The sequence below is a fragment of the Ranitomeya variabilis genome, chromosome 2 (genome assembly GCF_051348905.1).
Source record: "Ranitomeya variabilis isolate aRanVar5 chromosome 2, aRanVar5.hap1, whole genome shotgun sequence".
In the NCBI taxonomy this organism is placed as follows: Eukaryota; Metazoa; Chordata; class Amphibia; order Anura; family Dendrobatidae; genus Ranitomeya; species Ranitomeya variabilis.
This window is the reverse complement of record NC_135233.1, coordinates 249,220,725-249,292,813: the sequence shown is the minus strand read 5'-3', so window position 1 is coordinate 249,292,813 and position 72,089 is coordinate 249,220,725. Positions and strand designations below refer to the sequence as shown.

General features: G+C 45.4%; 1 protein-coding gene across 6 annotated transcripts; it reads left to right on the top strand.

Annotated features, from left to right (window-relative positions):
• Positions 1–26,438: 26,438 nt before the first annotated feature.
• On the top strand, positions 26,439–67,350 carry SH3GLB2 (SH3 domain containing GRB2 like, endophilin B2). 6 transcript variants are annotated; one of them, XM_077284518.1, is made up of 13 exons: positions 26,459–26,639; positions 44,178–44,319; positions 44,413–44,541; positions 50,205–50,338; positions 51,250–51,342; positions 52,138–52,149; positions 54,711–54,773; positions 56,384–56,407; positions 61,368–61,457; positions 61,767–61,867; positions 65,285–65,299; positions 65,773–66,001; positions 66,235–67,314. In XM_077284518.1, exons 1-13 carry the CDS (start codon positions 26,577–26,579, stop codon positions 66,340–66,342), a joined length of 1,203 nt encoding a protein of 400 aa, XP_077140633.1. In that variant the 5' UTR covers positions 26,459–26,576; the 3' UTR covers positions 66,343–67,314. The 6 variants fall into 6 exon arrangements, with proteins under 6 accessions (XP_077140636.1, XP_077140638.1, XP_077140635.1 ...); XM_077284520.1 differs by lacking the exon at positions 65,285–65,299 and having other exon boundaries at positions 26,458–26,639; positions 66,235–66,490; XM_077284519.1 differs by lacking the exon at positions 52,138–52,149 and having other exon boundaries at positions 66,235–67,338.
• Positions 67,351–72,089: the final 4,739 nt, after the last annotated feature.

Genomic DNA, 72,089 nt, shown 5'->3' with positions numbered 1-72,089 from the left:
ACCCACCCATCTTTTTCACTTTATAAGATGGAGAAACCCAAAATGGGCATACAGAAAAAAATTCCTCATAATGCATACAGTGATACTAGTAGTCCAGAGATTCATAGTTCCTCGCTGGTTGACCCCTGACGATCCCTCATTAAATACAGTCACAGGTCAACTTAGATTATACCTAAAAGTTAATATAATTGACACGAGATGTCAAAAGGAGAGAGGGGGTTGTAGGTTTTTTTTTCACAACCTTTATCTAACCACAAGATGATGACCGCTAAGACACTGGTGGTACTGTAAGGAGGACTGTAAGGAGCACTTTTTATAGACTGAAGATTTGGCTTTGTACTGGTAATGTGGAGTTGGGCTTTTCTTGTTACACATTGCCTTTGAGGAACATCCCACTAAACCACCGGGGTACACTTGATTGCTTATGACCTGTACTCCCCTTGTTTTATCCCAGAGGCACTGTTCATAACTTGATCAGGTGAGAGGTAAATTCCTAGTAAAAATCCCTGAGCAACTCTGATACGGCCATTCTGGAGCACATTATGTGAAATCTCTGAACTGCAGTCCATCTTGGTGTTTTTTTAGAGTTTAGTTTTTTTCTGGGGGGCGTGCACTTTTACCCCTCTCTCCCAGGTACTGCCAATCACAGCTCTGCAGCATCTGATACTGATAGCCTACTAGATCTTCTGCCGAGCTGTGATTATTAGTGCCTGGGAGGTAGGGGTGAAAGTGCACGACCCAGAGAAGACTAAGAAACTGCCAGTTGAGCTATTATTATTAATATTAGATGTTTCCAGCCAGCTAACGCTCGGCACGCTCATTGCTATCTAATTAACGCTGCTGGTGATTAATCTAAAGTAAATAATGACAACATTCAATAGCGCTTACACAGGTGGTACATTAACTTAAAATGAAGTTAATAACAATAGTGTGGTGATGTGTTGGGGGCGGGATTATGTGTGGTGATGTGTTGGGGGCAGGATTATGTGTGGTGATGTGGTGGGGAGGCAGGATTATGTGTGGTAATGTGGGGGGGCGGGATTATGTGTGGTAATGTGGTGGGGGTGGGATTGTGTGGTGATGTGGTGGGGGGCGGGATTATGTGTAGTAATGTGGGGGCGGGATTATGTGTGGTAATGTGGTGGGGGGCGGGATTATGTGTGGTGATGTGGTGGGGGGCGGGATTATGTGTGGTAAAGGGGTGGAGGGCGGGATTATGTGTGGTAATGGGGTGGAGGGCGGGATTATGTGTGGTAATGTGGTGGGGGGCGGGATTATGTGTGGTGATGTGGTGGGGGGCGGGATTATCAGTGGTAATGTTGTGGGGGCGGGATTATGTGTGGTGATGTGTTGGGGGGCGGGATTATGTGTGATGATGTGGTGGGGGGCGGGATAATGTGTGGTAATGTGGTGGGGGGCGGGATTATGTGTGGTGATGTGGAGGGGGCGGGATTATGTGTGGTAATGTGGTGGGGGGCAGGATAATGTGTGGCAATGTGGTGGGGGGGCAAGATTGTGTGTGGTGATGTGGTGGGGGCGGGATTATGTGTGGTAATGTGGTGGGGGGCGGGATTATCTGTGGTAATGTGGTGGGGGGCGGGATTAAGTGTGGTGATGTGTTGGGGGGCGAATTATGTGTGGTGATGTAGTGGGGGGGCGGGATTATGCGTGGTGATGTGGTGGGGGGCGGTATTTTGTGTGGTGATGTGTTGGGGGCACGGGATTATGTGTGGTGATGTGGTGGGGGGGTGGTATTATGTGTGGTGATGTGGGCGGGCGGGATTAGGTGTGGTGATTTGGTGGGGGGGCGGGATTATGTGTCATAATGTGGTGGGGGGCAGAATTATGTGTGGTGATGTGGTGGGGGGCTGGATTATGTGTGGTGGGGGGCGGGATTATGTGTGGTAATGTGGTGGGGGGCTGGATTATGTGTGGTAATGTGGTGGGTGGGCGGGATTATCTGTAGTATTGTGGTGGGGGCGGGATTATGTGTGGTAATGTGGTGGGGGGTGTCATGAATCCCAATGGCTAGGGATAGCAAGGGACAAGCAAAGTAATACAAAATATCGGACGAGCTCTAGGGTGATGGAACCTGGGCTGACCGCTGCCCTACGCCTGACAAACGCAACTAGAGATAGCCAGGGAGCGTGCCTACGTTGGTTCTAGACGCCACGCACCAGCCTAAGAGCTAACTAGTACTGCAGAGAAAATAAAGACCTCACTTGCCTCCAGAGGAATGAACCCCAAAAGGTATAGTTGCCCCCCACATGTATTGACGGTGAAATGAGAGGAAGGCACACACATAGAGATGATATATATAGGTTCAGCAAATTGAGGCCCGCTGTAAACTAGAAAGCAGAACGATACAAAAGGGATCTGAGCGGTCAGCAAAAAACCCTAATCAAAAAACCATCCTGAGATTACAAGAACCCATGTGCCAACTCATGGCACATGGGGAGAACCTCAGTCCACTAGAGCTACCAGCTAGCATAGAGACATAATAAGCAAGCTGGACAAAAAAAAAACAACAACTGAAAATCAGCACTTAGCTTATCCTGAAAGATCTGGGAGCAGGTAGGCAGGAACCAAACAGAGCACATCTGAATACATTGATAGCCGGCAAGGGAATGACAGAAAGGCCAGGTAAAATAGGAAACACCCAGCCTCTGATGGACAGGTGGAAACCAAAGGCCGCAACCCACCAAAGTCACCCAGTACCAGCAATAACCACCAGAGGGAGCCCACAAACAGAATCCACAACAGTACCCCCCCTTGAGGAGGGGTCACCGAACCCTCACGAGAACCCCCAGGGCGATCAGGGTGAGCTCTATGGAAGGCGCGGACCAAATCAGTCGCATGAACATCGGAGGCGACCACCCAGGAATTATCCTCCTGACCATAACCCTTCCACTTAACCAAATACTGGAGTTTGCGTCTGGAAACACGAGAATCCAAGATCTTCTCAACAACATACTCCAATTCTCCCTCCACCAGCACCGGAGCAGGAGGCTCAACCGAAGGAACAACGGGCACCTCATACCTCCGCAACAACGACCGATGGAACACATTATGAATAGCAAATGATGCTGGGAGATCCAAACGAAAAGATACAGGGTTAAGAATCTCCGAGATCCTATAAGGACCGATGAACCGAGGCTTGAACTTAGGAGAAGAGACCTTCATAGGGACAAAACGAGAAGACAACCACACCAAATCCCCAACAAGAAGTCGGGGACCCACGCGGCGACGGCGATTAGCAAACTGCTGAGTCTTCTCCTGAGATAACTTCAAATTGTCCACCACCTGGTTCCAAATCTGATGCAGCCTGTCCACCACCACGTCCACTCCAGGACAATCCGAAGACTCCACCTGACCAGAGGAAAAACGAGGATGAAACCCCGAATTACAAAAAAAAGGAGAGACCAACGTGGCAGAACTAGCCCGATTATTAAGAGCAAATTCGGCCAGTGGCAAAAAAGCAACCCAGTCATCCTGATCAGCAGAAACAAAACACCTCAAATAAGTCTCCAAGGTCTGATTAGTTCGCTCCGTCTGGCCATTCGTCTGAGGATGGAATGCAGACGAGAAAGACAAATCAATGCCCATCTTGGCACAAAACGTCCGCCAAAATCTAGACACAAACTGGGATCCCCTGTCAGAAACGATATTCTCCGGAATCCCATGCAAACGAACCACGTTCTGAAAAAACAAAGGGACCAACTCAGAGGAGGAAGGCAACTTAGGCAAGGGCACCAAATGAACCATCTTAGAAAAGCGGTCACACACAACCCAGATAACGGACATTTTCTGTGAAACCGGGAGATCAGAAATAAAATCCATGGAAATGTGCGTCCAAGGCCTCTTCGGGATGGGCAAGGATAACAACAACCCACTGGCCCGAGAACAGCAAGGCTTAGCTCGAGCACACACTTCACAAGACTGCACAAAGGTACGCACATCCCTAGACAAGGAAGGCCACCAAAAAGACCTGGCCACCAAGTCTCTAGTACCAAATATTCCAGGATGACCAGCCAACACAGAAGAATGGACCTCGGAGATGACTCTACTGGTCCAATCATCCGGAACAAACAGTCTTTCTGGTGGACAACGATCCGGTTTATCCACCTGAAACTCCTGCAATGCACGTCGCAAGTCTGGGGATACGGCGGACAATATTACCCCATCCCTAAGGATACCAGTAGGCCCAGAGTCTCCAGGAGAGTCAGGCACAAAACTCCTGGAAAGAGCATCTGCCTTCACATTCTTTGAACCTGGCAGGTATGAAACCACGAAATTGAAACGAGAAAAAAACAACGACAAACGAGCCTGTCTAGGATTCAAACGCCTGGCAGACTCAAGGTAAATGAGATTCTTGTGATCAGTCAAGACCACCACACGATGTTTAGCACCCTCAAGCCAATGACGCCACTCCTCAAATGCCCACTTCATGGCCAAAAGCTCCCGATTACCCACATCATAATTGCGCTCGGCGGGCGAGAATTTTCTAGAGAAGAATGCACATGGCTTCATCACCGAGCCATTAGAACTTCTCTGTGACAAAACCGCCCCCGCTCCAATCTCGGAAGCATCAACCTCAACCTGAAAAGGAAGTGAAACATCTGGTTGACACAACACAGGAGCAGAAGAAAACCGGCACTTAAGTTCCTGAAAGGCCTCCACGGCCGCAGGAGACCAATCAGCAACATCAGCACCCTTTTTAGTCAAATCAGTCAAAGGTTTAACAATACTGGAAAAATTAGCAATGAACCGACGATAAAAATTAGCAAACCCCAAGAACTTCTGAAGGCTCTTAACAGATGTAGGTTGTGTCCAGTCACAAATCGCCTGAACCTTGACGGGATCCATCTCAATAGTAGAAGGAGAAAAAATGTACCCCAAAAAAGAAATCTTCTGGACTCCGAAGAGACACTTCGAGCCCTTCACAAACAGAGAATTGGCCCGCAGAACCTGAAACACCTTCCTGACCTGTAGAACATGAGACTCCCAGTCATCAGAAAACACCAAAATATCATCCAAATACACAATCATAAACTTATCCAGATATTCACGGAAAATATTGTGCATAAAGGACTGAAAGACTGACGGAGCATTGGAGAGTCCAAAAGGCATTACCAAATACTCAAAATGGCCCTCAGGCGTATTAAATGCGGTTTTCCACTCATCACCCTGTTTTATCCGCACCAGATTATACGCACCGCGAAGATCTATCTTAGTGAACCACCTAGCCCCCTTAATGCGAGCAAACAAATCAGTCAATAATGGCAATGGATACTGATACTTGACTGTAATCTTATTCAGAAGGCGATAATCTATACAAGGCCTCAGGGAACCATCTTTTTTTGCCACGAAAAAAAAACCTGCTCCCAGAGGGGACGAAGATGGACGAATATGTCCCTTTTCCAAAGATTCCTTAATATAATTCCGCATAGCAGTATGCTCTGGCAGTGACAGATTAAATAAACGACCCTTAGGGAACTTACTGCCAGGAATCAATTCTATAGCACAGTCACAATCTCTATGCGGAGGGAGCGAATTGAGCTCAGGCTCCTCAAAAACATCCCTATAGTCAGACAAAAACGCAGGGATCTCAGAAGGAGTAGATGAAGCGATTGAAATCGGAGGTGCATAATCATGAACCCCCTGACATCCCCAGCTTAACACAGACATTGTTTTCCAGTCCAGGACAGGATTATGAGTTTGTAACCATGGCAGACCAAGCACTAGTACATCATGTAAATGATACAGTACAAGGAAGCGAATCACCTCCTGATGAACGGGAGTCATGCGCATGGTCACTTGTGTCCAATACTGCGGTTTCTTCATAGCCAATGGTGTAGAGTCAATTCCCTTCAGAGGAATAGGAACTTCCAGAGGTTCCAGACTAAAACCGCAGCGTTTAGCAAATGACCAATCCATAAGACTCAGGGCAGCGCCTGAATCCACATAGGCATCGACGGAAATGGAAGACAGTGAAAAAATCAGAGTCACAGACAAAATGAACTTAGGCTGCAGAGTACCAATGGCAAAAGATTTATCAACCCTTTTTGTGCGTTTAGAGCATGCTGATATAACATGAGCTGAATCACCACAATAAAAACACAATCCATTTTTCCGCCTATAATTTTGCCGTTCACTTCTGGACTGAATTCTATCACATTGCATAGTCTCAGGTGCCTGTTCAAAAGACACCGCCAACTGGTGCACGGGTTTGCGCTCCCGTAAACGCCGATCAATCTGAATGGCCATAGCCATCGACTCATTCAGACCTGTAGGCGTAGGGAACCCCACCATAATATCCTTAATGGCCTCGGAAAGACCATTTCTGAAGTTTGCAGCCAGGGCGCACTCATTCCACTGAGTAAGCACCGACCATTTCCGAAATTTTTGACAATATATTTCCGCTTCATCATACCCCTGAGAGAGGGCTAATAAAGCCTTTTCAGCCTGAATCTCCAGGTTGGGTTCCTCATAGAGCAATCCCAATGCCAGAAAAAACGCATCCACATTGAGCAATGCAGGATCCCCTGGTGCCAATGCAAATGCCCAATTCTGAGGGTCGCCTCGCAGGAAAGATATTACAATCTTGACCTGTTGAGCAGGGTCTCCAGAGGAGCGAGATTTAAAGAAAGAAACAATTTACAATTGTTCCTGAAATTCAGGAAGGTAGATCTATCTCCAGAAAAGAACTCTGGAATAGGAATTCTAGGTTCAGACATGGGAGTGTGAACAACAAAATCCTGTATGTTTTGAACTTTTGCCGCGAGATTACTCAGGCTGGAAGCCAAACTCTGGACATCCATGTTAAACAGCTAATATCAGAGCCATTCAAGGGTTAAGAGGAGGTAAGAAGCAGCTAGACAGCAATTAAGGGCTAGGCAGCAAAACTCTGAAGGAAAAAAAAAAAAAAAAAAATTTCCCTTAAACACTTCTTTTTCTCCTGCTTCAGCCCAAACAATTAACACTTTGTGGGCCGGCTATACTGTCATGAATCCCAATGGCTAGGGATAGCAAGGGACAAGCAAAGTAATACAAAATATCGGACGAGCTCTAGGGTGATGGAACCTGGGCTGACCGCTGCCCTACGCCTGACAAACGCAACTAGAGATAGCCAGGGAGCGTGCCTACGTTGGTTCTAGACGCCACGCACCAGTCTAAGAGCTAACTAGTACTGCAGAGAAAATAAAGACCTCACTTGCCTCCAGAGGAATGAACCCCAAAAGGTATAGTTGCCCCCCACATGTATTGACGGTGAAATGAGAGGAAGGCACACACATAGAGATGATATATATAGGTTCAGCAAATTGAGGCCCGCTGTAAACTAGAAAGCAGAACGATACAAAAGGGGTCTGAGCGGTCAGCAAAAAACCCTAATCAAAAAACCATCCTGAGATTACAAGAACCCATGTGCCAACTCATGGCACATGGGGAGAACCTCAGTCCACTAGAGCTACCAGCTAGCATAGAGACATAATAAGCAAGCTGGACAAAAAAAACCCAACAACTGAAAATCAGCACTTAGCTTATCCTGAAAGATCTGGGAGCAGGTAGGCAGGAACCAAACAGAGCACATCTGAATACATTGATAGCCGGCAAGGGAATGACAGAAAGGCCAGGTAAAATAAGAAACACCCAGCCTCTGATGGACAGGTGGAAACCAAAGGCCGCAACCCACCAAAGTCACCCAGTACCAGCAATAACCACCAGAGGGAGCCCACAAACAGAATCCGCAACAGGGGGGCAGGATTATGTGTGGTAATGTGGTGGGGGCATGATTATGTGTGGTGATGTGGGGGGGTGGGATTATGTGTGGTGATGTGGTGGGGGGCGGGATTATGTGTGGTAATGGGGTGGGAGGCGGAATTATGTGTGGTGATGTGGTGGGGGGCGGGATTATTTGTGGTAATGGGGTGGGGGGCGGGATTATGTGGGGTAATGGGGTGGAGGATGGGATTATGTGTGGTGATGTGGTGGGGGGGCGGGATTATTTGTGGTAATGGGGTGGGGGGCGGGATTATGTGTGGTAATGGGGTGGGGGGCGGGATTATGTGTGGTGATGTGGTGGGGGCGGGATAATGTGTGGTAATTTGGTGGGGGGGCAGGATTATGTGTGGTGATGTGGTGGGGGGCGGGATTATGTGTGGTAATGTGTTGGGGGGCGGGATTATGTGTGGTAATGTGGTGAGGGGCGGGATTATGTGTGCTAATGTGTTGGGGGCGGGATTATCTGTGGTTATGTGGTGGGGTCGGGATTATGTGTGGTAATGTGGTGGGGGCGGTATTATCTTTAGTAATGTGGTGGGGGGCAGGAATATGTGTGGTAAAGTGGTGGGGGACGGATTTGTGTGGTAATGTGGTGGGGGGCGGGATTATGTGTGCTAATGTGGTGGGGGCGGGATTATCAGTGGTAATGTGGTGGGGGGCGGGATTATGTGTGGTGATGTGTTGGGGGGGCGGGATTATGTGTGGTGATGTGGTGGGGGGCAGGATTATGTGTGGTGATGTGGTGGGGGGCAGGATTATGTGTGGTAATGGGGTGGGAGGCGGGATTATGTGTGCTAATGTGTTGGGGTGTTGGGGGCGGGATTATCTGTGGTTATGTGGTGGGGTCGGGATTATGTGTGGTAATGTGGTGGGGGCGGGATTATCTTTAGTAATGTGGTGGGGGGCAGGAATATGTGTGGTAAAGTGGTGGGGGACGGATTTGTGTGGTAATGTGGTGGGGGGCGGGATTATGTGTGCTAATGTGGTGGGGGCGGGATTATCAGTGGTAATGTGGTGGGGGGCGGGATTATGTGTGGTGATGTGTTGGGGGGGCGGGATTATGTGTGGTGATGTGTTGGGGGGGCGGGATTATGTGTGGTGATGTGGTGGGGGGCAGGATTATGTGTGGTAATGGGGTGGGAGGCGGGATTATGTGTGGTGATGTGGTGGGGGCGGGATTATGTGTGGTGATGTGGTGGGGGCGGGATTATGTGTGGTAATGGGGTGGAGGGCGGGATTATGTGTGGTATTGTGGTGGGGGGCAGGATTATGTGTGGTGATATGGTGGGGGGACGGGATTATTTGTGGTAATGGGGTGGGGGGCGGGATTATGTGTGGTAATGGGGGGAGGTTTGTGTGGTGATGTGGTGGGTGGGCAGGATTATGTGTGATGTGGTGGGGGGCGGGATAATGTGTGGTAATGTAGTGAGGGGGCGGGATTATGTGTGGTGATGTGGTGGGGGGCTGGATTATGTGTGGTAATGTGGTGGAGGGGCGGGATTATCTGTAGTAATGTGGTGGGGGGCGGGATTATGTGTGGTAATGTGGTGGTGGGGGGATTATGTGTGGTAATGTGTTGGGGGGAGGGATTATCTGTAGTAATGTGGTGGGGGGGCGGGATTATGTGTGGTGATGTGGTGGGCGGGTGGGATTATGTGTGGTAATGGGGTGGGGAACGGGATTATGTGTGGTAATGTGGTAGGGGGCGGGATTAAGTGTGGTGATGTAGTAGGGGGCGGGATTATGTGTGGTGATGTGGTGGGTGGGCGGGATTTTGTGTGGTGATGTGTTGGGGGCACGGGATTATATGTGGTGATGTGGTGGGGGGGCGGGATTATGTGTGGTGATGTGGTGGGCGGGCGGGATTATGTGTGGTGATGTTGTGGGCGGGCGGGATTAGGTGTGGTGATTTGGTGGGGGGCGGGATTATGTGTCATAATGTGGTGGGGGGCAGGATTATGTGTGGTGATGTGGTGGGGGCGGGATTATGTGTGGTAATGGGGTGGGGGGGCGGGATTTTGTGTGGTAATGGGGTGGGGGGCAGGATTATGTGTGTTGATCTGGTGGGGGGGCGGGATTATGTGTGGCGATGTGGTGGGGGGCGGGATTATGTGTGGTAATGTGGTGGGGGGCGGGATTATGTGTGGTAATGTGGTGGGGGCGGGATTATGTGTGGTAATGTGGTGGGGGGTGGGATTATGTGTGGTAATGTGGGGGGGGGGCGGGATTATGTGTGGTAATGTGGTGGGGGGGCGGGATTATGTGTGCTAATGTGGTGGGGGCGGGTTTATCTGTGGTAATGTGGTGGGGGGCGGGATTATCTGTAGTAATGTGGAGGGCAGGAATATGTGTGGTAAAGTGGTGGGGGCCGGATTATGTGTGGTAATGTGGTGGGGGGTGGGATTATCTGTGGTAATGTGGTGGGGGCGGGATTATGTGTGGTGATGTGTTGGGGGGCGGGATTATGTGTGGTGATGTGGTGGGGGGGCGGGATTATGTGTGGTGATGTGGTGGGGGGGCGGGATTATGTGTGGTGATGTGGTGGGGGGGCGGGATTATGTGTGGTAATGTGGTGGGGGCGGGATTATGTGTAGTAACGTGGTGGGTGGCGGGATTATGTGTGGTAACGGGGTGGGGGGGCAGGATTATGTGTGGTAATGGGGTGGGGGGTGGGATTATGTGTGGTGATGTGGTGGGGGGCGGGATTATGTGTGGTAATGGGGGGGGGGCTGGGTTATGTGTGGTAATGGTGTGGGGGTTCGGGATTATGTGTGGTAATGGGGTGGAGGGGCGGGATTATGTGTGGTAATGGGGTGGGGGGCAGCATTATGGGTGGTAATGGGGTGGGGGGCGGGATTATGTGTGGTGATGTGGTGGGGGGGCGGGATTATTTGTGGTAATGGGGTGGGGGGCGGGATTATGTGTGGTGATGTGGTGGGCGGGCGGGATTATGTGTGGTGATGTGGTGGGGGGCGGGATAATGTGTGGTAATGTGGTGGGGGGCAAGATTATGTGTGGTGATGTGGTGGGGGGGCGGGATTATGTGTGGTAATGTGGTGGGGGGCAGGATTATCTGTAGTAATGTGGTGGGGGGCAGGATTATGTGTGGTAATGTGGAGGGGGGCAGGATTATATGTGGTAATGTGGTGGGGGGGCGGGACTATGTGTGGTGATGTGGTGGGGTGGATTATCTGTGGTAATGTGGTGGGGGGCGGGATTATGGGTGGTGATGTGGTGGGGGGGCGGGATTATATGTGGTAATGGGGTGGAGGAGCGGGATTATGTGTGGTGATGTGTTGAAGGGGCGGGATTATGTGTGGTGATGTGGTGGGGGGCAGGATTTGTGGGGGGCGGGATTGTGTGTGGTGATGTGGTGGTAATCACGATGCCTCATATATATATAGATTATTATTTATTTATATAGTGCCATTGATTCCATGGTGCTGTACATGAGAAGGGGTTACATACAAAATACAGACATCACCGGCCGTAAAGTAAAAGCAGAGCACAGCGGTGACGTTTCACCGCTGTGCCCTGCTTTCCGGCCGGCACTCACAGTCAGTGCGGGAACCAGACGGCGAGGGACCTGACGGACACCGGAATGTGAGTATGTACTGTTTTTTTTGTTTTTACATTTACGATGGTAAACAGGGTAAACATGGGGTTACTAAGCGCGGCCCTGCGCTTAGTAACCCGATGTTTACCCTGGTTACAAGCGAACGCATCGCTGGATCGGTGTCACACACCGATCCAGCGATGACAGCGGGAAATCCAGCGACAAAATAAAGTTCCAAACGATCTGCTACGACGTACGATTCTCAGCAGGGTCCCTGATCGCTGCTGCGTGTCAGACACAGCGAAATCGTATGGATATCGCTGGAACGTCACGGATCGTACCGTCGTAGCGACCAAAGTGCCACTGTGAGACGGTACCCTAAGACGGAAGCATAAACTGGTGTACCTGCACTTACACGTGTACAGTGTTGTGATACCTGCATAAGTGGGGACCCCCATGCAGTGTTGTGAATTTTAAAGGGGTTCTCTGTCTTGGTGTTGCTGTGGTGCCCCAGGATCCTGGTCGTCACAGTAGCATTGCTTTCCTCGCAGGGAGAGTGATGTTACGTTTGGAGGCGATGAAGGAGATCTTTTATCAGGTAACCACAATGCATACAATATGTTCACACTCCAGGCCAGAAGGGGGAGCTCTAAACCTGTTTAGGGTGAACTCCCCTATAAATACATCCTGATCTGGAGGGAAAGAGTTCAGTTTCAGTTCAGAAAGTGAGAGACACAGAAGAGAGCAGACCGACATAGAGTCTCAGAAGGTCTGAAGGGGCCTGTAGTCTGAAGTACTACTGCTCCTGGAAAGAGAGATACAGAAAGCCGAACATTGTTCAGTGAGTGTGCAGGAGAGTGAAGCACAGGAGAGTAACATCAGGGGAGAACAGCTAAGATTAAGCTGCCTCCCTCTGAGGCGCAGATAACCGGTAGCCGGACCACCGAGGTTGTAGGACTCTACGACTTACAACAGAAACCGGCAGGACAGCTGAATTGCAAATTATCTGCCCCCACGCACACCTGAAGACACGGTCACACCTTTAGAGCCAGGGGCATACTAGAGTCCCTATAAACAGGCTCAAGTCAGCAGTCATACGGGTTATGTCCTATCCTGTACGGAGGACAGAGAGAGAACATCTGTGAGGACCTTATCTGAAGCCGTAGGCAGAAAGGGACTACAACACCACCGCACTAGAGGAAGGCTTTTAACTCCGCTTGGTAAAGGGGACTCTGGATTCGCTTCCAAGCTGGCTGGACCCTGCCTGCCCTGTGATCTGGCGTCCTCGTTCTTTACTGCGCCATTCACCATCTTCCATCTACACACCGGGAGCCCTGAGTATATACTTCACCTGTCGGAAGTTATACCATCTAGCAGCCATAACATCACCCCAGAGGACCCCTTAAAGCAGTGTCGGTCCCCACTGACCGAATACCACAGGTGGCATCACGAACAGGAGAGTAACATCAGGGGAGACCAGCTAAGATCAGGCTGCCTCCCTCTGAGGCGCAGATAACCGGTAGCCGGACCACCGAGGTTGTAAGGACTCTACGACTTACAGCAGAAACCGACAGGACAGCTGAATTGCAAATTATCTGTCCCCACGCACACCTGAAGACACGTTGACACCTTTAGAGCCGGGGCGTGCTAGAGTCCCTATAAACAGGCTCAAGTCACCAGTCATACGGGTTATGTCCTATCCTGTACGGGGGACAGAGAGAGAACATCCATGAGGACCTTATCTGAAGCTGTAGGCAGAAAGGGACTACAACACCACCACACTAGAGGATGGCTTTTAACTCCACTTGGTAAAGGGGACTCTGGATTCGCTTCCAAGCTGGCCGGGCCCTGCCTGCCCTGTGATCTGGTGCCCTGGACTGTGGCTGCCTGAAGTCTTCAGTAAACAAGGTAAAGAGACTGCAAACCTACGTCCTCGTTCTTTACTGTGCCATTCACCATCTTCCATCTACACACCGGGAGCCCTGGGGATATACTTATATACTGGGAAGTTATACCATCTGGCTGCCCTTAAAGCAGCGTCGGTCCCCACTGACTGAATACTACAGGTGGCGTCACGAACATAAACTTTATTCCCTTTAAAGACCTTTCCCCTTTTAACGTTGATGCCCAGGGCCACGGACCGGGTGACATCCCCCTCTGAATACAGGACCCGGTACCGAGTACCCCACTGCCCTTTGGGCGCGTCATTGCTTCTCTGATTTTCCAGACGGATGATGTTTAAAAGCCCCTTGGTGACGGATAATGTGAGTATATATACTTAATCATTATATGTATTTAATCTTTATAAGTACTTAATCTTTGTATCTCAAAATATACAAAAGTGTATGGAATCATACTATTCAATCATACTATTCCTTTAATTTTGTACTTTGAAATAAAATTGCGTTATATCGCAAGTAGTAGCCTTCTTTACAGTAAATCTGTATCTGAACCTTAGTGTTAAAAACTTGGCAATACAGTGGCAAGATGGTATAAGCTGATACATGAGCAGAGAACGAGGACTGTCATGAATCCCAATGGCTAGGGATAGCAAGGGACAAGCAAAGTAATACAAAATATCGGACGAGCTCTAGGGTGATGGAACCTGGGCTGACCGCTGCCCTACGCCTGACAAACGCAACTAGAGATAGCCAGGGAGCGTGCCTACGTTGGTTCTAGACGCCACGCACCAGCCTAAGAGCTAACTAGTACTGCAGAGAAAATAAAGACCTCACTTGCCTCCAGAGGAATGAACCCCAAAAGGTATAGTTGCCCCCCACATGTATTGACGGTGAAATGAGAGGAAGGCACACACATAGAGATGATATATATAGGTTCAGCAAATTGAGGCCCGCTGTAAACTAGAAAGCAGAACGATACAAAAGGGATCTGAGCGGTCAGCAAAAAACCCTAATCAAAAAACCATCCTGAGATTACAAGAACCCATGTGCCAACTCATGGCACATGGGGAGAACCTCAGTCCACTAGAGCTACCAGCTAGCATAGAGACATAATAAGCAAGCTGGACAAAAAAACCAACAACTGAAAATCAGCACTTAGCTTATCCTGAAAGATCTGGGAGCAGGTAGGCAGGAACCAAACAGAGCACATCTGAATACATTGATAGCCGGCAAGGGAATGACAGAAAGGCCAGGTAAAATAGGAAACACCCAGCCTCTGATGGACAGGTGGAAACCAAAGGCCGCAACCCACCAAAGTCACCCAGTACCAACAGTAACCACCAGAGGGAGCCCACAAACAGAATCCACAACAGTACCCCCCCCTTGAGGAGGGGTCACCGAACCCTCACGAGAACCCCCAGGGCGATCAGGGTGAGCTCTATGGAAGGCGCGGACCAAATCAGTCGCATGAACATCGGAGGCGACCACCCAGGAATTATCCTCCTGACCATAACCCTTCCACTTAACCAAATACTGGAGTTTGCGTCTGGAAACACGAGAATCCAAGATCTTCTCAACAACATACTCCAATTCTCCCTCCACCAGCACCGGAGCAGGAGGCTCAACCGAAGGAACAACGGGCACCTCATACCTCCGCAACAACGACCGATGGAACACATTATGAATAGCAAACGATGCTGGGAGATCCAAACGAAAAGATACAGGGTTAAGAATCTCCGAGATCCTATAAGGACCGATGAACCGAGGCTTGAACTTAGGAGAAGAGACCTTCATAGGGACAAAACGAGAAGACAACCACACCAAATCCCCAACAAGAAGTCGGGGACCCACGCGGCGACGGCGATTAGCAAACTGCTGAGTCTTCTCCTGAGATAACTTCAAATTGTCCACCACCTGGTTCCAAATCTGATGCAGCCTGTCCACCACCACGTCCACTCCAGGACAATCCGAAGACTCCACCTGACCAGAGGAAAAACGAGGATGAAACCCTGAATTACAAAAAAAAGGAGAGACCAACGTGGCAGAACTAGCCCGATTATTAAGAGCAAATTCGGCCAGTGGCAAAAAAGCAACCCAGTCATCTTGATCAGCAGAAACAAAACACCTCAAATAAGTTTCCAAGGTCTGATTAGTTCGCTCCGTCTGGCCATTCGTCTGAGGATGGAATGCAGACGAGAAAGACAAATCAATGCCCATCTTGGCACAAAACGTCCGCCAAAATCTAGACACAAACTGGGATCCCCTGTCAGAAACGATATTCTCCGGAATCCCATGCAAACGAACCACGTTCTGAAAAAATAAAGGGACCAACTCAGAGGAGGAAGGCAACTTAGGCAAGGGCACCAAATGAACCATCTTAGAAAAGCGGTCACACACAACCCAGATAACGGACATTTTCTGTGAAACCGGGAGATCAGAAATAAAATCCATGGAAATGTGCGTCCAAGGCCTCTTCGGGATGGGCAAGGATAACAACAACCCACTGGCACGAGAACAGCAAGGCTTAGCTCGAGCACACACTTCACAAGACTGCACAAAGGTACGCACATCCCTAGACAAGGAAGGCCACCAAAAAGACCTGGCCACCAAGTCTCTAGTACCAAATATTCCAGGATGACCAGCCAACACAGAAGAATGGACCTCGGAGATGACTCTACTGGTCCAATCATCCGGAACAAACAGTCTTTCTGGTGGACAACGATCCGGTTTATCCACCTGAAACTCCTGCAATGCACGTCGCAAGTCTGGGGATACGGCGGACAATATTACCCCATCCCTAAGGATACCAGTAGGCCCAGAGTCTCCAGGAGAGTCAGGCACAAAACTCCTGGAAAGAGCATCTGCCTACACATTCTTTGAACCTGGCAGGTATGAAACCACGAAATTGAAACGAGAAAAAAACAACGACCAACGAGCCTGTCTAGGATTCAAACGCCTGGCAGACTCAAGGTAAATGAGATTCTTGTGATCAGTCAAGACCACCACACGATGTTTAGCACCCTCAAGCCAATGACGCCACTCCTCAAATGCCCACTTCATGGCCAAAAGCTCCCGATTACCCACATCATAATTGCGCTCGGCGGGCGAGAATTTTCTAGAGAAGAATGCACATGGCTTCATCACCGAGCCATTAGAACTTCTCTGTGACAAAACCGCCCCCGCTCCAATCTCGGAAGCATCAACCTCAACCTGAAAAGGAAGTGAAACATCTGGTTGACACAACACAGGAGCAGAAGAAAACCGGCACTTAAGTTCCTGAAAGGCCTCCACGGCCGCAGGAGACCAATCAGCAACATCAGCACCCTTTTTAGTCAAATCAGTCAAAGGTTTAACAATACTGGAAAAATTAGCAATGAACCGACGATAAAAATTAGCAAACCCCAAGAACTTCTGAAGGCTCTTAACAGATGTAGGTTGTGTCCAGTCACAAATCGCCTGAACCTTGACGGGATCCATCTCAATAGTAGAAGGAGAAAAAATGTACCCCAAAAAAGAAATCTTCTGGACTCCGAAGAGACACTTCGAGCCCTTCACAAACAGAGAATTGGCCCGCAGAACCTGAAACACCTTCCTGACCTGTAGAACATGAGACTCCCAGTCATCAGAAAACACCAAAATATCATCCAAATACACAATCATAAACTTATCCAGATATTCACGGAAAATATTGTGCATAAAGGACTGAAAGACTGACGGAGCATTGGAGAGTCCAAAAGGCATTACCAAATACTCAAAATGGCCCTCAGGCGTATTAAATGCGGTTTTCCACTCATCACCCTGTTTTATCCGCACCAGATTATACGCACCGCGAAGATCTATCTTAGTGAACCACCTAGCCCCCTTAATGCGAGCAAACAAATCAGTCAATAATGGCAATGGATACTGATACTTGACTGTAATCTTATTCAGAAGGCGATAATCTATACAAGGCCTCAGGGAACCATCTTTTTTTGCCACGAAAAAAAACCCTGCTCCCAGAGGGGACGAAGATGGACGAATATGTCCCTTTTCCAAGGACTCCTTAATATAATTCCGCATAGCAGTATGCTCTGGCAGTGACAGATTAAATAAACGACCCTTAGGGAACTTACTGCCAGGAATCAATTCTATAGCACAGTCACAATCTCTATGCGGAGGGAGCGAATTGAGCTTAGGCTCCTCAAAAACATCCCTATAGTCAGACAAAAACGCAGGGATCTCAGAAGGAGTAGATGAAGCGATTGAAATCGGAGGTGCATAATCATGAACCCCCTGACATCCCCAGCTTAACACAGACATTGTTTTCCAGTCCAGGACAGGATTATGAGTTTGTAACCATGGCAGACCAAGCACTAGTACATCATGTAAATTATACAGTACAAGGAAGCGAATCACCTCCTGATGAACGGGAGTCATGCGCATGGTCACTTGTGTCCAATACTGCGGTTTATTCATAGCCAATGGTGTAGAGTCAATTCCCTTCAGAGGAATAGGAACTTCCAGAGGTTCCAGACTAAAACCGCAGCGTTTAGCAAATGACCAATCCATAAGACTCAGGGCAGCGCCCGAATCCACATAGGCATCGACGGAAATGGAAGACAGTGAAAAAATCAGAGTCACAGACAAAATGAACTTAGGCTGCAGAGTACCAATGGCAAAAGATTTATCAACCCTTTTTGTGCGTTTAGAGCATGCTGATATAACATGAGCTGAATCACCACAATAAAAACACAATCCATTTTTCCGCCTATAATTTTGCCGTTCACTTCTGGACTGAATTCTATCACATTGCATAGTCTCAGGTGCCTGTTCAAAAGACACCGCCAACTGGTGCACGGGTTTGCGCTCCCGTAAACGCCGATCAATCTGAATGGCCATAGCCATCGACTCATTCAGACCTGTAGGCGTAGGGAACCCCACCATAATATCCTTAATGGCCTCGGAAAGACCATTTCTGAAGTTTGCAGCCAGGGCGCACTCATTCCACTGAGTAAGCACCGACCATTTCCGAAATTTTTGACAATATATTTCCGCTTCATCATACCCCTGAGAGAGGGCTAATAAAGCCTTTTCAGCCTGAATCTCCAGGTTGGGTTCCTCATAGAGCAATCCCAATGCCAGAAAAAACGCATCCACATTGAGCAATGCAGGATCCCCTGGTGCCAATGCAAATGCCCAATTCTGAGGGTCGCCTCGCAGGAAAGATATTACAATCTTGACCTGTTGAGCAGGGTCTCCAGAGGAGCGAGATTTTAAAGAAAGAAACAATTTACAATTGTTCCTGAAATTCAGGAAGGTAGATCTATCTCCAGAAAAGAACTCTGGAATAGGAATTCTAGGTTCAGACATGGGAGTGTGAACAACAAAATCCTGTATGTTTTGAACTTTTGCCGCGAGATTACTCAGGCTGGAAGCCAAACTCTGGACATCCATGTTAAACAGCTAATATCAGAGCCATTCAAGGGTTAAGAGGAGGTAAGAAGCAGCTAGACAGCAATTAAGGGCTAGGCAGCAAAACTCTGAAGGAAAAAAAAAAAAAAAAAAAAATTTCCCTTAAACACTTCTTTTTCTCCTGCTTCAGCCCAAACAATTAACACTTTGTGGGCCGGCTATACTGTCATGAATCCCAATGGCTAGGGATAGCAAGGGACAAGCAAAGTAATACAAAATATCGGACGAGCTCTAGGGTGATGGAACCTGGGCTGACCGCTGCCCTACGCCTGACAAACGCAACTAGAGATAGCCAGGGAGCGTGCCTACGTTGGTTCTAGACGCCACGCACCAGCCTAAGAGCTAACTAGTACTGCAGAGAAAATAAAGACCTCACTTGCCTCCAGAGGAATGAACCCCAAAAGGTATAGTTGCCCCCCACATGTATTGACGGTGAAATGAGAGGAAGGCACACACATAGAGATGATATATATATAGGTTCAGCAAATTGAGGCCCGCTGTAAACTAGAAAGCAGAACGATACAAAAGGGATCTGAGCGGTCAGCAAAAAACCCTAATCAAAAAACCATCCTGAGATTACAAGAACCCATGTGCCAACTCATGGCACATGGGGAGAACCTCAGTCCACTAGAGCTACCAGCTAGCATAGAGACATAATAAGCAAGCTGGACAAAAAAACCAACAACTGAAAATCAGCACTTAGCTTATCCTGAAAGATCTGGGAGCAGGTAGGCAGGAACCAAACAGAGCACATCTGAATACATTGATAGCCGGCAAGGGAATGACAGAAAGGCCAGGTAAAATAGGAAACACCCAGCCTCTGATGGACAGGTGGAAACCAAAGGCCGCAACCCACCAAAGTCACCCAGTACCAACAGTAACCACCAGAGGGAGCCCACAAACAGAATCCACAACAGAGGACACAGGTTTACAAAGTCTTTACCTGGTTTACTGATGGTAGTAGTAGTCCTCAGTCCAGGGTACCAAGTGCAGGGTAGCTGTGGTTCTGCCGGCTTGGAGGCAATAGGAGATCCTGCTCCCAGGTGAGGTCTGTAAGCCTTTCCTACTTGCGCCAGATGGCGAGGTCCCTGCGGCTTAAAGCTTGCTGACAGGGTCCCCTCTCTCCTGTCCTAAGACAGATGTCTGTACGATTGGCAGTTTGAGCCTGTTTATAGGATCTCTTACATGACCCGGCTCTTAAGGTCACTGCTTCACCTCAGACTTGTTACCGGCAATTGACATATAGTACTATGCCCTCCGGTTCTGTCACGCGTCCTGGAGAACTACACGACCTCGGGCTTCCGATACCCGGCTTCTGCTCTCTGGCTCTTAGAGTGTCCTTCCGCTGTTCCCCCACTGAGCCTCTTCCATCTAAGCTCCTCCACAATTCAACTCTCCTTCTGCTTCTTACTCTTTCCAGGGGTAGCAGCTCCCTCGTGGCTGCTCGGCCCCTACATCTGCTCCAGACATCCTTCTACTCTCCTTTCCTCTTTCAGACTCACTAAGACTGACTGGCTCCTCCTCCAGACCAGGATACATAAAGTCTAAGGAAGCTCCCCTGAATCCGGGTCCGGATCATGGGGCAGGATGGATACAATGGAGACAGATGGAGCAGGATGGGGAGATCATATGAGGCAGAATGGATACTCATGAGGGCAGGATGGGAGAACATATAAGGGATATTTCTGCAGTCATGTATTCATTTTATTTTTTGAGGATACTGTTTTAAATGGGGGGCAGTCCTGTTACTGTGTAGAGTGATACTATGTCGCCTTTTTTTCTTCATGTGGTGTAATGCAGAAGTTGGGAAAAATTAAGTAATGTGTTCTGCAAGCGGAGCTCGAGATAACCGTGTTATTTCCTGTAGAGACGAGCCCTGGCCGGAAGAAGTGATGGCGGTCTGTGCTGGATGAAAGATGAAAAACAAAGATGAAGGACTTCACCTAGAGACTACACTGGTGAGTCAGTGTGTTACCTATACACTGACACTATACACTGTATACTATATACAGATGTCCTCTGTATAATGTCACCAGTGATCACTGTATTACCTGTACATTATATACAGAGCTCCTGAGTATAATACAACCAGTGATCACTATTACCTGTATACAGACACTGCATACTAAGTACAAATCTCCTGTGTATAATGGCACTGATGGTGATAGTATTGTGTTTTTTTTATTACTGATCAGTATTGTAGTATTCAGACATTATGTGGTGGTAATATGTGGTCTGGACATGTTGTAGCGGTATTTGTCCCTTGTTTGTGCTATTTGATCACTTTGTGGTGGTAATATGTGGTCTGGTCATGGTGTTGTGGTATTTGTTCCCTGTATTTGATATTATTCGATCACTGTGGTGGTAATATGTGGTCTGGTCATGGTGCGGTGGTATTTGTTCTTTGTATGTGATATTATTCGATCACTGTGGTGGTAATATGTGGTCAGGACATGGTGCGGTGGTATTTGTTCGTTGTATATGATATTATTGGTCATTTTAAAAATTGAAAAATAAATAAAAATATACCTAAATTGTATTGCATATTTTAACAAATATTTAGTAGCTTACAGTAGAGTAGGGCCCGGCCAAAAGTGTCTACCGTGTTATGGTGGTGGCTTAAAAAATCTTTTGGCCAAATCAAAAGCTGCCGGCTATATGTGTGATCTGGTGATGGGAACTGTTAATGTGTGATAGGTGAGAAGTGGAGTTTTTCCAAGAGAGAGCTGTGGGACTGTGGACAGTTCAAGGGGTGGAGGCGGGGCTGGGGTGGAGCCTGGGTGGAGTCTCAAGGGGGGCCGAAAATTTTGCTAGTATGGGGCCCCGAAATTTCTAGTGGCAGCCCTGTCTCCAACTCCCATCATTTTGGAGCTTGGCAATAATGGTGTGAAAATGCCAAAAGTAGCAACATTTTTGTGCAGCTCTGTGTTGTGCCAAAATTTAGCGACTTTTCAAAGAATTCTGATGTAATAACTTTGATGAATCGCGGTCTGTGTATAAGAGGGATCCTCCATGTCATGTCCAGACGAAGGAGGTCTTTGTAGCCTGTCCTCCTTTTGCTTCTCCTATTGATTAAGTGACACCCCAGGCATTATGATGATTGTTTTTGGGGTCACTATGGACTTTTTTATTGATTAAAGAGGCACTCTGAGTGTTATGTTTGAGTAAGGGGGCACTCGGGTTATTAAGGGGACACTGTACACATTGTTATTATTAAGGGAAATTTTAGGCATTATTATTGGTTTAGAGGACTCGGGTGGAGATGACTTGCTGATCGCTGAGGGTCTCCCCTCAGGCAGTGTCGGACTGGGGTAACAAGGGCCCACCAACAACATTGACTTTGGGGGGGGGGGGGGCACTTTTCACCTGCATGCAAATATTATACTACCTTCATTCACAAATTTACCTATATCTCTATATAATAATAAACTGGAAACTGGGTACCGTGGTTAATGAATGATGAGATGCTGCTTTTTTCTGTACAGAGTGAATCAAGTGAATTATGCCAAGTACTGCCCATACAGTGGGGTTGGGGGCCCAGATCTACACAGGGGCCCACCGGGGATTGCCCTGTTACTCTGTGGGCCAGTCCAAGCCTGCCCCCAGGTATCCTCAGATCGGGACTCTGGAACCCCGAAAATAGGGCTCTGCAGCCCCGTCCTAAGCCTGAGCGGAGGTGTGCATACTCACTTCTGCTTTATTTATGACATGGCAGCAGATTCCTGATCTCGGGATTCCCAGTCTTCAGTTTCAGGATTCTTGGGGTTCCCAAGCGGTTGGACTCTCAACGGTCATCAAATTATCCCTCATCTAAGATAGGGGATAACTTTTATTTTTTTTGGGGTAGTGAGGGAAAGCTAGGATGAGGGAGGAAGCCTGGAGTGGTATAATCTTTTAATAGATTTGACTTTTGTAGGTGGAAATATTTGAACTTTGAGGGACCAATGTTTTTGTGAGCTTTCACAAGTAATATTATATGTGACCAGTAGGGGGAGCACTAAAACTATATTTCAGAGTACAATTACAGCAATCTGTGCCAACTTCATTTACAGCACTGCTTTATTATTATTACTATTATTATTTATTGTTATTAGGCTACTTTCACACTAGCGTTGTTTGCTGTCCATCGCAATTCGTCGTTTTGGAGAAAAAACGCATCCTGCAAAGTTGCCCGCAGGATGCGTTTTTTTCTCCATACACTTGCATTAGCGACGCATTGCGACGGATTGCCACATGTCGCATCCATCGTGCGGCGGATGTGTCGTGTTTTGGCAGACCGTTGGCACAAAAAAAGTTCCATGTAACTATCGGCCCGTACCGACGGACTAATGTGAAAGTAGCCTTATCTATTTATATAATTACCTTAAATTGTCTGTCATCCACTTCCGTCTGGACGTCCTCGAATCCCACAATCCACTGCGCCGCACAGGAAGTACGCCGACTGCCATATTGGAATACCCAATTGATGGGTACTCCAATATGGCACCCGCTGGTGGTACCAGGCCCTTGCACAGTACCACCAGTGGGTCATCGCCGGACCCCCTGCTGCTGAGACTTCCCCGCCGCAAGAACCCCACGCCGCAAGGACCCCTCCCCATCGTTGGGATCCAGGCCACCGCTGGGATCCCGACCGCCGCTGGGATCCAGGCCGCCAGGGCACCCTCCCTGCCGGGCAGCCGTAGGAAAATCATTCACTGCGCAGCTGTGACCTTGGAGTCAAAAATGTTTCCAGGGGCGATCCCCATGATGTTCCTGTGTCTCAATATGTAAAGCATACCTCCCAACTTTTGAAGATGGGAAAGAGGGACAAAGTTTGCGGCGCGCCGCAGCAAATTTTAGGCCACACCTCTGACCACACCCATATCCACATCCCAACCACACCCATTTAGCACTGCTGATCACACTGTTTCATATACAATAATTATAAACAAAAAAATATGGCCACACAGTGCCCCATACTGTATAATGGCCACACATGATGCTCCATACTGTATGATGACCGCACATGATGCTCCATACTGTATAATGGCCACACATGATGCTCCATACTGTATGATGACCGCACATGATGCTCCATACTGTATAATGGCCACACATGATGCTCCATACTGTATGATGACCGCACATGATGCTCCATACTGTATAATGGCCGTACATGATGCTCCATACTGTATAATGACCGCACATGATGCTCCATACTGTATAATGACTGCACATGATGCTCCATACTGTATAATGACCACACGTCGGGCGGGGTCGGTCGGGAGGTGACCCAGCTTTTATAAAAAAAAAAAAAAAACAGCCACAAACCTTGCTCAGGTGCCGCCCCCTGCATTGTCCCCGCCCTAGGCACGTAGTGCGGGACAACTAATGTCCTGCCCGGGATCGCGGGGCTGACTGTCAAAATCAGGACAGTCCCGCGGGATCCGGGACGGTTGGGAGGTATGTGTAAAGTGATGGGTGTCTCAATATGTAAACTGCTGCTGGTAACAACCTATTGCACGTTACCACCAGTGGAACACCGTCGCAACACACACACACGCACACTGTATATGCCGTACGCACCACACACACACAAACACACACTGTATATGCCGTACGCACCACACTCACATTCACACTCTCACACACTTACACTTACATTCACACACTCACACACATTCACACTCACACACATTCACACACACTCACACATACTCACATTCACACTCCCATTCACACGCATGCTCACATTCACACTCACGCAGCCTCTTGCGCGATACCACCAGCAGAATACCGGTGCGGACATGCTGCCGGGATCAGCTGAATGATTCACTGACTGCCGCCGTCTTTGTACAAGAGGAGTGCATGCGCAGTTTTAATGTGACCGCCACATTAATGTGGTGGCAGCTGTCTGATTTACTACGCCTGCGCAAATTATGCAAAACATTGGGATGATCCTGGCAGCAGATGCGCGATATGTCTACAGGCAGAGGAAGCCGGTCACATTAAAGGGGTTTTCCCACGAACGAAAGTTAATTTTAAAAATTGTCTGTGTCTGACCGTGTACGCACTGTACGGAGCATACCACATCTCCTTTGCAGGGGAGGAAGCAAAAGACAATACTGACATTACAGCAGGGGATCACAGTGGATGCATTTTGTAAGGTAAAATATTTCACTGACTGTTTTTTTTTAAATATTTTACCTCACAAAATGTATCCTCTGCGATCTCCTGCTGTAATGTCAGTATTGTCTTTTGCTTCCTCCCCTGCCCAGGAGCTGTAGTATGTTCGGTACAGGGTCAGACACAGACAATTTTTAAACTTAACTTTTGTTCGTGAGAAAATCCCTTTAAAATGCAAATATCAACGCCAACATGGCTCCTCCTAAACAGTACGCCAATGACAATGAAAGGAAAGCAGCAAAGGCACAACGTCGAAGACAACAAAGGGCAAATGAGACTCTTGAACAGCAACAGCATCACTGGGACAAAAACAATGCATATAAGCGTAGGCATCAAGCACAGTCCCCTGATGCAAAAGTCATTAGATTATCACAGGATTAGGTAACAATAGCACCGCATGCCTGCCCCATCGTGATATTACCGCTCTCCTGATGCGATAGCATTGGGCCTCCATCTAGTTTTATATAAATTCCATATTTTCAGATTCGTGATTTTTTTAAACATTTTTTTTTATGAAAATGTTTCATTTAACCCTTCTTTCATTCCTTAAAGGGAACCTGTCATGTTGAAAATGGCACCTTATCTGCAGGGCGGGACGTTGTAGAGGGTTTGTTTTTTTGTAGTATTCAATATGTTAATGATTCTCCACGTCAGTACATTAATGGTGATACTGAACTTATAGGTTTTTTTTCACATTATTATTTTAGTAGTGAAAGAAAATACTGACATTGTGAAAGGAAAAATTGTAAGTGTCGCCATTTCCTGAGACCCGTAACTTTTTTGTTTTCCATCGAAAAAACAAGCAGCTACATATGGGCTTGTTCAGAATTTCATTTTTCTCACGAGAAAAACAGAATGATTATTTTGATCAGAGTTTAGTCCAAGTGTCATCTGCTTTCTTCATAGGTTGAGAAAAAAAAAAATTCTCGCTTTCTCCTATGTGACAGTCCTTGAAAATCGGACGGCACTCTGATGGCAATTTTTCCCCCGACCTATTGACTTGCATTCCCAATTTTGATCCAACCTTCGGATCAAAATCGGACATGTCTCCATGACCTAAGGGCTTGATTTTGCAATCTTTTTTCACATTGATATCACTTTAAGATACATATGACATTCTGATCGCTTTTAATTGGATTTCTTTGGAGGTGCAATAACCCCAAAAATTTAATATATATATATATATATATATTTAAAAAAATACAGAAATAAAACTTTTATGGGGACTTGAATCTAAGATTATTCGGTTGCTTATACTATGTATGGCCATAGCGCACTAATTGCAGATTACAGTGTAATTGATAATATATATGTGTCCCTGCCTTAGTAAATCTTGCAGTGGTGATCCATAACTGTGTTGAAATGCAAACCATAATAGTATGTGTACCTACAAATATACGGAAGCGAATGCCAAGTATTTTTTGCAAAAGTACAAAAATCTTTATTAAACAATTACATAAAATGTGAAATACCAATGGGAAAATGTGTCTATGATTATTATTATTATTGTTAGAAGAATTACCAAAGTGAATTTTCTAAAATGACAGGTGGATGGCTGATGCTTCCCGTTTAAGAGGCTGGGCAGTGGATCGTGGAGCGGCTGGATGCAGCAGGTGGATGGTGCGGGGATAGATTGAGCTGGTCTGGAGGGAGGATCTGGGAGGATCTGGGAGGCAGCTGGTCTGTGCTAGCACACAGGAGCAGGAGCTGCTGCAGACACCATGGATTTCAATGTGAAGAAGCTGGCTTCTGATGCTGGGGTGTTCTTCACCAGGGCTGTGCAGGTAGGAGGCAGCAGGGCTGTGTGTGTGGGAGGCTGGGGAGCTGCACTGCACCCTCCCCTCTGCAGCATCCTCTGCTTCTTCTTATCCCTCCATCTTTGCTGCATCTCCCAGCAGACTGGCCTCTATCCACCTGCTAAGCAGAGCTGCTGGGAAGTGGAGCTGCTTCTCTCTGCTGTCAGCCTCCATTGCTGTCCCTGAGCAAGTGCAGCTGCTGCAGAACATCATCCTAATGCATAGCTTATATTTGCACTTCCTTCCCTTTATTCCCCATGCATAGTGACCCTGGATTTATCACTCAGCCTTGCACAAGGGTGGAACAATTAGGGTGCAAGGATGTAACCGATGACAAAATGTTGGTTTCCCCAGTGAGCTTAGTGAGTCTGGTCTCTTAGTGACCTGCAGGGTGAGGGTCATGGCTGGAGGGAGGGGAGTGGGTGGGCTACTGGGGTGTATGCTAGGGGGCGCAACAAGCCGCTTTTGGCTTATGCAGGGTATTTCAGATCAGCGGTAGGACAAGCCTATGAGCTAAGCGTAGCCGCAGTTCTTCTAATCCATAGGTGTCAATGGGCATCAGTATGGGTGATTTTGGGGTTACAGCAGCGAGATCTGACTCCCCATAGACAAACATATGAGGCTGTGAGTCCAAGTCTGCCCAGGCATTGTGGTCCATGTACGGACTGTGATATATGCCCATCTGCACCCGGCTTAAGGAGCCTGCTCATACTTGGGTCATCTTATTGTTCCCCAACTAGGCAGAACTGTCAGTCCTGAGCTCTCTTTCGGGCAGTGAGGACAGGTACTGGCTTTTTTTTTTTTTTGCTCTGCCACATTGGATTTCATTTTGACACTGTAGGTGTTATTTGTATCGATCGTGTTGACCAGGGTCAATCTTGGCGATGATCACGATATGCCCAAGAGTCTGCATTGGGTGAAGGTTCATGTTATAAGACAGGTGACTAATGGATGTAAGTGGGAGCGGCCCAGTGGGGTAAACCTGCTGACTGTTTCCCTTTACTCTACAAACTGGGTTGTTAAATGAAAATATCAGATAATTCCATACTGGAATTCTGTGGTCATGCCTTATTCCTGTAGGACAGAAGACCTGTATTTTTTTTCTTCTTTGGCCCAACTTATGGCGGGTTGATTCTCTCAATAAGTATACAATAAGTTGAATTAAGCAAAAAGATGTGCAGGATCCTGGTTGGAGGTCCATGGCCACCGATCCCTGGGCCTTGCAAACTTCCTCCTACCTGCTGACTTTCCTGGCGCCTGTTTTGATTAGTAGTCCTATCGCGACATCATGTGTGCTTCACCCGCTGGATGTACTGATCAGCAGAGATTCCGGTAGATAGGAGGAGTTCACGCGGTTCTGGTCTGGCGGCCACAAGTCTTCAAATCTTTTTGCTCAGCTCCTAATAATAATCCAAAAACGCTCAATAGAAAGTGTCTTTTTTTTGTCGGTGCCTGCTGGCCGTGAATGGACTTTGGCCCTTTTATCTTGCCCCTATTTTATACCTTTTTAAGAGTTTTGGATTTTATATCTTTTTTTTTTTTTTTTTTTGTGTGTGTAGCTCCTACAAGTAAAAGTTGGGTGGGCCGCGTACCACCACAATCCCCTCAAAATAGGGACTTCCAAAACAAGAAAAACAAACCTGACTAAGGTTTTGCTCCATTCTGACCAGTGACGGTACCAATCTGCATCCATCCCAGTAGATGTGGTCGTAGACCGTAGAACAAATACTACTTGTCCACCCTGTGATCTGCGCAAGGAGCTCCTTTTGCATTGATCCATTCATGAGGCTTCAACCAGCAAGGAGGGGACATCATGAAGACCCTTGGAGGGGTACTGCTGTGCAAACTAGTGCATGTTGTATCTCGAAATTCCATGAAAGGGTTAAGGCCGTGCCAGTCGCAGCTGTCTCGTGACTGTCACACTCCCTTGGGTTTCTGTGGAATAACAATACTCTGTTCATTGAGCTGTGGCCGCAGGTAAGCGCCAAACTTCTGGATTTGTTGAGCTTTCTAATAATATGCATGCCGCTAATTATCGACAAGATCTGTCTGTCGTATGGAGATGGGAAGAAGGATCCTCGAGAGGAAGGCTCAGGCTCTGAAATATTAATAACTCTGCTCTTTAATGCCGCCTGCTCTGTAGTTAGTGATGTGTTGATGGCATCATGGTAGTCATACGCTTCTGGGCAGCTTTGCACCTGGTTACATTTTTGAAGCTAGTGCATTGGTCCTTGTGCTCCTACGGTGGGCCACATAATAAGGTACTACGACTGTTAACACTTGGACCCTCTATAGGTCTACTGATCAGATCTTGTGCAATCCTTTGGGAATCAACAGTGCTTGCGAAAGTATTCACCCCCCTGGCTTTTTACCTATTTTCTTACATTACAACCTGTGTTTAAATATATTTGTAATCTGATTTGTGTGTGATAGTCTAAAATGGTGAAGTGAGAAATATAGGCTTAAATTTATGGGATCAAATAACTAAAAATTGGCATGTGTATATGTATTCATCCCTTTTGACATGAAGCCCCTACAAATTTACGGTGCAAGTAATTACCTTCATAAGTCCCATGCTTAGTGACAGGACGTCTCCCTATGTGCAATCTAAGTGTCACATGGTTGTCAGTATCTTACTTTAGCTTTTCTGAAAGGCCACAGAGGCTGCAACATCATTAACAAGAGGCATCACTGACCAAACACCATGAAGACCAAGGAGATCTCCAAGCAACACCATGAAGACCAAGAACATCTCCAAACAAGTCAGGGACAGGGTTACTGAGAAGTATAAGTCAGGGCTCTGTTATATTAAAAAAAAAAAAAAAAAATATCTATCTCTCACAGTCTCTTATGATGTTCCCCCCCCCCCTTCCCCCGAGCACCATCACATCCGTTATCAAATGGAAAGAACATGGTACCACAACAAACCTGCCAAGAGAGGGTGCTCACCAAAACTCTCAGCTCCGGCAAGGGGGACATTAACCCCTTCACCCCCAAGGGTGGTTTGCACGTTAATGACCGGGCCAATTTTTACAATTCTGACCACTGTCCCTTTATGAGGTTATAACTCTGGAACGCTTCAACGGATCTTGGCGATTCTGACATTGTTTTCTCGTGACATATTGTACTTCATGATAGTGGTAAAATTTCTTCGATATAACTTGCGATTATTTGTGAAAAAAACGAATATTTGGCGAAAAGTTTGAAAATTTCGCAATTTTCCAACTTTGAATTTTTATGTCCTTAAATCACAGACATATGTCACACAAAATACTTAATAAATAACATTTCCCACATGTCTACTTTACATCAGCACAATTTTGGAACCAAATTTTTTTTTTGTGACGGAGTTATAAGGGTTAAAAGTTGACCAGCAATTTCTCATTTTTACAACACCATTTTTTTTTAGGGACCACATCTCATTTGAAGTCATTTTGACGGGTCTATATGATAGAAAATACCCAAGTGTGACACCATTCTAAAAACTGCACCCCTCAAGGTACTCAAAACCACTTTCAAGAAGTTTATTAACCCTTCAGGTGTTTCACAGGAATTTTTGGAATGTTTAAATAAAAATGAACATTTAACTTTTTTTCACACAAAATTTATTTCAGCTCCAATTTGTTTTATTTTAACAAGGGTAACAGGAGAAAATAGACCCCAAAAGTTGTTGTACAATTTGTCCTGAGTACGCTGATACCCCATATGTGGGGGTAAACCACAGTTTGGGCGCATGGCAGAGCTTGGAAGCAAAGGAGCGCCATTTGACTTTTCAATGCAAAATTGACTGGAATTGAGATGGGACGCCATGTTGCATTTGGAGAGCCCCTGATGTGCCTAAACATTGAAACCCCCCCTAAGTGACACCATTTTGGAAAGTAGACCCCCTAAGGAACTTATCTAGATGTGTGGTGAGCACTTTGACCCAACAAGTGCTTTACAGAAGTTTATAATGCAGAGCCGTAAAAATAAAAAATCATATTTTTTCACAAAAATGATCTTTTCACCCCCAATTTTTTATTTTCCCAAGGGTAAGAGAAGAAATTGGACCCCAAAAATTGTTGTGCAATTTGTCCTGAGTACGCTGATACCCCATATGTGGGTGTAAACCATTGTTTGGGCGCAGGGCAGAGCTCGGAAGGGAAGGAGCGCCATTTGACTTTTCAATGCAAAATTGACTGGAATTGAGATGGGACGCCATGTTGCATTTAGAGAGCCCTTGATGTGCCTAAACATTGAAACCCCTAACAAGTGACACCATTTTGGAAAGTAGACCCCCTAAGGAACTTATCTAGATGTGTGGTGAGCACTTTGACCCAACAAGTGCTTTACAGAAGTTTATAATGCAGAGCCGTAAAAATAAAAAATCATATTTTTTCACAAAAATGATCTTTTCACCCCCAATTTTTTATTTTCCCAAGGGTAAGAGAAGAAATTGGACCCCAAAAATTGTTGTGCAATTTGTCCTGAGTACGACGATACCCCATATGTGGGTGTAAACCATTGTTTGGGCGCATAGCAGAGCTCAGAAGGGAAGAAGCGCTATTTTACTTTTCAATGCAAAATTGACTGGAATTAAGATGGGATGCCATGTTGCGTTTGGAGAGCCCCTGATGTGCCTAAACATTAAACCCCCCCACAAGTGACACCATTTTGGAAAGTAGACCCCCTAAGGAACTTATCTAGATGTGTTTTGAGAGCTTTGAACCCCCAAGTGTTTCACTACAGTTTATAACGCAGAGCCGTGAAAATAAAAATTATTTTTCTTTTTCACAAAAATGATTTTTTAGCCCCCAGTTTTGTATTTTCACAAGGGTATCAGGATAAATTGGACCCTAAAAGTTGTTGTCCAATTTGTCCTGAGTACGCTGATACCCCCTATGTGGGGGGGAACCACTGTTTGGGCGCATGACAGAGCTCGGAAGGGAAGGAGCGCCATTTGGAATGCAGACTTAAATGGATTGGTCTGCAGGCGTCACGTTGCATTTGCAGAGCCCCTGATGTACCCAAATAGTACAAACCCCCCACAAGTGACCCCATATTGGAAACTAGACCTCCCAAGGAACTTATCTAGATGTGTTGTGAGAACTTTGAACCCCCAAGTGTTTCACTACAGTTTACAACGCAGAGCCGTGAAAATAAAACATATTTTTTTTCCCACAAAAATGATTTTTAGCCCCCCAAATTTTTATTTTCCCAAGGATAACAAGAGAACTTGGACCCCAGAAGTTGTTGTTCAATTTGTCCCTAGTACGCTGATACCCCATATGTTGGGGTAAACCCCTTTTTGGACGCACGGGAGAGCTCGGAAGGGAAGGAGCACTGTTTTACTTTTTCAACGCAGAATTGGCTGGAATTGAGATTGGACGCCATGTCGCGTTTGGAGAGCCCCTGATGTGCCTGAACAGTGGAAACTCCCCAATTCTACCTGAAACCCTACCCCTAACCTCACCCCTAACCGTTTACTGAACATTTTCTGACAGTCATAAGAGCCACGTATTTAAGAGCCACGTATTTAAGAGCCACGTATTTCAGTGCCACGATATTTCAGTGCCACGATATTTCAGTGCCACGATATTTCAGTGCCACGATATTTCAGTGCCACGTATTTCAGTGCCACGTATTTCAGTGCCACGTATTTCAGGCACTGAAAAATACGTGGCACGTAAATACTTCAGTGCCACGATATTTCAGTGCCACGATTTCAGTGCCACGATATTTCAGTGCCACGATATTTCAGTGCCACGATATTTCAGTGCCACGATATTTCAGTGCCACGATATTTCAGTGCCACGATATTTCAGTGCCACGTATTTCAGGCACTGAAAAATACGTGGCACTGAAATACGTGGCACTGAAATACGTGGCACTGAAATACGTGGCACTGAAATACGTGGCACTTAAATACGTGGCCACTGAAATATCGTGGCACTTATATACGTATATACGTATATTTCAGTGCCACGTATTTCAGTGCCACGTATTTCAGGTTAGGGGTAGGGTTAGGGGTAGGGTTAGGGTTTTTTTCTTGTTTTCTTGTGTTTTTCTATAAAAACGCATGCGTTTTACCGCGTTTACATGCATTTTTTCACACATGTGGTTTTTTTAAAAAACGCATGCAGATAAAAACGCAAGTGTGAAACCAGACTAAAAGACGCTTTTTATAGCAAAAAAGTTTTTGCGTCTCCACATTTTGAGACCTATAATTTTTCCACATTTTGGTCCACAGAGTCATGTGAGGTCTTGTTTTTTGCGGGACGAGTTGACGTTTTTATTGGTAACATTTTCGGACACGTGACCATTTTTTATCACTTTTTATTCCGATTTTTGTGAGGCAGAATAACCAAAAACCAGCTATTCATGAATTTCTTTTGGGAGAGGCGTTTATACCGTTCTGCGCTTGGTAAAATTGATAAAGCAGTTTTATTCGTCGGGTCAGTACGATTACAGCGATACCTCATTTATATCATTTTTTTATGTTTTGACGCTTTTATACGATAAAAACTATTTTATAGAAAAAATAATTATTTTGGCATCGCTTTATTCTGAGGACTATAACTTTTTTATTTTTTTGCTGATGATGCTGTATGGCGGCTCGTTTTTTGCGGGACAAGATGACGTTTTCAGCGGTAACATGGTTATTTATATCCGTCTTTTTGATCGCGTGTTATTCCACTTTTTGTTCGGCGGTATGGTAATAAAGCGTTGTTTTTTGCCTCGTTTTTGTTTTTTTTTTTTCTTACGGTGTTTACTGAAGGGGTTAACTAGTGGGCCAGTTTTATAGGTTGGGTCGTTACGGACGCGGCGATACTAAATATGTGTACTTTTATTGTTTTTGTTTGTTTTTTTTAGATAAAGAAATGTATTTATGGGAATAATATTTTTTTTTTTATTATTATTATTTATTTAGGAATTTTTTTTAATTTTTTTTTACACATGTGGAAATTTTTTTTTTAACTTTTTTACTTTGTCCCAGGGGGGGACATCACAGATCGCAGATCTGATAGTGTGCACAGCACTCTATCAGATCTGCGATCATACTTTCATCGGAGCAGGCTGCAGCTTTCATCTGCAGCCTGCTCCGACCCGGAAGTGCTCCCTGCAGGACCCGGATACAGCCCCTCGGCCATTTTGGATCCGGGGCCTGCAGGGAGAAGACGTTCGGTACGAGGTGAGTACATCACCTTGTACCGATCGTCTCAGGGAAGCACGCAGGGAGCCCCCTCCCTGCGCGATGCTTCCCTGTACCGCCGGTACACCGCGATCATGTTTGATCGCGGTGTGCCGGGGGTTAATGTGCCGGGGGCGGTCCGTGACCGCTCCTGGCACATAGTGCCGGATGTCAGCTGCGATATGCAGCCGACACCCGGCCGCGATCGGCCGCGCTCCCCCCGTGAGCGCGGCCGATCGCGTATGACGTACTATCCCGTCGGCGGTCATGGGGGCCCACCCCACCTCGACGGGATAGTACGTCTGATGTCAGGAAGGGGTTAATCAGAGAGGCAGCACAGAAACCAAAGGTAACCCTGAAGGCGCTGCAGAGTTCCCAAGCAGAGACTGGAGTATCTGTTCATAGGACAACAATAAGCCGTATGCTGTATAGAGGTGGCCTTTATGGAGGAATGGACAGAAAAAATCCTTTACTTGCACATTAAAAATTGTAAGGCTCGGTTTGAGTTTTCCAAAAGGCGTGGGAGACTCCCCAAATGTATGGAGAAAGGTGATGTGGTCAGGTGAGACAAAAATTGAACTTTTTTGGCCACAAGTAAATGCTACACCATGTTCCATGTTATTATGCAAATGACATTTTTCTCGGATTTTCCTAAATGGTTGGTGCAAATGACAGTCAGTCTAATAAAAGTCATCACCCGTTAGAGTATACATCGAATTTTATTGGAGAAACCTCCCAATGATAACAGTATAATCTCCAAAATGAATAAAAACTCAAAATGCACTGTTCCAAATTATTAGGCACAGTAGAATTTCTAAACATATGATATGTTTTAAAGAACTGAAAATGCTCATTTGTGGAATTTGCAGCATTAGGAGGTCACATTCACTGAACAAAAAAAGCTATTTAACTCCAGAACATCCTAGCAGGCCAAGTTACATGTTAACATAGGAACCCTTCTCTGATATCACCTTCACAATTCTTGCATCCATTGAACCTGTGAGTTTTTGGAGAGTTTCTGCTTGTATTTCTTTGCATGAAGTCAGAATAGCCTCCCAGAGCTGCTGTTTTGATGTGAACTGCCTCCCACCCTCATAGATCTTTTGCTTGATGATACTATATACTTTGCTGAGGTAATTTTCACACGTTCGGGAACCTTAAAGGGCCCTACCAGCTGTTTCCCCATGATTCCGGCTGAAAACTTGACTCCTCCACCTCCTCGCTGAAGTCGCAGGCTTGTTGGGACATGGTGGCCATCCACCAACTATCCACTACTCCATCCATCTGGACCATCCAGGGTTGCTCTTCACTCATCACTAAACAAGACTGTTTGAAAATTTGTATGTCTGGGCCCACTGCAACCAATTCTGTGGACACTGTTTAGGGGTGGCCGAATAGTAGGTTTATGCACCACAGCAAGCCTTTGAAAGATCCTACACCTTGAGGTTCGAGGGACTCCAGAGGCACCAGCAGCTTCAAATAACTGTTTGCTGCTTTGTAATGGTATTTTGGCAGCTGCTCTCTTAATCCCATGAATTTTTCTGGCAGAAACCTTCCTCATTATGCCTTTATCTGCATGAACTCTGTGCTCTGTTTCAGTCACAAATCTCTTCACAGTATGATGATCACTCTTACGTTTTTGTGAAATATCTAATTTTTTTTCATACCTTGATCAAGGCATTGCACTATTTAACTCTTTTCAGCAGCAGAGAGAACCTTTTTATTTCCCATATTGCTTGAAACCTGTGCCCTGCTTAATAATGTGGAACAGCAGTTTTAAGTAGTTTTCCTTTAATTAGAATCACCTAGAAAACTAATTATCACATGTGTTTTAAGATTGATTTCAGTGATCCATTGAGCCCTGAGACAAAATACCATCCATGAGTTTATTTGAAAAGCAAAACAATTACCGGTACATCTTTGACTCTTAAATTCAATTTGCATAATAATGTGGAACATGGTGTATGTCTGACGTCAAACCAACACAGCTCATCATTCCAAGAACAGTGAGATATGGTGGTGGCATCATCATGCCGTGGGATGTTTTTCGGCAACAGGGACAGGTAAAATAGTCAGTTGAAAGGAAAATGGATGGTGTGAAATACAGGAATATACTTGAACAAAACCTGTTTGTCAGTGATTTGAGACTGGGATGGAGGTTCACCTTCCAACAAGACAATGTCCCAGAGCATACTGCTAAAGGCACACTCGGGTGGTTTTAGGGGTAATGTGTAAGGCCATGTTCACACTTCACGGTTTTTACCGCGGATCCGCGGCGATTTTGATGCTGCGGGTCCGCAGCAGTTTCCATAGCGTTTACATTAACATGTAAACCCTATGGAAACCGCAAACCGCTGTGCACATGCTGCGGGAAAAACCGCGCAGAAACGCAGCGGTTTAAAACCCGCAGCATGTCACTTCTTTCTGCAGAATCGCTGCGATTCTGCACCCATAGAAATGCATTGAACCGCTTACTTCCCGCATGGGGCTGTGCCCACTTTGTGGGAAGTAAGCGGATAATGCGCGTTTGCTACCCGGGGTGGAGGAGAGGAGACCCTCCTCCAGGCCCTGGGAAGCCTAAATAGTGTAAAAAAAAAAAAAAAAAAAAAAAAAAAAAAGAATTAAAATAAAAAATGATGCTATACTCTCCTCTCAGCGCTGCCCGCGGCCGTCCGGTCTTCGGTTTGCTGTGCGAGCAGGACCTGCAGTGACGTCGCGGTCACATGACCGTGATGACACCGCGGTCACATGACTGTGACGTCACGAAGGTCCTTCTCGGCACAGCAGCTTTGGAATCGGACCGCCGAGTGCAGCGCCGAGGAGATCCGGACATCAGAGGGTGAGTATAAACCATTTTTATTATTTTTATCATTACTATTGATGCTGCATATTGCTGCATATGCAGCATCAATAGTACAGGAGTAAACCCGCAGCGGAAACCGTGGAACAAACCGCGATAAATCTGCAGGGATAACCGCAGCGGTTTTGCTCTGCAGATTTATCAATTCCGCTGCGGGATAAACCCGCAGAGTGACGCCGCAAAGTGTGCAGATAGCCTAAATGTTTTGGAGTGGCGTAGTCAAAGCCCAGACCTTAATGCAATTGAGAATCTGTGGTCAGACTTGAAGATTGCTGTCCACTAGTGATGAGTGAGCGGGCTCGGAAATCGTATTCGTGTTATCAGAGCATGCCCGGGTGTAATCCAAGTATCTCAGGCATGCTCGAGTAATATGTTGAAGTTCTCGTAGCTGCATCTTTTGCGACTGTTAGCTGCAATAATTTCAGGGATTGCCTAACAAGCAGGAAATTCCCACATGTGTTGTGGCTGTCTATCTGCCACAAAACATGCAGCCACAGGGACTTGAACATTATTACTCGAGCATGCTCTGATAATGCTATATCTGAGCATGCTCCCTCATGGCTACTGTTCACCAGAGGAAACCATCTAACTTGAAGGAGCTGGAACAGTTTTGCCTTGAGGAATCAGCAAAAATGCCAGTTAAAATATGTGGAAAGCTCACAGAGACTTATCCAAAGAGACTTGTAGCTGTAGTTCCTGGAAAAGGAGCCTCTACAAAGTACTGACTTTAGGGGGGTGAATAGTTATGCACAATTAAGTTTTCATTTATTTTGTCTTATTTGTCATTTGCTACACAATAAAAAGAAAATGAAATGTTCACAGTTGCAGGCATGTTTGTTACGTGAACTGATGCAAGCCTTCAGAAAGCAGTGAGATAACATGCGGTGAGACAGCAAAACATTAAAAATGCCTGTGTGTATACTCTCGCAAGCCACTGTAAGTGGGTGAAGGTGTTGCAGCCATATGGGGGAGGTTCTCATGCTGCAGATTCTCCGACTGACAACTCTCTCTAGATCTGAATAGAGTTGTCTTTGCAGCAGCACATGGATTTTTGCAAGCTCCATATACATGTATAGGAGGGATGCAGACTTTTTTTTGCAATAAATCTGCAGTTTGTAAAGTCCCCATATGGCCGTTTTTTATGTGTCCGACATTCAAGGTCGGAGTATGGACCGTGATGTTCAGACTGTTCATGGGTCTCCTGTCCCAAAAACTACAGCTTAATAGGCATGTATGAGGCTCTAACAAATGGGTCAAGCCCCATGGTGGGTCAGGACATCGTGGTCAGTGTTTGGACCAAGAATGTTGGACTGAAGCTGTAGAGTTCAGCAGTTCATATCATGTCTGTACCCTACAAAGCCCCTCTTTATCACTTAAATGTTTTGGATATTTATCTTATGTGCAGCGTTTGTACAAATAGACATTGGGGGTGTGTACCAAACCACAATTACTTCAAAATATGGACTTACAAAGTCTGGTGTGTGGAGACTAGAAAAAACAACCTTTGCTCTATTCTGACCAATGATGGTATCTCATTGTATGGGATGAGGGTCAGAAGGATTAGCTGTCGGACAAACAAGCATTTGGCCAACTATCTAAGCCTTATTGCCAGTTAGAGGTCCTGGCAATTGCTTAAAAATTGGAATTAAATACCTTGTAAAAAAAAAAAAAATCCTTGAGCTCCCCTGATTCTGCCGCCCTTTTCCGTTTTGCACTGCGTCGCTCCATTGCAAAGATATTCACATTTTTTTTTTTCTAAAGCTCCATATGTGAAATCTCTGCTTTGAAGTCTAACTGGGTGTTTTTTCAGAGTCTTCTCCATAGGCATGTGCTTTAATCACTCCCCCTCCCCATTCCCCATCAGACGCTGTCAATCACAGCCCAGCAGCATATGGGGAGAGGGGTGAAGGCGCACGCCTCCAGAGAACACCGTGAAGAAATGCCCAGTTGCACTACAAGTCAGAGATTTCCCATACTATGCTTCAGAAAAAAACAAATGTGAATATCTCTGCAATGGATTGATGTAGAGCAAAACGGAAAAGGGCAGCAGAATCCAGAGAGCTCGGGATTTTTTTACAAAGTATTTAAGTCCAATTTTTTTTTTTGTTTGTTTTTTACATTTAGTAAAAGGTCCTCCTTAAAGACCTTCAGTAGTGCTTGGAGAACAATTAATTTCATTGCAAATTCTTTGCAGCAATTGGAGAAGGGATTTCTCATCAGTGCGAGAGATTTGTGATCTTAAACCCCTCTTATTTGACACCCAAGTTTCTCGCCTTTCGAAAACCTTTTGCTTTTCCTTACCTAGCACTGGATGAACTAAGGACTCTACTGGGACATATAGAAGAAGGTTTTTCCCTTTTTTTGCCATGGTATAAACGGCTGCTTTATTTTAGTGCCCATTTAAGCTATAAAACCAGATATTTTTTAGCGCTATGTTTACACAATGACTGTTTTCTTTTTTTAATGCAGCGAGACACTGTGCCATGTAATGGCTTACAAATAATTGATGTTCCCCTCTTAAAGCGAGGGATGATCTGTGCTGCAATCAGGGCTTTTAGTGAGTCACAGGTCATTATATGTTCCATTTTAAGAAGTTTAAACCTTGGAAAATGTGCTTGGTTTTGTGCAATGCTGGTATTTGTGTTATGGGTCGTGGAAGGATTTTTTACAGCATCACTCAGTATGGAGTAAATATCTGTGAGGTGCTGACGGTGACTTAAAGGGACAGAGCTCTTTCTGTCGATGTTTTCTGTAGTTCACTGTGTTGGAAATTAGCAGAAGTAAAACGAACGTGTTTCTGTCAACTTTATAATCCACATAACAGAAATGCTTTTCTTAGGATGCCCAGATGGCATATCTACCAATATGTTAGAGTGGCTTAGGGTACAAAAGCAACTTGTGTGAATGTATGCATGTCTTAAAGGGGACCTGTCACTTTCTGTAAATATGTATTTTTTTTTTCCTTGTGTAAATGTAGCTGTTCTCCTGAATCCAGCACTATTTTTATTTTGTGCCTGTGAACCTCCATTCCTGAGAAGTGGCCCCTTCTTCCCTGAATGTAAATCTAGTCTTGTTAGCTAAGTGGGTGTGGTCCTCAACTCTTCTGTGGGCGTTGTCTTGAGGGCCACACCCAATTGGTAACAATACTAGATTTTATATATAAGGAAAAAGAGGCCATATCTCAGGAACAGAGAGGCGCAGGAACAAAAGAAAAAGAGTGCCGGATTCGGGAGAACAGTGACTTGTATACCAGACTAAGGGGAAAACAGCAGCTTTATAAATGATAAGGTTTTGGAAGAGTTTGTTTGAAGCATACTTTGCAGCCTTTTGATTGGACAGTGCTTGGTTTACGGTTTGTTCACATGGAGGGTTTTTTTTTCTCTTGTTACATAAATTTTGGAGCGTATTCTTCTTCAAAATCCTCATGGGGGGGGGGGGGGGGGCTTCATATACCCTTATACAAAAAGCATGTTCACACAAAGCTTTTTGAGGGGGATTTCAAAGTGGAACCTCCTCAAAATCCACATCAGAGTATTTGAAGGGATGTTTGTGGATTTTGTGAAACTGCTTTATACTGATCTTCTCCAAAATTCACATCAAACGCAGCTTTGCTTCAAATGCTATTAGATGTGGATGTTGGAACAGATCTGCTTCAAGATCCATGTTACAAAAAAAAAAAAAATTGTATGTATGTTTTTGGAGCAGAAACTGAGTGGAAGTACTCCTTTAAAAATTGAGTTTCTGCTCTAGAAACGCAGGCCTAGTGTGCACATACCCCTATGCTTCTCCATCCTGCTGAATCCACTTATGTCTTTGTCAGAAACACAGGAAAAAAAAGTTCAGTGGCATGTTTTTTTACGGCAAAACCCCCCCAAAAAAAACGCTTGACGTTCTGCCATCATGCTTCACATCGTTACTTGCCAGCTAGCAGTTCTTGTTTGTGTCTACAGCGCGCAGCGTGTTATTCAGGAACCTTTCCAAATTCTTGTTCAGAAATTCCATCTATGTGACACATATCTCCATAATCTTTCTTCAGATTCCTGTTGCCAGATTATAGAAGGGTTAGTAAAGCCGCCGAGTAGCTGGTGTGTGTAGGTGGATAAGCCCTCGAAGCAGACAATGGATTCTGTTTTACGTGTAAGATGATTATATTTACCCTGCTGAGATTTTGCTGATGGGCAAACTTCCTGTTAGGCCATGTTCTGGGGTCGTGCGGATTCCAAACTTTAAAACCCGCAATTAGTTCATTATTGCCATGGATTAGCTCCATATTAGGCCAATTTTTTTTTTTTTTTTTGTAATCATGATCCACTATCCAATTTCATTTTCAGATTTATGACATGGATTTTTTTTTTGTTCTTAAAAATCTGAGTGGATTTGCTTATAGCAAATCTGTGCTTTGGGAATGTGACCCTACAGAGGAGGAAATACATGGGCCTGCCTAGTATCTAAATTCTGACCCTCTTTGCCATGGTTAAGGGATGACCCTTATCCATGGCACTGGTGTTCCCATGAAAATGGGTTTGGGGCACCGACCCTTTAACATAGAATGGAGGAACCTAACTTCTATGCCACTTCATCATCCTCTTCACCTCTATACTTCGGCACACTTGGATTTTTTCTTCTAAAATGTGCAGGGGTGTACAGTGTATTCCCCCGAGATAAAGAATTTGTTTACCTTGAGGTCAAAGAGCACTTAGAATTTCACGACATTCTAAATCTTTATAGCCCTTGAACATGGAGTGCAGGAACCTAAAGGTACCGTCACACTAGGCGATATCGCCAGCGATCCGTGACGTTGCAGCGACCTGGATAGCGATATCGCTGTATTTGACACGCAGCAGCGATCTGGATCCCGCTGTGAAATTGCTGGTCGCTGCTAGAAGGTCTGCACTTTATTTGGTCGCTAGGTCGCCGTGTATCGCCGTGTTTGACAGCAAAAGCAAGGATGCCAGCGATATTTTACACTGGTAACCAGGGTAAACATCGGGTTACTAAGCGCAGGGCCGCGCTTAGTAACCCGATGTTTACCCTGGTTACCAGCGTAAAAGTTAAAAAAACAAACAGCACATACTCACCAGCGCGTCCCCCAGCCTCTGCTTCCTGACACTGACTGAGCGCCGGCCCTAAACTGAAAGTGAAAGCACAGCGGTGACGTCACCGCTCTGCTGTTAGGGCCGGAGCTCAGTCAGTGTCAGGAAGCAGAGGCTGGGGGACGCGCTGGTGAGTATGTGCTGTTTGTTTTTTTAACTTTTACGCTGGTAACCAGGGTAAACATCGGGTTACTAAGCGCGGCCCTGCGCTTAGCAACCCGATGCTTACCCTGGTTACCCGGGGATCTCGGCATCGTTGGTCGCTGGAGAGCGGTCTGTGTGACAGCTCTCCAGCGACCAAACAGCGACGCTGCAGCAATCGGCATCGTTGTCGCTATCGCTGCAGCGTCGCTTAATGTGACGGTACCTTTGGGGTACCGTCACACAGTGCCATTTTCATCGCTACGACGGCACGATTCGTGACGTTGCAGCGTCGTATGATTATCGCTCCAGCGTCGTAGACTGCGGTCACACGTTGCAATACACGGCGCTGGAGCGATAATTTCATGACGTATTTGCGATGTAGAAGTCATTGGTTACTGTGCGCACATCGTATACAACCTGTGTCACACGATGCAATCATGCCGCCACAGCGGGACACTTGATGACGAAAGAAAGTTTCAAACGATCTGCTACGACGTACGATTCTCAGCGGGGTTCCGGATCGCAGTAGCGTGTCAGACACTACGATATCGTAACGATATCGCTAGAACGTCACGAATCATGCCGTCGTAGCGATGAAAATGGCACTGTGTGACGGTACCCTAACTTCTGTGCCACGTCATTATCTTCTTCGACACCATCTATGCCACTTCACCACTGATAACGGGCACACCGGGGTCTCTTTTTCTAAAGGGGGCAACTTTACATCCCAAAAGAAGCAATGTGTTGACTGTGTGGTCAAAGAACATTTTTAGAGTTTCTCCAAATGTTATCTTCGGGAAAATTGTCTGTCGCTGTCACCGCCTGTCCATTTATACTGCAGAATTCATATTCTTAATGGAAAGTCTGTTACAGACAAGTCCCATGTGGCTGTATCCTAAAAATCCTTTTGTCTTGGTAATGTGCTGACCCACATATCAAAACTCTGATATTATCGGTAGATGTGAATCGATTCACGCCAATGGATATTGCTTGTAAACTTGGCCTTCAACGCTAATGTTTAGCACTGGTTCTTCCTCTTGGGCTTTTTTTGGTTATGCTGTTTGGGCCGATTGTGTATATACAGCAGACCTCTAACTTTAATGATGTCACTCGGGTCTTGGTCTCTGCCGGAGTTTCCACCTCCAAACAGCTCTTTGGAAGTTCCTCTTTGAAGTGACCATTGGAAACCTTAGCACCCATGAATAATAGATGCCAGGTCCCACTGGATACGTGACGCAGGGGCTACAGGTGTGCGCGTTGCATTATTTATCTGTTCAGCAGCAGGAAACGGGTCGTAAGATTCTGATGGCATGAACGGACGTGGAAACTATTACTTTCCCTGTGGGCAGATAGCCGTCCATCAAATAAAATCAGCTTAGCTTGATGCTGAACTGATTTCCCCGGTCGGCTATTGGCTTATTCTGTCTGGGAGGGTGCTGGGCCCAATCCTGTGCCGTTATCCCACATGGTAATGGCCGGCATTCTGCCTTTCTCGCCTGCAAGACGGCAGGCATTACCTGCTTGGGTATATAAATCTTCATTTTCCAAACCTAACCTCGCTGCTCTTATAGATTGGGACAATAGTGGGAGTTGGTGTCTCGTTGCATTAATTTATACAAAGTAAATAATTCAGAGATGAGTGAATAGTACCAGCCGGATGTGAGCCCTGTGAAGCCCCTTTTCCCTGCTGGCATCCCTGGCTCCCCTTCTCTTTTATTTTTTTTTATTTTTTTTTTTTATTTGTAGGCCTTGCACGACGTCATCGTTGTGAGGTGACTCTTGCATGACTTTGCTCCAGGGAATGCCGTCAGGTAGGAGACGGTTCACAGAGTTCCTGTCTGGTGGTCACGGACTACCGACATGGCCACCTGAAACCCCTGTACACATGCACACTCAACTTATGAATTCAAAAGGGAGCAAGGTGTAAGACGCTACCAGACAGACCTGGAGGTGGGCTATCTCCCCAGAGAATTAGGTGTTCTTTTTACCCCTAAAAGCTGCAATTGAGAGGTCGGGGGCTTCAAATGTGGTGACCTATATACCCATTAAATGGTCATTCGATCCTGCAGAAAGATGAGATTTGTTGGATTATAACATGTCCCATTCTTGGTTCTCAGATTTGCAGCTGGAAGTGTTTGACCGTGGTTTATTCCCCTCTCGACATTAGACCCATGCACGCTCAGCCTTCTAGTATCCAAGGTGTATGACCACCATAATGGACAGAAAATCTAATGTTCAGATCCCTTTTTGTTTTTCAGTTCACAGAAGAGAAGTTAGGCGCAGCAGAGAAAACCGAGTTGGATGCTCACTTTGAGAACCTCTTGTCCAGAGCCGACTATACAAAAAACTGGACCGAGAAGATCCTCCGTCAGACCGAGGTCCTCCTGCAGCCCAATCCCAGTGAGTAGATAAAAAAATATATATATATTGGTTCTCTTGGTTTTCTATGTATTTTTTCCTAAGTAAGAGACGGTACCCATTGTCTTCTTACAGGCGCTCGAGTAGAAGAATTTTTATATGAAAAATTGGACCGGAAGATTCCCTCTCGGGTGACTAATGGAGAGTTATTGGGCCAGTACATGACTGAAGCGGCCAACGACTATGGGCCTAGTTCTCCTTATGGTGAGTTGCAGTGGTTGTGTTTGTTGCCAGCACCCGGTAACAAAGAAGTATTTTTCAGCCCCCCTAACCTGTGATCTGTTAGCGCTCCCCGAGTCCTTCCACCAGTCTGGTATTGTACCCCATACCATCCAAGCAAATGTATTGCAATTTGTGGAAAATGCTGATGTAATTATAATTTTTGTGCTTTGACTTCCCAAGTTTTTTGTCTGCTTTTTGCTGAAATTGGACCCTAAATTTTGAAAAATAAAAGTTGTTTTTTGTTTTTTTTTTAAACTTTTAATTACATTTTTTTTTTTTACATTTAACTATTATATTATTGAAGCTGTATTCACAGCCCTCACTCTAAATGAATCCCTATCTCTAAGTCTTGCATTTAGTCTAGCTATAACCCTAGCCCCAACTCTAAACCAACCCCTAGCTTAAACCCTAGTTAGGGTAAGAAAAATTATTTTTGTACTACACTTCATTCAATACTGGTTTCAGTTATTGGCTGCTCATCTTCTATCATATTGTTTGCAACTTATGCAGAGTGCAGCAGTCTAGATGAGCTTGTCATTGAATTCTGCGTTCTGCATTGTCAGAAATTGAGAAGTCAAACCTTTTTTCACTATACTGCGCTTTGTCATTTTGGTACCTGTCTACACACAGAGCAGCAGCTGCTGCGCTCTACATAAGCGGGAACTCGCCTCTCTGCACAATGAAAGAACTCAAATTATCTGAGCTTGCAGGTGCTGATCATCTGAAAGTGGCGACAGCATGTGTGGCAATTTTGCAGCCTTAGATTTTGTATTTCTTTGCCCCAGGCAACCACCCCCTTTACGCTGTGCCATATGAGTTATATATAAGATTAACCTGTTCCCACACCTTGATGTAATAATATTAAGATCCCCAAGTACAGCTGCACTATCAAGCTCAACTTTCAGGATCAAAGAAAAGTGTTTTTAATGTTGGCCTCAAGCTTGATCGCAGCACGACAAGGGGTCTTTAACATGTTTTTCACAATGACAAATCCTGTACATATGCCTGTGATGTTATGTATATACAGTCATGGCCGAAAGTGTTGGCACCCTTGAGTGTTGGCGCTTTCTCCCAACAGTAATTTTTAAGATTTCTCCACAGTTCTTCAATGGGATTTAGATCAGGACTCCTTTCTGGTCACTTCAGAACTCTCCACGTTTTGTTTCCATCCATTTCTGGGTGCTTCTGAAGTATGTTTTGGGGTCATTACCCTGCTGTAAGACCCATGACTTAGGATGTACACTAGGCTTTCTGACACTGGGCACTACACTTCGACCCAAAGTATTTTTGGTAATCTTCAGATTTCATAATGCATTGCACATAGTCAAGGCACCCAGTGGCAGAGGTAACAAAACAACCCAAAAAGATCTTTGAACCTCCCCCATATTTGACTGTAGGTATTGTGTTCTTTTCTTTGTAGCCCTCATTCTGTTTTCGGTAAACAGTAGAATGATGTGCTTTACCAAAAAGCTCTATCTTGGTCTCCTCTGTCCACAAGACCCTTTCCCAGAAGGATTTTTGCTTTCTCGCGTACATGTTAGCAAACTGCAATCTAGCTTTTTTTATGTCTGTGTCAGCAGTAGGGTCCTCCTGGGTCTCTTGCCATAGCGTTTGCTTTCATTCAAATGTCGATACATTTCATTCAAGTGCTGACACTGATGCACCCTGAGCCTGTAGGACAGCTTGAACTTTTTGGAACTTGATTTGAGCTGCTTATTCACCATCCAGACTATCCTGCTTTGCAACCTTTCATCAATTTTTCTCTGCCGTCCACAACCAGTGAGATTAGCTACAGTGCCATGGGTTGTAAACGCCTTGATTATGTTGTGCACTGTGGACAAAGGAACCTCAAGATCTCTGTAGATGGATTTGTAACCTTAAGATTGTTGATATTTTTCAACAATTTTGTTTCCCAAGTCCTCAGACAGTTCTATTCTCCTCTTTTTGTTATCCATGCTTAGGGCTCATTCTCACTTGCGAGAAACTCGGATGAGTCTCGCACGTCAATACCCGGCACTGCACCCAGCACTCGGATCAGAGTGTGTCGCCGTGTAGCAATACATGCAGTCACACGCTCCACTCCTGAGTGCCTGGTATTGACGTGCGAGACTCATCTGAGTTTCTCGCATGTGAGTATGAGCCCTTAGTGTGGCACACAGACACACAATGCAAAGATTGAGTCAACTTCTCCCCTTTTTATCTGGTTTCAGGTGTGATTTTCATATTGTCCACACCTTTTACTTGCCACAGGTGAGTTTAATGAGCATCACATGCTTGAAACAAAGTTGTTTACCCACAATTTTGGAAAGTTGCCAACCATTTTCTCCAGACCATTTTAGACGTTTTGTGTGAAATTATGTCCGAATTGCCTTTTTATTTGTGTGTGTGTGTTCTAATGAACGAAGGAAATAAACATGTGTAATTACAATAATTTTCTGGGACAAATACTTCATTCTCTGGGGTGCCAACACTTTCAGCCATGATTGTAAGTTAGTGACTAAAAGAAATTCAGAACTTTGTTAAAAAATAAATAAATAAAACTAAATGGTGCTGCTATATTCTGAGACCCGTAACTTTTTTTTTTTTTTTTTTACATTCCAATTTTTATTGTACAGTTTTGAGGTTAACAAACCAGTTTGGTCACTTCAAATTGAATCTCTTTAAGGCAGTGCTGCAACAGAAAAATGACAATTATGCCCTTTCAAAATTTGTATTTTCATTCTTTTGGTTAAGACAATTAAGCACATGGCAATACCTGATGGATAACAGTACATATATAATTTTTTCTTCTTCACATTTTGCTATTTACAACTCTACCAAAAATTAAGAGAGCACCACATCAAAACCCTGTCATGGCCAGCCCAATCTCCAGACCTGAACCCCATTGAAAACGTCTGGAATGTACCGTATATACTCGAGTATAAGCCTAGCCTAGCCACAAAAAACTGGGAAAACTTATTGACTCGAGTATAAGCCTAGGGGGGAAAATGCAGCAGCTACCGGTAAATGTCAAAAGTAATAATAGATACCAATAAAAGTAAAATTAATTGAGACATCAGTAGGTTAAGTGTCTTTGAATATCCATATTGAATCAGGAGCCCCATATAATGCTCCATACTGTTCATTATGGCCCCATAAGATGTTCCATATTAAAATATGCCCCATATAATCCTGCATAAAGGTTAATAAAGGCCCCATAAGATGCTCCATAGACATATTTGCCCAATATAATGCTGCACAAATGCTGATTATGGCCCCATAAGATGCTCTATAAAGATATTTGCCCCTTATAGTGCTGCACAAACGTTATGGCCCTATAAGATGCTCCATACAGACACTTGCCCCATATGCCGTAGTGCCCTACAAATGTTAATTATGGCCCCATGCAGACACTTGCCCCATATAGTGCTGCACAAACATTATGCCCCTATATAGTGCTGCAGAAACGTTATGGCCCCATATAGTGCTGCAGGAATGTTATGGCCCCATATAGTGCTGCAGGAATGTTATGGCCCCATATAGTGCTGCAGGAATGTTATGGCCCCATATAGTGCTGCAGGAACGTTATGGCCCCATATAGTGCTGCAGGAACGTTATGGCCCCATAGATGCTCCATACAGACACTTGCCCCATTTGCTGCGATAAAAAAAATAAATCACATACTCACCTCTCCGTCGCTCAGGCCCCCGCACTTTCAATAGTCACCTCTCCTCGTTCCGGGCGCCGAACTGTCTCCAGCACTGACGTTCAGCAGAGGGCGCGCACTGACCACGTCACCGCGCCCTCTGACCTCAGCGTCACTGCTGGAGACAGATCGGCGCCCGGAACGAGGAGCAGGTGACTATCGCGCAGCGCTGCGCTCCCCTCCCCGTATACTCACCTGGTCCTGCCACTGTGTAGATCCTGCTTCCCCGACGCCGCAGCGCTTCATCCTGTACTCAGCGGTCACATGGTCCCGCTGATTACAGTAATGAATAGGCGGCTCCACCCCTATGGGAGGTGGAGCTGAATATTCATTTACTGTAATGAGTGGGACCATGTGACCGCTGAGTACAGGAAGAAGCTGAAACTGCTGCTGCCGGCAGCGGGGAAGCAGGGACCGCGCCTGGACTAGGTGAGTATTTTTAGACAGCCCCCGCTCCCCCTCTCCTGCCGACCCCCGGTATGACTCGAGTATAAGCCGAGAGGGGCAATTTCAGCCCAAAAAAGTGGGCTGAAAATCTCGGCTTATACTCGAGTATATACGGTAATCAAGAAGATGATGCCACAAACCATCAAACACAGAAGAACCGCATACATTTTTGCGCCAGAAGCAGTGTGAAAGACTGGTGGAAAGCATGCCAAGACGCAGGAAAGCTGGGATTAAAAATCATGGTTATTCCACAAAATATTGATTTCTGAACTCTTCCGGAGTTAAAACATTAGTATTGTTCCTAAATGATGATGAACTTGTTTTCTTTGCATTATTTGAGGTCTGAAAGCACTGTTTGTTTGTTTTTTTAATTTTGACCATTTCTTTAAATACAAAATTTATTGCTTGGAAATTCGGAACTGAACATTTTTGCAGTGGTCTCTTAATTTTTGCCAGAGCTGTATGTTTTGGGAAAACTTTGTAGAGAAATGTTTCAATACACTGCAATAATACACTATTGCAGTGCACTGTATAGACACTCAGGGCTTCATAATACCATGGTGGAAAAAGGCTTTGAGAAGACCTCCAACTGCCATGATCATCCTGAAATCGCTTTGCACAGGGGAGGGTGATTGTCTCGGAACTGATGACGGTCATCTTGGAGGATTAGAGATTAAATTCATGCTATCAGAGCTAGCTATGTAATACAGTTCTTGACGGGGTATTCTCAAGTTTTGAAAGTTATCCCCTATTTGATCGCTGGGACCTGCGTGGTGGAACGGTGGTCGATCACTCTCACTGGCACTCCATTCGTTTTTATAGGCGCTCAGTGATCACCGGCATTCCCTTAAAGAATGAATGGAGCGGCTGTGCACATGATCGACCACTGTTCCATTCTCACGGGGATCTTCAGGCCCCAGTTCTCAGTTTGATGGAGGTTTAACCTCCAGTGATCAGGATGTTATCCCATGTCTCATAGGCCATAGCTTTCCATCTTGAATACCCCTGTAAGCCCCCCCAACTCGAGTGGGTTACTACATTACTTTACTTTTGCATGATAGAACTCTGGTCTGGGGAACCTTCAGAAACATTTCTCCTCAGATGTGACTGATGATAGCTGCTTGCTCTTGTAGTCTCGTATTTCCACACCATGGAGCAGTCCGCTTGCTCATCCCTCCTAGAGTTTAGTATTGTGGACTGACCATGGGTGTGAATCCTTCACTTCAGAAGCCATAAAAGTGCTGCCATCTCTCCATTCCGGATAGACAGTGGGTACATTTCCCAGATGTCCTCGTCTCGTTTCATCCTAAGTGTTCCTGGCTGGGGCTGGCCGGCTGATAAGACTGATGGGGCTGTAATTGGAGCCTGTGGGCAGGTTATGTCCTTCTCTTAATTGCGTTGTTCTCTCTCTACGCGCTCAGCTGGCTTTTTAATCTGATTCCGTGTACAGCTAAGCCGCCATGTCTCCCCTACACCACCAACCTAATTGTACACCGTTCCTCCTTAATCTCAGGACAAACGCTTATTAAGGTCGGGGAGACGCAGAAACGTCTGGGGATTGCAGAACGAGACTTCATTCACTCGTCATCTATCAACTTCCTGACTCCTCTGCGCAACTTTCTGGAAGGAGATTGGAGAACCATTTCTGTAAGTTAAGCCTGTGTTGAAATTGTGTCCAAACTTTTTTTTTTTTTTTTTTTTCAGGCATGGCCTTACAGAGGTGTCCACATTTTGGCATTAATTTTCTTTCCCACTGCTCCTCCGAGTATTCAGCTTTATATATACATTTTTTTTTTTTTTGCAAATCCCCCCCTACGATTCCAGTTATGGGTCTTTTTATTTACTAATATTTATGCTTTTTACAAGAGGGCGGTACTCACAAGGTAATTATGCAGACCAGCCTAAAGACACGCCCCTGAGGAGCCTTAGAGCTGCACCTTCTCGGTAAAAGGCATAAAAATTAGCACTAAATACAAAAGGCCTATATCTCTGGAAACGTACGGCGGATTTAAAGTAAAAAAAACAAACTTGTAAACCTGGCAACAGAAGAAGTAAAAGGGCAAAAATTGTCCACTGTTGATCTGGTGACATGTTCTTTTTAAAGGTTTCAGAACCAGGCAAATCAGGATCATTATTAGGCCCCTCGCTAACTTTGCACCCTACTATCTTTCTGCAGGGCGCCAGTCGTCTTATAGAGGTAGCGCCTCTCTCTGTAAACCACTTAGGTGCTGTAGCCGGGATGATCACAGCAGTTGATCAGTTAAACAGCTGGGATTGTAGCTGACTCTGATCCTGGCCATTTCATCCAGGTAACAGTATGTTATAGCTGATATCTTGCTGGAGAGGTTTCCTGTTATGGAACAAGTATTTTGCTGCCTGGTGATTAACCCTCTAGTTGCCCAGTTTTCTGTCTGTAGGTACGCCCCTATTGGCAGATGGAATGGTGGCACCCCATTGTCCTAAGTCATACATTTCCAGGTGGAATAATGGAGGAACAGCATACATGTAATTATTTGTTTTGTAATGTATAGTCACGTGTATCTGTTTCTGTTTTCCAGAAAGAAAGGAGAATCCTACAGAACCGCCGCTTGGACCTCGATGCTTGCAAAGCACGACTGAAAAAAGCCAAAGCAGCAGAGGCAAAAGCCACGGTAATGTCCTGTCCGATAACCCTGTTGCTATGCGCAGGGGGTGGGTGCATGCATTTGGGGTGTAAAGGGGCCATCTTTCCATATACTTCCCCCTGTTTGCATGTTTTTTTCATTTTCAAAACCATTTTCTTTTCTAGAAATTTAGAGTTGAAATCAAGTTATCTCCTATCCAATGAATAGGGAATAGCTTGCTGGGATCCCCAGTGATCCTGAGATCAGGGCTGTGAATCCAGAGACGTAGCTCTGTAGCAGCGTTGCACCTGCTTGGCCTCTGCTCCATTCATTGTCTACGGGACTGACGGAAAAAGGCGAGCACTGCATTCCCTGGCAGGCCCATTAATAATTAACGGAGCGGAGATGGGGCTCGTGCACCTCTTCTCCATTTAGGACAGGCTTGCAGAACCCCATTCTCGGAGTTCCAGAACCATGATTTTAGGACCTCTGGGGTCACAGCATTTGACTCCCAGGGATCAGCATGTTATCCCCTAATCTTTAGTTGGGGATAACTTGATTTTTTGGGAGTAACCCTTGATGGGGCTTTTAGTAAATATTGGTGGTGAGTGCGCTTTCATTATCCGTGCAGTATAACCTGCACCGACTCATTACTGCCATCTCATTGGATGATAATTGCAGATCTGGTCGTATCGCCATCTTTATACTACTTTTTGGGGTGCCTTGTTTGGCTGCTATTAACGTCCTCCCTTCTTCCGTTCTGTTTGACCCTCTCACTAACCTTGTGGTGTTTGTTTTTTTTGTTTCTGTTGTGTTTTTTTTTTCTTATTGTGATTTGCTCAGCTCGAGGGCGATGTGAGTATTTGTCGCTGAGGTCATTGCTGTGACTTCCTCTATTTGCTTCTTTCCGTTCATCTGTAAACCTTTTATTTTTCCACTGTCCTTGTGATGGATGTAGTCTTGAGTGTTTGTAGGATACGGGGGGTCGGCGTGCGTTAGTGAAATCATAGAGGTGTGGTGGAGAGAGTTCCTCTTCTATTTGCCAAAGTGGAAAACCACAAGTAGGCAGTGGCTCTCATAGACTCGGCTCGTCTGAGTTCTCTTTACCTGCATTAGTTGATGGCTCACAATCTGAGCTCTGCTACATCTATCTGGGTGTACACAATATACCATCTAGCCATTTCAGGATTGGCCAACACTGCTAGAATTTTGACCGTCCTGCCCTAATTGCATGTGTGCAGAGTGATGCAGTTTTGTGGGTTTAAACGCAGATGTAGCAGAGCTGAGTGAGTTGGTAAATGGTTATTTTAGGTTTTGCAGCCAGTGCGTTAAGTTATTACACAGCGGTGCAATAAAACTCTGCTGTACTGCATTGATTGACACCGCTCTGCTGTACTGCATTGATTGACTCGGCACTGCTACATCTGTTGCATACCTTTTTTTTTTTTTTCATTTTTTTTTTTTTTTTTTATATACTATGCACTATTTCTATAATTTCATACCATACGTATAACCCCATTTCCCACTGCTAAGTGCTGCATGGTCCATCCAGACACCATTTTAAAGGGGATTTCCGGGCACACAGATTATTAAAGCATTGTAAAGAAAATGAAGAAACGTTATAATTTACTTGCGCTCATTAAAATTCTGCACTGTAACGTATCCATTCAAAGCACAGAGCAGAGATTTCCTGTCTGTGCTTTGTACGGCTCAGCTAGCAGCTCCACAGTGTATTCTCAGCAGTGATGTCAGGGGGGCATGGTGTGTGATGCTCTGCAAGTTTACAGTGACTGGGGATATGCACAAGGAAGAAGGGAGAGGACATACACATTGGATGCTCCACACAGACCAATAAATATCATCAACTTGTGACTTTGGCCAAAGGGGATTGTGCTGGTTATTCCAGACTGCTTGATTACATTCTAATTGAATACATTTATATGACAAACTGTTGCCCTGCAGTACACTGATGCTGTGTGATGACAGTGTCTGCACATGGAACATAATGTCAGTAAAATTATTGAATGCCAGAAGAGTTTGGTGAAGTAGGAGAAACTGTATGTGCAGACATTTATCCATCTTGAGACAGTATAAGAGTCTCAGTATGGTGCTTTGTAGATGGATTGTGTATGAATCCGCTGTGGGACAGATACAGCTCTGCCTTTTGGAAATTGTAGGGGGGAAATCTGGCAGGAAGTTCAGGATGTAAACAGTAGCAAAGCACAAGTATGTATGAAGAGCAGATATATGAAAATAACAAGTAACAAAGGTTTGGGGACTTATTACAGGGACAGACGGATCCCTTTTTGTTTGTGCCCGGAAAAACCCTTTTAAGGTTTTGCCCATTATGGTGGTGGGCACAGTTATCGGAATGGTTGGTAGCCGCAGTCAAATTCAGGATTATAGATGTTTTGCCACATATCCAGATGCAAATGACCTTGACAATATACAGATTTGGGTCCCTATGACAACACTGAACGGCCTCATATAGATAAGTGTAACTGAGCAGCTGAATGAAGAATGGAGCCATTAATGTGATGGGAGTCGGTGTCAGTCTCATGGTGGGATACCTGCAGCCTCTTGTCTGTATAGTTGAGGGCAGCAGAATAAAAATACTAATTGCCTCTTGTTTGTAAAAGGGTGGCGTTAGTTGTGTGCTCCTGTATGGCACTGTGATCCCCCACCTCCTACCGGCTGTGACATTTCCGTCCTCCTGTGTCGTGCCTCCCTCCTCTGCTCTTTGCATGTTGCTGGCCTCTCTGCATTGTGCTTTGAAGTTTTGTATCGCAGCTAATTAACTGGACAGGAAATATCTTTATGGAAGGAGATGCCCCTGACATCCCACTATGTCCGCCTCATCCGAACGACTATGTATAGTGGTCGGCGGAAGCAAATTAACAGTTCTGAATAGATTTATGTTCTGTTGTGCCGGCCATAGTGGGTAACTGTGCTGCCACTCATAGCAACCAACCAGGCTGATGCCCACGGACGTTTTCTATATTGCATAAAGGCAACTTTCATTATCAAATCTCCCACCTAAAATGTTTTTTTTGCTCAATCTGTGGACCCTTTTTCTTCCAGCAGTCGGATAGTTGAGGGGAACTATTGGTAGAATCTAGTGGGAGGTATAAATGGAGGAACTACATGACCCAGCAGCCACCCCGTCCTTCATATTTATAAAGGACATGCTCAATTTTTAATCTTCCGCGGCAATACACAAAGAACAGTTGGCCAGATATATATTGAAAACCTATGGTTGCAGCCCTCTTTGATTCCTTATTTCTGGGGTGGGCCCTTAGTTACGCTGCTATTTGTCCCATTTACCCATCCATGTTAATTTTTTATTTTTATGGTTTGTGTGCTTCTGTTATCACATTCATGTTCTCCCTGCATGACATGAGCTCTGTTCCCCACAGGCTTTGCCTGATTTTCAGGAGACCCGACCTCGTAATTACGTATTGTCGGCCAGTGCGTCAGCGGTAAGATCAATCAAAACCACCTTCCCCCTAATCCTCGTCAATTCCTATCCGTCCCCCCACTCTCCCCAGCCTCGCTAGATTATTAACCCTAATAGCAATGTATTATCCTAAACACCTCTCCCTTCTAACATGGTAGAACGCTGCTGATATAAGGAGAACCACCTCACTTTTCCAGGTTTAGATCCTTTTTATATATGTGATTTTGGAAGAGTCCATGTGTTTTTGATGTCTATAGCACAATATTGAGACCTTATTTTGTGTATGACTTGTTAACTGCTGATCTCCATAATGTAACCCTGGCCTAAAAGCATGGTGTGTGGTTGTTGGCCAGGAGACCACGTCTGGATGAACATCTAAAAACGTGTCTTCGTTGGGTTGGTGATGCAAATTGTGACCATTCAGAGTTAAAATAACTTTATCCAAGACGTTATTTGGTGTGTTATTCTTGCCAAAATGTACCTTCAGAGGATTATGATGACCATTATTGGTGTAAAGTTGGAATGTGTCAGGTTGGAGGAAAGTAATATGTTCTTAAAGGTGATAAGCCATTTGCCATAAATTAGTAATTATTTTACCTGGTGAAAATGCTGAACACGGCCAAGTTTTTATTTTTGTGCCTGCTCCTTTCCATTCCTGAGATATGGCCTTGTTTTCCCTGTGTTTTAATCAAGTCTTATTGGCCAACAGTGCATGGTCTTTGAGAAGACACCCATAGAGATTACGTCCACTTTTTTTAGGAGACAAGATTTATATACAGGAAAGAATGGGCCACATCTTGGTAACGGAGAGGCGCAGGAAGAAAAGAAAAACAACCCCAGATTCAGGAGCACATCAGCATTCACACCAGTTTAACAGAAATACATTTTTATGGCAAGTAACATTCTTCTTTAAGAGTCCAACATTTCATCTTGGTGTCACCTCTCAGATAACTCCCATCCACAGTCACTTACGTATTTAAGTTGAAGGAAAGTTGCTCTTTGAGGATATAGATGGTTATGATGGTCTCATAATAAGGTTGGCATGGATGGGTACCCCATTAAATGTGTCTACAATCTCTTGGTTGAATATGGTAAATAGTGGGATTTTTTTGTTGTTGTTCTTTTGTTAAGTTAGCAAATCAGAGATACTATATGTCTATGATTGCCCCTTTAGGCCTTGGTTGATTGCCACATGAAGACCTTTTTTGACTCTCTGGAGGGAGTTTTTTTACTGTCTGGATCTGTTTGACTATAGTTGGCCCTTGAAGCAGTTTTATGGCCTTGCCATGCCCAGATGATGTCAGTTCAGCACACATGTAGGGCACTTTGCTAGGCTTTTGTTGTTGTGAACACGCTTTTCATGAATTGAGTTTGGTGTTAGGGTCCACATGACACAAAAATAATGGCTCTCCATTGCAAAATCAAGATGGTTTGATGGGTTGGGTATTGCAGATCCCTCAAATCTCTTCTTCCTGAGTAAGAAACTAAGTAAATGATGACCCTCCATTGATCAATGCCCCAACTTAACCCTTCCCTTTCCTTCCCATCTGTGAACCATCACTGGCTGTTGTGTTTTGTTGAGTGCCTATGACGTATCTCAGACTCATCTCTCCTGTTACTCTGTGACTGCAGCTTTGGAGTGACGAGGTGGACAAGGTAAGCGCATCCAAGACCACGCAGGTGACTAATGTTGTGGACGGTGCTAAACCAAAAAGTGCATCGGGATTAATACAAGGTCCTCAGAAAATCCCATCACTACACAGTTCATGGAAGCCAACTCCTGACCCCATATCTGTATAAATAGTACATTTGTTTACTGTCCCTCTTTTAAAAAAAATTGGACTGGCTGAGACCAGGCAGATCCAAGTGTTGTTCTTTGAAGGACAAGTTCAGAAAATTGACTGCACCTATATGATCAATACTTTGTCTCCCTTTCTGAAAATGTCCAGAGTTACCTAATTGTGAATTATCAACCTGTCTCATAACCCACAGTATCGCCCCGAGATTAGTGGCCCTTTAAAGGGAACCTTTCAGCACATATGAGCCCCTAAATTTAAGTCCTAGCATTATACATGATACTGGGTAATGAAATATGTGCAAATGTTAAACCTGTAAATAGTCATTTTCAGCTATGAAGGGGAGGAAAATAATTGTCACGTGGGTGGTCCCAGGCTTGCAAACCAGCACTGTCAGCCTGCGGCACGTGTAGAGTAAAGGGCGGTGTACCGGCCTCGTCTTCATTTGTGCACTGTCCATGTATTGGATGCTGCTGGATCTGGCTTGCAAACTGGGACCACAAGAGATCGGGACCACCCACACATAATTATTCCAAAATAGTTAATGCTATTTTACAACTTTAGCAACTTTTCATATCCCTTTAGAGCTTGCACAACCCCACTCCATGCAGATCCCCAATATTGCGATCACTATGGTCAGACCACTCAACAATCAATAAAATATCCTCTATCCCATGGATAAGGGGTAACTTGATTTTATGGGAATAATCCTTTTAAATTTATTTTAATTGAAATCCTCCAAGAAGCACAAATACTCCCAGCATAGCGTCACTATCCAACAATGCCCACGAACCAGAGGCACGAGCCACAGACATGAGCTTCTGGCCGGTATCAGAAGTAGTCCATGGTATGGAGGCTTGTATGATATCAGTAATGGACAAACCTAATGTGTATAAAGGGGTCTCCGCTGACCTGGTGTTCACCAGTGCACTGTGTAGTGTGGACTTTCCTGAGGAGCAGGTTCAAGATGCAAAACCTACATCTCCATATCGGAAGACATTTGCAATAAGAATTATTCAAGCCCCCCATTGTAAACTCAGCTTGTTAGCAAAATGTACAAACGTTCTGCTGTTTGCATGAAACCAATAAAACAAGAACAATGTAAATAGCAACACAAAGATTATAACAAGTGATGTCTCCACGAATTCAACATCAATTGTGCCTTTTACTGACAACTGAAGTCTCTGAATGCCCCCCTCAACCATTCCCATCGTAACAAGCTTCTTTAGTGCTTAATGGAGGATCTCTGGCTGTTATGACCTGCTGCAAATATGATGTGACGGCGGCTCTGTGATGCCTACGTCTGAGCGTGACGGCGGCTCTGTGATGCCTACGTCTGAGCGTGACGGCGGCTGTGATGCCTACGTCTGAGCGTGACGGCGGCTGTGATGCCTACGTCTGAGCGTGACGGCGGCTCTGTGATGCCTACGTCTGAGCGTGACGGCGGCTCTGTGATGCCTACGTCTGAGCGTGACGGCGGCTCTGTGATGCCTACGTCTGAGCATGACGGCGGCTCTGTGGCTGCTTTACTTTCACCGGCCCTGGAAAAATGCAGCGTGTGGATGTAAAGAAATATTCGATCAAGTATCTGTCTTGCAATCCTAGGATAAAATGTTACGCCTTCTGGGAAGAAACTGAAAAAGCTTATCTTAAAGTCCCATCAAGACTTGGATCAATAGAAGTCCTGGTCTATTCAGTAGTGACTGTCACATTTGTCTGATTTTCAACCGCGTCCTTCTTATCCCATCAAAGGTTTTCTATGGGGTTCAACACACAAACCCAAGAAGATTTGTGAATGGGAGGTTATTGCCTATGAGGATTGGGCTAGGATTCCTTAATCATGTGCCCAAAGCTGGTGTCTAGCTATGGATAATATTTGCAGTATGTCAGAACAGTTGCAGGTGCAATATTGCCTTGCGCAGGCGTGTACTCCGGAGGACAGAGAATGAACTTCAATCAAATATTGCGGCCAGCATGCAGCCAGCGGGTAAGGAAAGGGTGAATCAAACACCCGAAAACCCCGCCCATATGACCCAAAACTGGTCCTGCCAAATTCAGGTGACAGGTTCCCTTTAAAGGGGTTGTTAACTGCTAGAACAACCAGTTGTCGATTTGTTTGCCCCCAATATCGGTGCTGTTCCAGCAGTGTTGGTTCCCGGACCTCACGTAATCCCTGCACTCAATCCGCGCTGGCATCGCGAGCGCCACCATCATGTGAGATGAGTATTTAAGGGTTCTTATTTTAACAGGGTCAATTGAGAAGCGGTTGTCTTAAAGTGGTTGTCCACTAATAAGTACTAAAGATTCTCGTCATGAAGGGGGTGAATAATACTGAGACTTCAGTAGTCAGTGTCATTTTCTGCTGAATTTAGAGAAATTATTTGCTCTCGTGTTCAACTATTTACCTTGCTCTTGATTCATTGGTTTATTGCAGAAAAACTATAAACTTTGATAATAAATCTAATTTGTGGAGGTAAATAATCTTTATTGACACTGTAGGTATACTAGATTTCTCCAGATATAGGACCGGTTCAGGTGCCACGTGTTTGTTTTATGTATAATGTTTCTTGTTTTGTTGATTGCTGCTTCCCTCCCAGCATGATCCTCTGCACCGCCTGTAGGATGCACGTTCCCACCGCCGCCTGTAGGATGCACGTCCCCGTCCATAACATTGGGCGCTTACACCATGTCCAATCATACATTCTGTTCCCCATATCACCAGGACAAATGTACTTTTTCCTATAACATGAGCTTGTCCCAAGGAGAGGCAGCCATATTGAAAAGTAACCCACACTTACCGGCACATTAGCCCTTTAAACCGTATTGATATCCTGGAGGCGGCTGGTTACCCGTCCCTACAAGAGAGATACAGAGAATTTCTCGTCTGCCTTCCATGTGCATTCATCAGCTCTTCACCATTTGGGGATGTTCACATAAAATATTCACAGCAAATCAGCACCAAATCACGAGATTTTGGCCCAGAATTGCAGCAGATTTCCCATCCAGTTACATTTCATTAAAGTATGCAGGAAAGTTTTGTGTTAAAAACTATTAGGGTATTTTTATAGGGTTACCCTTTTCAATTTCCAAGCTAATCTCATCAGCTAGTACGTTCCTGACCTCAGGCACATCATTAGATCTAGATTTTGCCATTTATTTTAGATTTCTTATGAGCAGTCCTTTACTTGAATATAGTAGATATCCCTATCAGTGTAGTGGAATATCTGTCCTAGTTATTCAGATGCATCCAGGCTATTTCAGCACAAGTGGCGTTCCCTACGTCATGCAGATGGTCCATCTATGTGACGTGCCTTTTAGGCTAAAGCTTTGCAGCCACCTTTTAAAATAAAAGTCCACCATTAAAAAAAAAAAAAAAAAAAAAAAAAAAATGTATTTTTTAAAATATACATTTATAGCGATTAGAGCTTGGTTTCTGATACAAAGCCCCCAAATCTTTTATATGCATGGATTTAATTAATAAAGTTGTAGCTGCTTGCAGACACCACTAGAGGGAGCTAACTGCATTATATGTTGTACTCAGTAATAACATTGTAGCTGCCTGCAGTCACCACTAGAGGGAGCTCGCTGCATTTTGATATACACTCTGTATATACATTCACTCCCCTATAGAGGGAGCTCACAACCTGATTTACTTTGCACTCAGTAATAACATTTTAACTGCCTGCAGTCTATACTAGAGGGAGCAAACCACATTCTGATATAGTTTGCACCCAGTAATAAAATTGTAGCTGCCTGCAGCCACCACTAGAGGGAGCTCATTGTGTTATGATACATTGTGCTTGGTAATAACATTCACTCACCACTAGAGGGAGTGCACGGCCTTCTGATATACTGTACTTTCAAAAACAAAAAGACAATCAAAATGAAAAAATACCTTACTGTAAGTGAAGGCAATAGTGCAAATAAATACCATTGGGTACTTGGTAAACACCATTACAAAAAAAAAAACGTAAATGCCATCCTACCACCATCAAGGTGTAGTCAAGTTCGGGATGTTAAAACCTTGCCATGTGTCAGAGTGACGACCTGTGTGAATAAGGGCTGGCTGAACATCAGTGGGTCACAAACATGGACACACAGCTAGTGGGGAGCTTTTTAAATGTAAAATCCAGCTAAAAGGAAGGGAGGCCGCACGCTTACCTGCACTAAATGTAGAAACCTAAAACTAATTAAAAAAAAAAAAATGAACTAGAGTACAACATTGATATGCAGGCAAAATAGGAGCATGTTCACACTGGCCATAAAACAGACAAAAGCCAAGAGCGCAACAAAATGGAAAAACAAAAACCCTGCTGTAAGTACTTGGTACTCAGTAATAACATTTTAACTAGAGGGACCTCACTGCATTCTGTGTAATAACATTGTAACTGTCTGCAGCCTCCACTAGAGGGAGCTCACTATATTGATACATTGTACTCTGTAATAGCATTCACTCATCACTAGAGGGAGTTTACCACCTTCTGATAGACTTTACACCCAGTAATAACATTGTAGCTCCCTGCAGTCACCACTAGAGGGAGCTGGCTGCATTGTTACTACTGAATGCGATTTTTTTTTTTTTTTTTTTTAATCACATCACGTGGATCAAGATGGAGATTCATTTTAAAGCTATTACTGGACGGGTTAAATAGCAATTCACTAATGTCTGTGGGAAGCTGATGGTGCTGCTTACATTAGGGAAATGCTATTTGGGCGATTTTCTAGCAGCTCAGATGGGTGTTCCTTGTATCTGTGACTGTGTCTTTCTCCTAGGCCCTGCTTTCTTGGGTTAATGTAGAGGCGATTGATTTCTCTTGCAGGCAGAACATGAGCTGAGGGTGGCTCAGACCGAGTTTGACCGTCAGGCAGAAGTGACCAGACTGCTCCTGGAGGGGATCAGCAGCACTCACGTGAGTGTATACCGGCGGCTGGGAGTCCTCCATGCATTACAGCTCTGGGTGATATAATGCAGCCTGGAGTTTAGGATTTATTGCAGCTATAGAAATGCTTGTAAATATGGAAATAATCCTGCAAAATAAATAAAATGTCTCCTTGATGTTGGGGAAAGGTCAATTCCTGTTCACCAGGCGAATCCGCTCCTCCGTCAGTCCTCAGTCTGTGACTTTGCATCTTACTTGTGTACCAAGTGGTGTTGGCCACGACGTAGGAAACCATATCCTGGAAAGAAGGGCGTGCGTCACCTGCCGTGTCTTCCACAGGTCAATCACCTTCGCTGCTTGCACGAGTTTGCGGAGGCCCAGGCGACATACTATGCGCAGTGCTACCAGTACATGGTGGATCTGCAGAAACAGCTGGGCAGGTATGTAGGGGACGGCTGGGGTTGGCTTTCACACTACTATTCTGCAGCCATTGCCCGTCTCTCATAAACGTTACCAGCAGCCACCACTAGGGGGAGCATGTTGCATCCCAGATGATACTGCTCCCATGGACTTCTTCATTGGGAGGAGGCAACCACATTTACAAAAAGAAAAAAAATACACATTTTGCAATAAGTCTGTGGCCGCCCAGTGGTTGTGATGTGAAGTGCAGCTTGAGTTTTGTTCAAAATGATTATTCCAATTGAGTAATTACATTTTCCATACTTACCTCACCAATTCTTCATTGCTTCTTTTTAATAGAAATCTCTGTTTGCTTCCATGGATCCATATCTGTCCTAGGCTCATTTATAATAGAAAGCTGTACTTTAAAGGGAACCTGTCACCCCCAAAATGGCTGGTGAGGTAAGCTCACCGGCATCAGGGGCTTATCTACAGCATTCTGTAATGCTATAGATAAGCCGCCGATGTTACATGAAAGAGGAGAAAAAGACGTTACATTATACTCACCCAGGGGCGGTCCCGCTGCGGTCCGGTCGGATGGGTGTCTCCGGTCCGCTCCGGTGCCTCCCATCTTCATTCCATGACGTCCTCTTCGGGTCTTTACGCCGCGGCTCCGGGGCAGGCGTACTTTGTCTGCCCTGTTGAGGGCAGAGCAAAGTACTGCAGTGCGCGGGGAAAGGTCAGAGAGGCCCGGCGCCTGCGCACTGCAGTACTTTGCTCTGCCCTCAACAGGGCAGACAAAGTACGCCTGCCCCGGAGCCGCGGCGTAAAGACCCGAAGAGGACGTCATGGAATGAAGATGGGAGGCACCGGAGCGGACCGGAGACACCCATCCGACCGGACCGCAGCGGGACCGCCCCTGGGTGAGTATAATCTAACGTCTTTTTCTCCTCTTTCAGGTAACATCGGCGGCTTATCTATAGCATTACAGAATGCTGTAGATAAGCCCCTGATGCCGGTGAGCTTAGCTCACCAGCCATTTTGGGGGTGACAGGTTCCCTTTAAGGAGCCTTACGCCTTTGTGTCTATAACACGACCAGGACAGACCTGTATGAATCCATAGGAAGAGTGGCATTTATGTGCTGGAACCTGCAGGGGGCACTGTTTCTCCTTGTGGAGACTGAAGAAAGCTATGCCAGATAAATCTCTAGGTTCTCCTCAGTCAGAGCCGGACATTGTAAAGGGCAGCAATGATTAGAAACTAATGAGTACGTCACCTATTGTTTAAATCAGATTTTTTTTCCCATATTGCAATTTGTAATAAATGTTAGAATTTTTGCAGTTCTCACATCGGCACCTTGGGCTTTTTTTTTTTTTTTTTTTTTTTTTTAGACTTTAACTTCCCGTTTCAGGAAACATGTACATTAGCTGCAATAGGCAGGCTCCAAGCCTATTTTGTATTTGTGCCTAATGGGCATGTGCAAAGCTCATTGTGAAGGGAGGAGGTGAGCTGTGATAACACAGGATCCACCATTCACAATAGGTAATGTCACAGCTCACCTCCTCCTCCTGTACAATGACAGATAACACCTCTATATACAGTAGATAACACAGGATCCACCATTCACAATAGGTGATGTCACAGCTCATCTCCTCCCCTCCTGTACAATGACTGATAACACCTCTATATACAGTAGATAACACAGGATCCACCATTCACAATAGGTGCTGTTATCTGCTGTATATAGAGGTGTTATCTGTCATTGTACAGGAGGAGAAGGTGAGCTGTGACATCACCTATTGTGAATGGTGGATCCTGTGTTATCTACTGTATATAGAGGTACCAACCAAAACCCACGAAGAAGCAGTCAAAAGGTCCCATAAAATTGTAAACTTTATTAAACAACAAATTAAAAGTTATAAAACAGGTACAACGGCATAATTGGAGGGATGAATAGTGCCCACAGTGGTTGTAGGCAGAAAGAGGGCAAAATTGGCCACACACTCCTGCATAATCAGATTATTACACCAAACTATGGCACATAACCACTTTCCGAAAATAACAATGCAGATATATATCATTACTTGTAACAAGGTACAACCTCATAGTACAAACCTATGGAGTGCAGGAGTGGGAGGCCAAAAGCCCAACCCCGACGCGCGTTTCAGAATGGCAAAGACTCCTTCCTGGGGGTTGGGCTTTTGGCCTCCCACACTTGCCATAGTTTGGTGTAATATTCTGATCATGCGGGAGTGTGGCCAATTTTGCCCTCTTTTTCTGCCTACGACCACTGTGGGCACTATTCATCCATCCAATTATGCCATTGTACCGGTTTTATAACTTTTAAATTGTTGTTTAATAAAGTTTACAATTTTATGGGACCTTATGACTGCTTCGTTGTGGGTTTTTGTTGGTTTCGGGTGACGTCAGATTGCTTGCGCATGCACAATTATTTCCCCATCACACCGACACTTAGAACAGCTGTGCACATGATATATATAAGGTAGAGTAGCGAGTGATAGACACTTACGCCCCTTATGTGAGGAAGCCGTCAGGCGAAACGGCGCTGTCGGGGTCACTGTGGAACACTCTGCTGTGAGTTCACACTTATGTAAGTTTGTACTATTCGGCATTATTTTTGGGCACGGTCCAGTTTTTATAGCACTATGCACTTTTTTTCAGTTTGGCTTAGGTATTGGGAGTTTATATACAGGCTTACACAGCCATAGAGTATGTAGGAGATTTTTTGTTTCCACTATAGTCCTGTTACATTACTTATAATTTGTGAAGGACTGGGAGTTATATCTGAATAGTGCAGTTGGTGTGCATATTGGTACAGTTAGCCTGTAGAATTTATTGCCTATTTTTGTATTTCTTGCACTGAGTTGTTGTTCCCAGCTATTTTAATGAAGAGGTTTTCCTGTTGTATATATTATTTTAATTGTTGTTAATAAAAAGATATATTTTAATTATTGCTAAAACCTCGTTTTTCTTCATTTATTTTGGATGAGGAAATTGGTTTGATATGATTACTGTGAGGTATGCACTTTATTATTTATGGGCATTTGATAAAAACTATTTTTTGTTGTATATAGAGGTGTTATCAGTCATTGTACAGGGTGAGGAGGTGAGCTGTGATATTACTTATTGTGAATGGTAGTGATAACACCTCTATATAGAGTAGATAACACAGGATCCACCATTCACAATAGGTGATATCACAGCTCACCACCTCCTCCTGTACAATGACTGATAACATCTCTATATACAGTAGATAACACAGGATCCACCATTCACAATAGATTGTCACAGCTCACCTCCTCCTCCTCCTGTACAATGACACCTCTTTATACTGTAGATAACACAGGGTCCACCATTCACGCTACCTCTCTGAAAACATGTTGATGTATTTCAGAAATGACTAATCCGCTTTCCTTTTTCCCTCTCATGCCACCAGTTCCAGGGGTGAGGTGTAAGTATTCTGTACAGATCAGTCCTTACACGATGGAGGATGTCACTATGTATTAGGTGCAATCTGTTAACCCTTAAGTGTTATTGAGAATCATGGGCCATGGCATTTGCTGCATGTTACAGTGATGCTGCTGGGATCACATAGCGGCCTTGGCCCAGCAATATGTTACTCCTGCGATGTCCAGCAAGGTTCATAGGATGTCATTGTGGCCTTCTTAAATGATATTGTACTCGCTTCCCAAATGAAACAGGCTAATAAGTGGGAGGGAAGTGTGAGTGCTGCAGCTCATCAGTGGCTGCTGATGGGCTGCAGCGCTCATGTGGCAGACGCTGCTCTGACAACATTGGAATAGGAGGAGAGTATTTGGGGTTTAAACTAAAAATGGGGCACTGTTTCATTTAAGGAAGGGTTGTTCAATTAGTAGATGTCCCCCCCCCCCCCCCATAACCAGTATGCACCATTGTCCTTGACAGGTTTCCTTTAACATTTGTGGGGAACGCAGAAGCAGTTGTCTCCCCTCCAATCAGTGTCTCCCCTCCTGCCGCCACTCTCCCCTTGCTCCAAGCCGTAAGCCCCAATCCTGCAGAAGGAACGCTGAATCCAGCAGATTTCAAACCCCCTGCGAGTGGCACACGGAAAGCAAGAGTGCTGTATGACTACGAGGCTGCGGACAGCACGGAGCTGGCCCTCATGGCTGACGAGGTGAGCGCTGGATGCGGCATTTCATGTAGTATGTGTGCAGCCAAATTCTGACGAGCTGAGTATGAACTGCAATCCACGGACTGGCTGAGCGTGACCGCTTATGAGGCCATCCAGTCTGAGTAAGGAGACCTCCGCGGCCAGTTTGTGCACCATGTCTCATACTCTGCCATTGAAACATGTCTGAATTTGGCCTTAGGATTTCCACTTATTAGCCATTTGCTTTCCCCTTCCAGCTAATCACGGTGTACAGCCTCCCTGGCATGGACCCCGACTGGCTTATCGGAGAGCGAGGAAACCAGAAAGGCAAAGTCCCCGTTACATACCTGGAACTCCTCAGTTAGACTGAAGGCGACCACTGTGCAGAATCTCTCATCAAGCCAATCGCCCCCCCTGGGGGTTGTCGTTGCTCGGAGGCTGCTGCTTTCTTTCCCCCTTGGTTCCTTTATATGTCTGTCCTTGCAAATCCTTTCTCTACCAAAATCCCCCTTCACTGTGTTTGATTCAGCCTCCATTTATGTAATCATTTCCAGCACATAAGAGGTTAAGCACCGTGACACGATTCTGCTGTTTGGAGGGGGCAGCACAGAAGTAATCCCATTATGCTTGCACTAAGGTCATAGATTTCAATCATTTCCCCACCACCACCTCCTCCCCCATCCCCACACCTGTCCTGAAGTCTTGTTTCAAGCCTAAAATGTGCATTGTTTGTACTAATGTGGAAGCGTGGGGGGTCCGAGCCGTGAACGTCTGGTCCTAACCAGTGTAGCATTCTGATAATACAATCACTTTATCGCCACTATGCAGAGGGGGGGGGGGAGCGTTGTGCTGCTATGTGACCCCCTGATTGTGCCCTTTACTCACTATCCCAGCCATCTATCCACCCCTTCTTGTGTGTCTCCGGCGCACTCCTACCTAGCAGATAAGTCACTTACAGAGAGGGACGGTATCTTGTAAGAATCTTCCCATTGTACAAAGTGATAGCATTTCTGTATAATGGGTCCCCACTCCCCCCCCACAAAGATCTAAAACCCTGGTACAGCGGGCCGGTGCATACTGTGTGGCTGCAGTCATCCACAACTCCTCTTCCGATTAGTCAGCCTGGTGCTGTGACACGACGCACACCCGCATGTCGTCACATATGGCTCCTGTCCAGCGGCCACAGCGTACCGGCCTGCCCACTGGACAAGGGTCTGAGGATTTTTCCTGCTTGTCTCTATCCCCCTACTCATCCTGAAAATGTAGAGAAGGCATTGTTTCGCCTTCCAAGCTTCCCCTGGGGTCCTGCTATGCTAAATCAAAGCTGTGTCCCCGTCAAAAATAAAAAACTAACTCTTCGTTAAAGAATTCTACAGCACCTGTGCAAACCTTTGTGTTTCCATACGTCAAGCCAACCCTGTATAATCTATTCCTGCATTCACGGCTAACCAAAAAACAGTGGAAGAATAACAGAAGACTACAGGATCAGACTACTCCGGGTCTGTAACCATAGTGACACATGAGTCTGCATAGGAGCTGGAGGCAGAAAACTGCATCAAAGCTGCTAAAAAACAAAACAAAACTAAGTTCTTTAAAGTAGTTTTGTCAGGTCTCTAACAAAGGCAGCGGTACAGCGGGGGTGAGATAAAGAGGGGGTGTCCATTACTTTTATATTGATGACCTACTCTAAGGATAGGCCATCAAATATCAGATCAGTGGGCATTCGATGCCTGGCACCCCCGCCGATCCATTGCTCATGCAATACTAAGGAATTCCTAAAAACATGATCTGATGGGGGGCAATGAGGACTGAAGTTTGGGAAACACTCATCTCCCAGGTTACCGACCACTCAGACTGGAGCGGTGGCTGGTAACTTGGGCAACAAGCGGTTTATTATAGAATTCCTTTGTTCTTGAGACCAGAGAGGATTTTTTTTTATAAGGGACAAATTCCAAAGTTGCTTGTTTTTACAAGTATTTTGCAATTTTACCCATTTCAGGATGAGAAAACCCTTATAAAATCAATATTAAAATAAGGAAGCACTGGTGGAGAAAGCCTTCGAGTCATTCTCCATCCCCCACCAGATATAGGATCACTGTGTGGGTGGGGAGGGAATGCTGGACTCTCAGACTTCCTCTAAGAGTCCTGGCAGCTATTTATGTGTAAATATGGAGTCAAATAATAGAAAAAGGGGGGCGTGGCTATGGAGTGAGTGAGGAGAGACGTGTTTTGGGAGAGCTCCTCAATATCCTGATATCATTTAATCCGTTGGACCCCTAAATCGGCACGTACCTCACCGTTACCGAGACTCCTGGAAGCACAGAGGCTGCTGGCCCCTGGTGAGGACTGAAGTGACGGCTGGGGAACGCTGGTGAGGAAGAGAGACCGGCGGCGTGGTGAGCCCTGCATGTGGCGGCGGCCATCTTCCCGGCAGGAGATCCTGTGATACAGGGCACGGCGCTGCGGAGTAGCGGCAGCTGAAGATCCTCCTCGGCCTTCAGAGGGCGGCGGACACCTGCGGGTGGGAGCTGCAGGACCCCCGACCCGACGAGTAAGAAGAGGAAGCTATAAAGGTGACGGGGGAGGCTGTGTGCGGCGGCCATTGCTGAGGCGCATGCCCCTGTAGCTGAGGAGGCAGCGCAACTTCTCATTACAGCAGCGCGGCTGAGCAGCTCGTATTTGCCTCACATGGACGCAGGGACAGCGTGGTGTGAGCTCTGAGCATAGAGCCCCACGTTCTCCCCATAAATAGTATTCCAGCCGGCTGCACCTTTAATTTGCAGACCCCCCCAGCCCCTCCTAAACCGTTCTCTGCCATTATTTGGAACTTTCCCTATTGAAGGGACTGCCGTTCTCTTACAGCATACATCTCCTGATAATACATCAGTGCTCCTCCTGGTCATAGAGGTTCACAGCAGCACTGCATACTATATACAATAACTTTGGTGTGGCTTCTGGACATTGTTGTGATTCTGTTCTGAACTGTCCTGCTACGCCACCTACTGGTCAATCATGCAGCGCACAAAGAGTACATCTGTAGCTGACAAGCTTAAGGAGTTTGCTAGGAGTGATGCCCATGATAATACAAGATCTCTTAGAAATAGCTCATCACAAGCCCAGCGGGGGAAAAACCGTCCCTCTGATAGTACTGATGAGATTGAACAAGATGAACTGACACTTGCGCAGGCATCTGCACAATTAATGCAGGCTATATCCCTGACTAGAACGTCCCTTTCTGGACAGATAGAGGATGTGCACACTGAGGTGGGACGTCTAAGACAAGACATGCAAGCTATGAAGGGACGTATGACGGAAGTGGAAACGAGGGTATCTCAGGTGGAAGACACCATTAAACCTATGGAGACAAAATTGGCAAAAGTTGCTGGTTCCACAAATGCCTGGAAGCAAAAGGCTGATGATTTAGAAAACAGAATGCGCCGCAACAACATCCGCATCATAGGTCTACCGGAACGCGCAGAAGGCCAACAACCTGAAAAATTCTTGGAGGACTGGCTCAAGTCCTCGCTGGGAGACATGTTTTCCCCAATGTTCTCAGTGGAAAGAGCTCATAGAGTGCCCACCAAACCTCATCCTCCTGGAGCTCCACCCAGGCCTTTTCTGGCACGCATCCTCAATTGCAAAGATAGAGATGCTATCCTGCGGTTGGCACGACAAAAGAGTCCCATCAAGCTCGACGGTGCTACAATCTCAATATTTCCAGACTTCTCCGCTGAGCTCCAGAAACAGCGGGCAAGATTCGTAGATGTCAAGAGGCAACTTAGGGATAAGAACATTATTTACTCCATGATATACCCGGCGCGTTTGCGGGTTGTCAGCAATGGCTCCTCCTTGTTCTTCACTGACCCGTCAGAAGCGGCGGACTGGCTACGTTCTCGCGGGAAGTCTAATGGAGCAGATCCCTGATAGATTTTAAGCTGATTTACAACTCTTCAACTGTTGAATTGGAGCTCTCCCGATGAGCGTTTAGTATACCAACAATACCGGACGCTGGAATCAGCGGGGGTATCCCCAGGTTTACTTAAGGATGGGAGCGCTGAGTTAAGCTCCTGGATTATGCAGTTTTTGTTAAGTTGTGTTTTTTTTCTCTCTCTTTTTTTCTTGTTAAATTTAACTAGCCTCAGTAGGTATCTAGGTAAAAGCCGCCTTCGATACTGCTATAACCTTCTATGCGTAGTATGTGGACTTTTATTATTGTTGTCGATGCATATTATGTTTTTTAATGAGTGAATATGGGGTCTGAACTAATATGCATGACATGGAACATACGGGGTATTAAATCACCCCGAAAGAAAATTAAGGTGTTTTCTCAGATAAGACGGTACCATCCCCATATTGTGGGCCTGGTGGAGACACATTTGACCAGAGACACGGCCAAATACGTGCAGAAGCCCTGGGTACAATGGCATGCTCACGCATTTCACACTAGCTATTCGAGAGGGGTGTCATTGTTAGTACATAAAGATGTCAGGTGGGAGGCTCAGACGACTCGACGGGACTTGGAGGGACGTTTTGTTTTTGTCCATGCATTAATTGATTCCCGCGAATATGTTATATTGTGTATTTACAACCCTCCTCCGGCCAGTACCTCTGTGCTTAAGATGGCAATGAGCTTTGTGTTAAATTACCCAGACGCACATGTTATCTGTATGGGTGACTTCAATCTAATTATGGATAGTGATCTTGATAGAATGAGATTGGGGGATGGATCTCCTGGGGGTCCCCTGCCCTTCCCCCCTTCTTCGACTCCGACTCAGCTGGCACTGTTTATAGAAAATAGCGGCTGGGTGGATTTATGGAGGGTACGTCATCAGGAGGAGAGGGGATATACCTGTCACTCATCCACTAAGCGCTCTCTCTCACGTATAGACTATATCTTTGGATCCAGCAACTTAGTACAGTGGGTGGATAATGTGGAACATGGTAATAGGGGAATCTCGGATCACAGTCCAATTATACTTAAACTTGTGTTTGGAAAGGTGAATAATGGTAGAATATGGAAGTTAAATCCCTTCTGGCTCAAACTATTAGATTCGGGTGATAGGACGGTTGATCAGTTGAACTGCTATATCCAATCCCATTCAGACCTTCAAAATGTTAATTTATTTTGGGATACACTTAAGGCATATTTAAGAGGCTGTCTATCGTCTACAATTTCTTATATCAAAAAGAAAACGTCAAAGGAGGACGATGAGGTTGAACAACAACTGAGAAAGGCTGAGGCCGCATATACGGCCGATCAGACTAATAATAATAGGATTGAGTGGCTGACTCTACAAAGACTATATACCCAACACTTAGATACCAAATCTAAGCGCAAACTCTTTTTCACACGACAATCGTATTTTGAAATGGGGAATCAGGCGGGAAAATTCTTGGCCTATCTAGTGCGTCAACATAACATATCCAATATGATAATACAAATTCGCTCACCTGATGCTTCACTAAATTCCACTACTGAGGGGATTCTTCAATGTTTCTATAATTACTATAAAGGACTGTATGAATCTAAGAGTAGTTTTAACGTCTCTGATTGTCTAAGTTATTTATCTGATATAACATTCCCCACGTTGAGTCCCACCCAGCAGGCCTTTATGGACGCTGAGTTTACTCTGGAGGAAGTAGAGAAAGCTATAACGGATATGGCTTCTGGGAAGGCCCCTGGACCGGATGGCTTCCCTATAGAGCTGTATAGGAGATACCGGGAAATACTGGCTCCGCTGTTACTGAAGGTATTTAGAGGGATTTGGGAGGGTGGATGTCTACCTGATACTTTTTACGAGGCACATATCATTGTGCTCAAGAAGGAGGGGAAAGATCCTTTGGAGTGTGGTTCCTATCGTCCCATATCGCTGGTAAATGTGGATTATAAGATCTTTACTAAGATACTGGCGACCAGACTGAACTCCATCATATTAGATATTATACACCCAGACCAAACAGGCTTTATGCCCGGTAAGAGTACATCTATAAACATTAGACGGGTTCAATCAGTGATCCAATATAGCTCTTTATTACCAGATAACAGTTGGGCGCTGGCGTCACTGGACGCGGCTAAGGCGTTCGACTCTCTCGAGTGGCCCTTTTTGTCTGC

Excerpts from the sequence above, each read along its gene's own strand:
- SH3GLB2 (XM_077284518.1), top strand. The coding sequence starts at position 26,577 with ATGGATTTCAATGTGAAGAAGCTGGCTTCTGATGCTGGGGTGTTCTTC. Across the intron at positions 44,542-50,204 it reads TGGGCCTAGTTCTCCTTATG|GACAAACGCTTATTAAGGTC; the intron begins GTGAGTTGCAGT and ends CCTTAATCTCAG. Across the intron at positions 50,339-51,249 it reads GAGATTGGAGAACCATTTCT|AAAGAAAGGAGAATCCTACA; the intron begins GTAAGTTAAGCC and ends TCTGTTTTCCAG.